General features: G+C 33.9%; 1 long non-coding RNA gene across 1 annotated transcript; it reads left to right on the forward strand.

Annotated features, from left to right (window-relative positions):
* Positions 1-21,364: 21,364 nt before the first annotated feature.
* On the forward strand, positions 21,365-36,850 carry LOC138918524 (uncharacterized). Its single transcript, XR_011427983.1, has 7 exons — positions 21,365-21,452; positions 24,361-24,410; positions 28,730-28,858; positions 30,358-30,529; positions 32,389-32,504; positions 33,088-33,280; positions 35,443-36,850. It is a non-coding gene; the product is annotated as an uncharacterized lncRNA (long non-coding RNA).
* The last annotated feature ends 35,239 nt before the right edge of the window (positions 36,851-72,089 follow it).

The following is a 72,089-nucleotide window of genomic DNA, read 5'->3' on the forward strand; positions in this document are numbered from 1 at the left end:
ATTGTCTCTGTAAAATAGTCTTTATTTTAATATAAAGGAGAGACGAAAAATATGTATTAAATATGTCTTTCCTGGAACTGAACAGTGGGTAACTGACCTTAAAGCATACAATCATGCTAAAAAGCATGAAAATACTATGCCTTACTGTAGAGAACAATATGTTGCAACTGCACAGCACACTAAATGCATTTTTGCATACGTGAAATTACTTGATTCTTACATGTTCATCGTAAGGGAGTACAGTGAGCATTATCTCCATTGTACCGAAAACTGAGGCTCAGACTGGTTGTGAATCAACCTTTACAAAGCATCAGAATAATCTAGAGAATATTATAAAAATACAAATGCCTGTTCAACTTAAAATCAACTGAATGAAAAACTCTGTAGGAAAGGCCTGGGTTTGCATATTTGAATAAACTCCCTAATCAATCCTCAAGTAAGATTGGCAACCACTGTTTATACTGTGTGGCTTTAAGCTGAATCTAAGCAGTCTGTAATAAAGCGATGAGATCACTAGTTGGACGACTGTGAACTTAGAAGTACATGAGGGAGGGGCCAGCCCAGTGACACAGTGGTTAAGTTCACACGTTCTGCTTCAGCGTCCCAGGATTCGCTGGCTCGGATCCCAGGTGCGGACCTACAGGCCACTTGGCAAGCCATGTTAGCTCAGGGCTAATCTTCCTCAAAAAATAAATTAATTAATTAAAAAAAAAAGAAGTACATGAGTGAGGGGAAGAGGATGACAAAGGACACTGCCACTAGACATCTGCACCTGGGGACCCAGTTGAGTCTTCTTGCATCCTTGACAGATAGGGCATGTCAAATATTCCTTTAGTGGAACTTTTGAAAAAGTAGAAAAGGAATAAGGAAAAGAGGCTGTTTGGGGAAAGTGGCACCAACATCCTTTTCTCTTCAGTTTAGAGAGATGGTGTAAACCTCTGAGATACTTTATTTAAAAATCAAAACCTCTCGTGATCAGAAGAGAGCCCCAAAGAATGACAATATCCCTGGGCCTGGTAGACCTTAAACACTGATAATGACAGTGAAGGTGGAAACTTCTTCCCCATGGGTCTTAAGCATATTGTTTCTCTTTATCTCTTGTGGGCATATTTTGTTTTGCTTGGAGACAATTTAGGTAATCTCCAAAGAAACTTTGAGTAATACGATTCAACACTATGAAGTAACATGCATTATCAATTTAAGCAATTGAAGTAACATGAATCCTCAATTTAAGTTTGGATAAGATGTCAGGTTTTTAAAGGAAGTTTGCATTTTGATGAAGTATAATATAAACATATACTAATCTCAGATGTCCTAGAGATGGCGTGTCATTTTTTCTTGCCTATTTTTCTAGCCCTAAGGCCTCAGAATTATAATAACTCAAAGCTTTATTGTAAAAACCCCATCACGACTTTTCGATGGTTGAGATATTGCATCTTGTATAAAGATTCCATTTTAGGGGTCTGATTTTGGGTTCAGATAAACGAGCACAGAGCATTACCTGTACAATTGGAGATTTACAAGATAGCAGGTAATGCATGCCTAGCCATCTGAATTCAGAATCTAAAACAGCCGGATCATAGCCATCTTAATCACCTCACTTTGGCTTACAGCATTTTCCGTCTTTTTTTTCTTTTTACACAAAACCTCTTTATATTTTCCCATTACAAATTTAAGTGGATATTTTAATGATTTTTTAAAAAAACTCTGCCTTGGGCTAGAGAAGATTGTTTTATTTCAGATAGGAAGCAAAAAATTTACATCCATTTGATGCCAGTGTGATCAGAATCAATGTAGTTAGACTTTCCAATTTTCATAAATAATCTGTTTTGACTCAGCGTGCACTAACACAAGACATTTTGCAAATGTAAATAAATTTGCAACAATGGAGTTTTGGCATGGAGAGTTTGCTCTATCTCTGTGAAAATGTGAGATAAAGATTCATGAGTTCTGAGTGCATACTTTTCTAAGAGAACACAGAAAGATAATATTATTGCTGTTTCTTAAGTAGTTCGTAGAAGAACCCAGAGAATTTCAATAGCCAGAAGCACAGAAATTTTATATGTTAACAGTCATACACTCAGCACATAGGAGATAATAAATATTGATGAAAAAGTAATTGATTGAATGATTGTAACCTTGGAGATATTATAAGCTCATCTCCAAATGAAAATTTTTTTTATCTATCTTAAAGCAGTATGACTATTAAATGAGTTAGAATAGAGCCAGAAACACACCACTCAAGATGTTATTATGTATATTATTATGAATATTAGTAGCAGTTTTAATGTAGAATATCAGTATACGCTAGTTACTGTTCGGATGTACCTGTGCTATCAAGATGAATCATGATAAAGAACATGCATCTTAGTAAAATAAGAGTGCAAATCCCTGATATTTTAAAAGATATCTAGTTTTCCAAATTCCTAATTACGCCTGGTGACATCAATCTGTTAAAAACCTCATAAAAATGCAAAATATATTGTTCTGTTTCATAGGCAGATAACCCACAAAATGAGATTGACATCATAGTTCTGACTAGCTATGGTGAACTTTCATTTTTTTGTCCTGTTATTCTGTGGATGGGCACAGAAGGAGATTTTACATTTGGAGCATGCTGAGTGCCTTCTTCTATTTTACTCTGGCTCTTAAGCTAACTCTGCTTCACACTATGCACAATGGCTTTTTTCTTATATTTTTCATGTTAAGAATGAAGATCTCAGTGGGCATTTAGTGGTGCATATATACGGAAAAATGTAAAATTATATCCACATAAAGGCAAATATCTTGGATGTAAGATAACAAATGCATTTAGTTTAGATGAACTAAAAACGTGTTATGTCAATAGCCACAGTGCAACATTTAAATTTAACCTGCTTTTCAAGTGTATCTGAGAGACTACATTGAGTGAATGTTCCCGTTGGTGTGGAAAGAGACCAGCTGATGAAACCAGTCAATATGATACACTGTTTCAGTTCTCCCAGGCACCTACTTCTGACACGTGATTGGTTTATGGCTCTTGCTGAGGAGCAGATAATGGCCAGCCAAGGGCGTTCTTTTTTTTAATTTTCTTTTTAAGATCTTCTGCCTTGCTTTAAATTTATAATTGGAGGCTAAAGAGTTACTCTTTTTTAAGGTTTATGGATTTAAGTCTAAGATTTAGGAACCCTGAGAGAGATCAGTGAGGATTCTAGAGTCCTATTTTTATGGGCTATCACAGTGACACCTGGATTTAGCAAAAGTTTTTTAGCTACAAAAATCATTGAAAAGTCAGTGTCAGGATATGTTAAAAGTGTTGGACCTACAAAAAAGTGAAGTATCAGAATTTTTTATTTGCATTAGAAGTTTTTGTGTTTATACGTATTATCTTAACGTTTGGAGAAACCATTATAGGAAAAAGATGAAAACTCTCTGGAATCTATCCTTGTAATTTTGAGACAGGAACAAGTGCAACTGTAGCAAGTAATTCTTTAATATCCTATAATTTAGAGGGTCTAAAATCAGCAATGAAAGGTAGAATTAAAAGATAGCAAACATTATGTTTATATTATTCCTAATTCATTAATTAATTTCACAAATTTTTATCTCTTACTTATAAAGGATGACATGGTGCTAAGATATGATAAAGTAGACGTATAATGAATAAGCATTTGGACCAAAAGTCAAAAACTCAAGGGATGAAAATCAGTATTCATCTGAGGCTCAAATTCTTCATCATGGAGAGACATTTGCACAAATCTGAAATTTTATTTTAAGTGTATTTTGAAATAATTAAAACTTTGGTAGAAATATCTAAATTTTTGACATTATAGTGCAGGGACAATAATTTCTCATAAATGCCAGATGTTGGATTAATCCTGCCATTACTGAAGATTATTATTATGATGTTGTACATTTTCAATCCTAAGTAGATGCTCATATTCAGTTGTGGCTTATACGGGATGAAGATTTTTTTGATAGCTTTGAAAGAAAAAAATAGGGAAATTTATTTTTCTTGTAAGACTCATGACCTAAATGGAATTAAGTAGCTAAATATGAATTGTAGTTCTTAAGGGTTATTTTGTTTAGTGTGCTGAATGCGAATGCACTAAACTATTCAGTATATATTAAAGTTGTTGTATATAAAATCTCTATTATTAGGCTAATACATTCATTTACATTTTATTAACATTTGTTGGCTCATAATAAATGTAATAGTCTACCTAAAATTATCTAACATACTCAATCTAAATACTTGAATTAATTGTAAACGTATATCTCCATATTTAATTATTTGTTAGTGGTATTATGAGTCCTGCTTTGGTAGATAAAATTAAGATAATTTAATTCCACCACTTACCTTGAGACAGGACAAGAGCTGGAGATACCTGTAGATGTGATATCAGCTCCCAAGGAAGTAATGATGATAACAACCTTAGGGCTTAAGAAATAAATGATTACAAGTGAACCTGAGAAGCTCATAAAATGTGTTTAACACATTCCTTCCCTTGTACTACTCCTATCCACCCATACTCTATCATTATATCCAGCTCCCATGTGACAATTTGACCCCATTTGTGTGTGTGTGTGTGTGTGTGTATGTATGAAGAAGCCCTCATTTTTTTCCCTAAGGAGACAGTGACTTGTTCAATCATTCAAAATCCCTTTCAAGATGGTGGAACATAGCATCTCCTAAAATGCTCACAGTATGAAGTTTGGTAAAACTAGTAACTATTGAAGTAGCTCTGGAGGCTTCACTGATATTTATCCTTTTCCTTATTAGCCAACCACTCTAACTTTCCTTCATCTATGGCAAGCACTTTTGATGATTGGGTTTGTTTGCCTTTTGGGGTTAGCCAAATGTGATCCTTGAGGGGTCTGAGCCTTTAGCACTTTGTAATTATTGGACTGTGATTGCTGCAATTGTTGTTTGATGGGTATCACCAGGCAAGTAAGTTCTAAGAGTCATCTCTCTGCAGGATCTGAGTTCCAATCATATTCCTCCTTGTCCCCACCATACCTCATGTGACAGCAACCCTAATGTCACCTGGTAATTATGATCACTACCTCAAGCAGAGGAAGTCTTTCATATGCTTGCTTTTCCACTGGCCTGAGTAGATCAAAGTGGCCAGATGACTGTCACAGCTTCACATTCAATAAAAGCCTACTGATTCCCCTGAAGGAAATAATCTCCTCTTAGAACCAGGATCTCTAATGAGGAGGAGACTAAGATGACGTGGACTAGAAGCTTACATTTTCAAACGGTGTACTGAAAGGGATGGCGAGAGCTGCCTCTCCTACTTTTACCCTTTGTTTTCTGCATCCATGTTTCCGGATCCTTTGTTTTCTGGATCCACTACAGCTAGTTGGGAAAACTGTATCATTTATCGCATCCTGGAAGACATTGCCCCAATCTTGCATGGTGGTGAACTTGAGCCAGAATTTAAGCTGAATCTTGAACAGATTGCTCCCAAATTTCATCAGGCCAGCTTCTGGTAAATGGGGTAGTATATGACAAAATAAATACCTCTCAAGGTCATGAACCAACTATGATAATCACTTCGCCATAAAGTAGATCCTTTGATCTGAAACAATGTCGTGAGGGATAACATGTGTATGGAAAAGCCTTTCTGTAAGTTTTCAGATATTGTGTTGGCTGAGACACTTTGGATAGGAAACAAATTGTGTATATGGAATATGTATGCATTCCTTCAGATGGGAAAGGTCAAGTATAATTGCCTTGCCACAAGATAGCTGGCTGGTATTCCCAGGAAATAATGCTGAAGGTTCAGTGTTGATCTATGCTCTGGAAAATTACACACACAGCAGTGGCGGTAGGTAGAGAATCTTTGGAGAAGTAGCCCATGTAGTTGGTCATATACATAGCCTTCATCCCTGTCACCACAGATTCTCTATTTATGGGATTACACAAGCACAGGGGTTGCCTAGAGATAGAATGAATGACATTCACATAACTACCTAGTTGTTGAGGGGCATCCTTTTGATGGATCATCTCCAGTACCAATTAACATGAGACATAAATATTCTAATTATTTGGGTCCATAGGTGTATCTTATTCCAACAACTCCTTGTCACTGATCTTCTAGTCTTATTACGGTCAGAATCCAGCAAAAGTCACCCAGGCATTTGTCACTTTCAAGGCATTCATTGGTGAATATCCCACACTTGAGGCAAATTCTCTCCCCAGATGGAGTAAACCAAGTATATTGCTTATAGTTCTACTCACTAGGAAGATTACTATTTATCACTTGGGAGAAGAGTTGTAATGCAGCTACAATTAATTTCTGGTTAATGTCTCAGTAGTCTGGTATTTCCTCCTCAATGAAGTAAGTTCTAGCTCTATGAGAGTCCTCTTTGGAGTTTCTGAGGCTCTAGCAGCAGTTTGAAAAAGTTCTTTCTTCAGGTATCTGGATCCCATCCCTGTCTCCAAGATCCTGAGTTACCAGTAATGTCCTGACATCAACCACTTATTTAGAGATCTGAGTCTAAACTCTATATGGACAATTTCTTCATACTTCTTAGTACTATTATTCTCAACATCTTACCTTTGTACCCTCAGCTCTAAGCGTGGTAGATAGCTCCACACTTCATACTTCTGAATAACCTCAGACTTTTGTTTTTGCCTTTTTAACCTTCTAATATCTCTTTAACATGTTTAAAATGTCTCTCTATGAATTTCTCTCTGTTAGAAATACTGTTCTGATTTATCTTTTGGCAATGGCCTGACCAATAAACTAATTAATTCCAGGAGTAAGCTCAGAAAACAGGTGCTCAATAAAGAATTTTGAAATGGGTTTAAACATCTTGCCAATGGGAAATGGGATGCTAGCAATCCTCAGCATGCAGGAGCATTACCATTAATCAAATTATCACCTGTGGTTGACTGTGATTAAGTGCTTATAAGGCAAATGCCTTGGGGGACCAAGTTGCTCCTTACTCATCTGTTATGGAAATAATGATAATTACAAGAATTATGAGATGGGATGGCTTCTTTTGAGTACCTGGGAGTGCTTACATAACAAAAGTGACAAGCTCAGGTTTTGAATTTCTTAGTTCAATTTGTCGTATGAAACTAGAAACTTTCAATGGTGGCCTTAAAAGCATCTTTTATTTACTATACGTCCAGGTCAAGTTTGATAACAATTAGATACAAAATATAATCATACTGTTTGAAGAATTAGAATGTCAGTGAGTTCACAACCTCAGAAAATTTATCATATGCAATTTGGATATTTTGGGGAAAGAGTGAGATGCTGAGATTTTGGGTGGGGATACTCTTATGGACTTGGACAAAGGTGGAGTGGGGCTTGTACTTTCCTATTTGGTGATACTGAGACCTAAATCTGGTCATGGAGGCAACAGGGATGGTTGAAGGGAATATGTCTTGTGGAGACCAGTCTTCATTTTGAAAGAAAGTTTCTCCATGCCAGTCACAACTGTTTTCCTCTGGAAAAGATGAAAAAGGTGCTTTTGCTAATTTTGAGGTTTCAGGGGATTCTCAGACTGGTGCAACAAATGTCTCCAACCCAGAACCCTGAATTCAAAAGGGAAGATCTATAAAGACTGCACATGAAATGTACTTTATAAGTTTGCCATGCTCATAATCAGATGTTGAGGCTTATTATCAACCTAGTGTTTTCTGTCTCTGCTAGGAAGAAGATTTATTTTAAAGCTGCTAAAGAGGCCTTGTTGGTTTGTTTGTTTGCCAAGAGCATGCTTTAAGTTGAGAATTGAATCTGGTATACATATCATTTTTCTTTGTTGAAAATCCCAAAAAGAGCCATCCTACACCATGATCCTTGTAAATAACATTATCCACATACTGATTTAAATACCACAGCTACAAGGAACAGCTATCTCCCTGCCACCCACTTGCACTTCATTCAAATTAACCATAGCTTAATAAATTATGATGCCATCAACTGCAAACAATTATTACCAGTCCACTTACCATGATCTGGTTTATAGAACTGCTACTGATATCTATTGTTTAAGCTCAGGTTCATTAGAATTGAGCCCTATGCAAGACATAAGTGCTAATGCTTAAGGTGATGCAATTCCAGTGCAACAAGAATTATGGAAAAGCAAAGTGGCACAGAAAGTACAGAATTATAAACATACCAAGGTGGTCACCTCTTCATGAGATATGAAAAGACATGTCCCACTACTTGATCATATGAGATACACTAGACAGGTTGTGCAGGAAAGCCATATCTCAGAATTATCTATTGGGGAGTGAAAATGAAAGGAATTCATTTGCCACTTCTCTCTTATCTACTCTTTCCCATTGATCATAATTTATTTCACAGACAGCCAATTCTCCCACACTTACATATTGCAGTCCCCTTTGGGAAGTTGCCGGGGAAGTCAAATCTGACATACTATAGCATAGTGCTACATCCAAATTTAAAAGACACGGGAGGAGCCAAATTTTCTTGGGTCCATTTGGATCAGGTTCTTAGGTCCACTTGGTAATATGAAGAACATGAAAGATCCCTATGAGTGGAACCTGGACAGCCATTCTTGCTGGATGAGGCTTCAAAGATTCTAAAGGCTACAATGAGAGAGGTGGTAACCAGATGCCTGGGAAGAAAGAAGATTGAGAGAATCTGTGTAATGTATGCAATGTATATGGCAAAATATTTTATGTGATTCTTTATATAATTTGAAATAAATATCTTTCTCAAAAATTAAGTCATACTTTTATGCCTTATCCAAAAGACCATCTTTACTCTGACTACAAAACTGTTGAATGCATGGTGCATAAGTTATGACATTACTGGTAGTAATTACTTGAAAGTAAAATTTAAAATGCAGAAACCGCATTGAAACTGCCGTATGAGTCATTAGGGAAAGTCAATGAGTTTTCATATGGAGAGCAAAGTAAAGGTTTTGTTACATGAATCTATTTCAATGATAAGTTTTAAATATTACAAAGTAGCCAAAAAATTAAGTAATTGGGATTTAATCCAGCCTGGCCTATGCATAATTTTGTAAATAATTATAGTCCACCTTCATAAAAATAAAATGGTGTCAATGACAGATTTTTGTGGGATGATTCTGGATGACTATTTTACATAGTCCACTGAAAAATTGTCCACTAGAGATTATAATTGCTGTGGCTCCATCACTCAAATAGATACTAGAGAAGCAAATCAAGTTATCTGATAAAAGAACCTTGAGAATGGTTTGATAGAATAGCCATAGTAACTAGGTAGGGGAAATTTTGAGTAGGGATTTGATGACACTATTAACATCTTCTAGACAATGTGGGCCTCAGAGGCAGAAAAAAAAGGGAGAAAAGGGAAAGAATTCAGCGTCAGTATTAAGAATTGTATGAATTCTCATAATTCTTCATGAATGTGTATCTGATAATGAATGAGTTAGAAAACTCATATAGAAGTTAACAACGTAAAAAGTTGATGCAATTCTTAGGTCAGGTATTTGTTCTTTAGGGAAGGAAGAGAGAAAAATAAACTGAGTTTCTGTGGACTATGGAAAGTTTGCAGCATACCATAAAACGACCTTTGACTGAACATTACTTTTAAAATTAATCTAGTTGTATCAGGCCTAACTATAATAAATGTTTGACTCATTGAAGGATTCAAAGAACCTCAAATTCCAATCTTCCCTAATTCTATTTCAGGAAGAAGGGCTAGATTTGACAAATATTTGCAAGCAAGCAGGTATTAAGGTGGTCAATCAGGACAAGAATCCAAACTTAAAGTTACAATCAAACCTTTACTCACTTACTGTGACAGTACAAACTAGAGGAAAAAAGAGGCTCTGATTCCTCAGTGTTACATTTTTCCCTGTGCAATGATGCCAGGTGGGGGTCGGGTGGATGCAGTGCAGATGAGGGTAATCATCTCAGTGCTAAGGAGCCCTGAAGATAGGGCTTCTATCTCATTGTGGACCCACAAGCTGAGGGAGAGGAGACAGGGAAAGGCTAGGAATGGAAAGGTACTGATCAAAGTGGAGAATAATGCTACAGCTAAGGCCTTCAGAAGGACGCCAGCAAATGGTGGTGCCTGGGCTAGGAATGCAGCTACATGCATAAGAATGGCTGGTCTGAAGGCAGAAGACTGAGTCCTTGACTGCAACTCTCTCAAGAAACTGCAATGCACTGACTACACAAAGATAAGTGTGGGGATGGCAGCTTCCCACCATGAGGCCTGCCAAACAAAGCTTTATAAGTGCCTAGGGTCAGGCTGAAATATTAGACATAGGAGTTTGACCTTCAGAGAACTCCTCAGGTATGAGTGCCCACCATCCCCTCCTCTTCTAAGGCAGATCTTCAATCATCTTGGTCATAAGGAATAGTATTAATCATGTCTTATTTCTGGTCGAAATACTTTACACAACACATTTGTGGAAGAATTTGTTTTCAGAATATGAACAGGCTCCCATTATCACATCAAGACCACCATGGCACTCATTCTCTGGGGTGTAGTAAGCCTAGAATATAGGAGACAATTCAGGGGAAAACAAATCATTTTTGTATGTCACACTAAAGCTATAGAAAGTAACTGTTTGCTTTAATTACAGTCAGATACATTATCTGATGACCTATTGACAACAGAACTAATTTGATCCTCTAGTATTTAGGCTCAAGAGATGAGAAGTGAACTATTCTGACCTCATTGAATAAAAATCCAAATAAATGAAGAAACATTACTGTTTTTAAAGGGGGAGGAAGCTCTAGCTGGTGGAGTTAAAGATAACAATGCTCATACAAGATTGTTCCTTCCTGAAGGCAAAGTGGTAAGCCTCAAAGTGGAATTCAAATTCCAATTATTTTTTCAGTCACCTGAACTGCTGTGTTTGAGCAAATGGCTTTGCATATACTTCAATTACTTAGGTCATCTAGAGGTTTTTCTGCTGAATCAAAAATGTATGCTGAGAGAAATACCTCAAAATGCCCGAGTAAGGATGTCTGAAAATTTACTCATCCATGAAAGCAATGAGTATCCTGGAAAAAACTGTAAAAATTGACTTTTTCAGAACTCTGAAAATCAATCAAAGAATAAAACCTATACAGAATTAGTTCAGGAAAGTCACTAAACAAACAAATACAATCAACAACAACAAACAGTAACAAAAACCAGCCCTGGGGTGGTTGGTTCTGATTTATAGAGCTGCCACCTTTTATTATTTAAAATGTCCAGTTTTCAACAATACATTATGAGACACAAAAATAAGCACTAAAGAATGGCAAATAAACAGAAAAAAGGAGTCCACAGAAACTGTTGCTGAGGAAGCCCAGATATCATATCCACCAGACAAAGATGTTAATCAGCTATTATAAATATGTACAAAATGTAAAAATACGTTATGTCCAAAAATTAAAGGGAAGTCTGACAATGATGAGCCACCAAATAGAGAATAGCAATAAAGAGAATTTTTTAAAAAGAGGAAAACAAATTCTTGAGCTAAAATGTACGATAATGAAATGACAAATTCACTGGAGGGGCTCAACTGCAGATTTGAGCAGGAAGAAGTTAGAAAACTTGAAGATAGATCAATTAAGATTATGCTTTCTAAGTAACAAATAATAAAGAATGAAGAAAAATGAACACATCCTCAGAGACCTGTGGGACACCATCCAGCTTACCAACATACATATACTGGAAATACCAGAAGGAGAAGTGAGAGAGAAAGACTCATGAAGAATATTGGAAGAAATAATGGCTGACACTTACACATAATTGATTGAAAGCTTAATCAACTCAAGTAAGATAAAATCAAAGAAATCCATGCCTAGATGTGTCATAATCAAACTGTCAAAAACCAGAGACAAAGAAAGAACTTAGAAAGGACCAAGAGAAAAATGATGTGGGATCTTCAGTAGGATAAACAGCTGATTTTTCATCAGAAACCACAGAGACCATAGGTCAGTGAAATAACATATTCAAAGCACTGAAAGGAAAGATGGTTAACCAAGGATTCTATACCCAGAAAAATGGTCCTTCATAAACAATGAAGAAATTAATACCATTCACAGGTAAGCAAAAATTGAGTGGTCACTAGCTTACCTGTCCTGTAAGTATTACTAAAATGAATCCTTAAAGCCGAAAAGAAAGAACTCTAGACGGTAAGTTGAATCCATATAAAGAAATAAAGAGCACTGGGAAAAACAACTGCAGAGGTAAATATAAAAGAGTATAAATGTAGTTTTCTTTTGCTGTCTGATTAAAATGACAACTGCATAAAGCAAATATAAATCTGTGTTGATGGGCACACAATGCATAAAGACATAATTTGTATGACAGGAATAGTACAATTAGATCCAGTTCTACTTGCTTATAAGCCATCACTTCAGTTGGTGTTATTTGCCTTGATAGTTTCCTTAGAGTTGAAAGAGAGCAATTATTTTCATCTCTATTAATAAATAACCTAATTTTTGAACAATTTTTGAGCTTCTAAATTAAATGCTATTCTAAGAGAACTTTGATGCTCTTACATTTACTGCTTTCATCTCCAAAAAGTGGCTTCTTAATAATAAAGATGACTTTAATTTATATAGTATTATAGAATTCACAGCGTGCTTTCATGTGGGTTTTCTAAATGGAAACTTCCAAAAATAACTCCAAATATGTCAGGAACATGTTAGGATTTCTATTATACGTATGCAGAAAATATAGTCTGTCTTAATAAAGCAAGTGCATTTGGACACTGATTGTAAATGCTGAACCTGACCTAGTGCCTATTGTCTTAAATCTTTGGATATGAACAGATGTTTATGCTTTGTGATAACCACTCATATTGACAGAGTACAGTTGAATAATATTCAGATAATAATAACAGTATAAATAAAGTAGAATAATTAAATTTGTAATTCTAACTATATTAATGGTTAAAGTAACAAATAATTCTTATTCGGTATTTATTACACATCAGTACTTTGCTATCCACATTACATTTTTATTCCTTGCAGAAACCCTCCACGTAAGGTAAGAATATCTCCATGTATAGGAAAGAAACAGCAGTTCTGGTAATTGTTCATCCTTCTTAACATTACAAAATGTCCACATTAATTAGATTCAATAATACAAATCGTCCAACATTAAAAATCACAAGAGAGTTTATACCCTCTGACTAGGTAAGACTCAACTAAGTTTGGACAACCATCCAACAATGACACTTGACGCCCTAACTTGGAAGAGGAGTCCACATCATGAAAGCAGATCACCTTCTGTCCAGATCCCTGACACTTTGTTTCCCCATTAAAGTTCTGCCACCCGTTTCTCTAAACTCTACCCAGTAATGAAATCAAGCTTTCAGTGAAACGGAATCTAAATTAGAAGCCAACCTTCTAAGCATGTTTTTCTCTCTGTTTCTCCCTCTTCCTCTCTTTTAATAAACAAGAAAATAAAGGGGGGGGGGTGTAGAACTGATTTAGAGTTCATGATAATCCTTATGAAGTTTAGAGTAAAGAGTACACCCACAAAATAATGTCCATAATTGTTTCTGTATTCTAACAACAGCAATGTCATGTGTACTTCTATGTATCAGACATTTAGAAAATGCATTTATTAACAACTGGGTCAATGTTTTCCAAATGTAATTATTTCTACAGTGGTTTATTTCTTCTAAAAATATTTATTAATGTGTCCTCTTAAATGTAACATTTCAGTAATAATTTTGCCTGTCTCAAGAGGTTAATCTTATAAGATAAATTATATTTGCATGAAGTATCTTAAGTTCCATCTTCAAAACCAAGAACCTATGATCACTAAATAAAAGGGCATATAAATGATTGTGGAGAGTATCCTTATTTAGTACTTCATTTTTACTAGCTTTTTACTAATTGTTTTAGGATATGGTATTTGGGTCCCTTTTAATTATTATGTCAAGAGAATGTCCTTGTTTGCAAAGTGCATGACTCTGCTTGGTCTAATCGACTCCATTTGGTCATTGGCGATCCGCTTTCCTATCTCCACTATTTTTAATCCTTCTATTGCCAATAACTTTTATTGTTACTTTAAAATATACATAAATACATATATACACACACACACATAAACCAACAGGAAAACACAGAGAAATCTCTGTGAGCCTTGCAGTTAGCTTCTAAGCCTCACTTTCTGCACATGTAAAATGGGAATCAACATTGCACCTACATCATACAGTTTAGGGATTTGAATAAGATTATCCAGGTCAGGCACCTAGGTTAGTGCCTATAACTTGGTAAGGACTCACTTGATGTGATTGTTTTCATTATTATGCCAGTTCAAACTCAAATTTCTCTGTTTTTCTGTTAAATAGGCAATCTCAAATACTTGGTATATGGCAACTGTTTTCAAATCTGACTATTCATCAGTATCGTCTAAACAGCTTTGAACAAACAAACAATCCTAGTTGTAATTCTTGGGGATTGAATTATTAGGATTGTGTTATATCCCAACGTTTGTATCTTTAAAAAGATGACCTTCAGTTAGTTTTGAAGGAGTTGAGTCTCAGTAGGTACATGGAGCAGTCTTTACTTTCCCGTAGCTTATTTGGATTCCCCTGTTAGATTCAAGGATATAAGGTCATTAATATAAAAAATATGCCAGTTAATTCTTCAATGTTGATAGAGGCCTATGTCTGGCTTTCATTGATCAGTATGTATGATAATTGTATGTATATGTGAAAATTGTTAAATTTTCTATATCATTTAATTAATCATCTATTTAATTGTTGTTTTTAACTAGGATAAAGTTGGATTTTTATTCCTTTATGCTATCAAGAAAATACTTTAAGAAGAAAAATTAACTAATTTTGACTTACTATAATAACTGAATTATTTGGTTTTCCTTCTCTTTTCTGGTTTTACGTTTCTGTTTTTAGCATTATTTTCTCTCCAACCCATCGTCAGTATGTGGTTTTACTTCTCTTTATTTTTTTTCTGTTTTGGAAATATTTACATTATAATTCAATTTACATTTAAATCTGAACTAACCTAAGAGTGATATTTATTGTCTATTCATGTGTAATATGAAAAATTAGCATGATTTTAAGCATCCTTTTAAAATTTACACTATTTACCAGATCACAACATCCTCCCTTATTGCTCAGCTACTATGTATATTCTGAGAAGAATAAGGAATTAGAATTGATAAGAGCTATGTTGATTACCTTTATATCTTTTATCTTGTAAAATATTAAATGTTTACATTGTAGCCATATGAACAATAAATATATACGTCTCCAAACACATCATTCTCTCATGCAACCAGAATTTCTCCTAATTTATATCAACTTTGATTTTAATCTTACACCTAGACAGGGAAATGCAATTGAAAACAAAAATAATAAGTGACTGAACACCATAGAGATATATATGTAAAGTATAAATTAAAATTAAGTGAATTTTTTTGCTCATCAAATTAATAAACACAACACACATTTTATTTGCTTTCTCAGATTATTTTACTAATTTTCTGCTTCCCAAGAGCTTAAATTCTTCATTTGGCAATCTGTGTTGTTGCAAGTTATCTCTGCCCCATCTATGGAGGTTGAGCCCATAACCCGGGTTGAGCCAGCCCAGGAATCCCATCCTCCTATGTAAAGCTAGAAACGCTCAGAAGAAAAGATTCTCTTCTCTAATAAACATACATATGAATGCTATAGTCATTTGGGAAAAGTACGGAGCCAAGTTTAGTAGAAGACCCACCAAAGAAGACAGGGTAGACCAAGAATTGGAAATCAGACCTTGGGGACAATTGGTAGCTGCTGGACACTCGTCTGCCAAAGGTGGGATATTCCTTGAGAATTTCCAGTAGTGGAGGCTGATTATCTCAATTAGTTATATATACAATTAAAGTGCAATCATCTATTAAGTACAAAATATACATTCTAATTGATATACTCTTGCCAAGGTGAGAAAAAAGACTATAGGCTATTAGTGCCAAAGTAAATTGCTATAACTTCACGGGAGGGCAATGCAGCAACTTGTCTAAAATTTTTCAGAAGTCTTCAGAAAATTACATGGATGTTTGACTTCTAAGTTTTATCTCAAAACTTAGTTAGATATAAGTGTAAAACGTGCAGTTTGTTCACTGATAGGTTTAAAGAAGCAAGTGTCTGATAACAGGGAATATATTAAATATTTTTGTATACTTTGAAAAAACATAATTATCAAGAGTCATTTGTATAGTACTTCAGAATGTGGAACATATTCACTCTATTTATGTTAAAATATTGGTTGCAATGCGTAATATAAATATTTAGAGTTGTAATCACTAGTGGTAAAAGAATGTGCTCTTTATTTTCTTTTGTACTTTTTATGTACTTTATATACTTTCTAAAATAGATATGAACACTTCTATTATCATAAAATATAATCTCTATATATGTATATTTTATATTCATAAATATGTATAAATATTCATCCATAAAGCTTTTGCTGATAATCTCACCCAAAATTTTTTTCTTTCTTTTTTAAAATTTTTTTGAAGAATATTAGCCTTGAGCTAACATCTGTGCCCATCTTCCTCTACTTTATATGGGGGATGCCTGCCACAACATGGCTTGATAAGTAGTGTGTAGGCCCACTCTTGGGATCCAAACCAGTGAACCCCTGGCTGCCAAAATGGAGCATGTGAAAATAACTGCTGTGTCACCAGGCCAGCCCCAAGGTTTTCCCTTTTTTTGAATTTATTTTTATTGAGATATAATTGATGAATAATATTGTGTAAGTTTAAGGTGCACAACATGTTGATTTGATACATTTATATATTGCAACAGGATTATCAGTGTAGAGTTAGCTAACACCTCTATCATGTCATTAATTATCATTTCTTTTTTTGTGGTGGGAAAAATAAGATATAGTCTCTTAGCAGCTTTGAAATGTATAATATAGTATTATTGTCTATAATCACTATGCTGTGCATTAGATCTCAAGGACTTATTTATCTACTAGTTCCAAATTTGTACCCTTAGATTGTTTCCATATCTTGGCTATTGTGAATAAAGTTGCAAGAAACTTGGGGGTGCGTATATCTCTTTGATATCCTATTTTCAATTATTTTGGATATATACCCAGAAGTGTATTGGTTGGATTATATGTTAGTTCTATTTTAGTTTTTTCGAAGAACCACCATATGTTTTTCTATAGTGGCTGAACCTATAAGATATTACTATGCACACTTATATGTCAACAAATTGGAAATCTAGAAGGAAGGGATAAGTTCCTAGAAACATACAACCTACTAAGACTGATTCAGGAAGAAAGAGAAAATCTAAATAGACCAATAATGAGTAAAGAGATTGAATTAATAATGAAAACCCTCCCAACACAGTAGACCCCAGGACCAGAAGACTTCACTGGCGAATTCTACCAAACATTTAAAGAAGAATTAATGCCAATTCTTCTCAAACTCTTCCAAAAAGTTGAAGAAGAGAGAACATTTCCAAACTCCTTTTATGAGGCCAGCATTACCCTGATACCAAAGCCAGGTAAGAAAGCTACAAGGAAAGAAATCTATAGATCAATATTCTTGATTAAATTATACACAAAAATTTTCAACACAAATACTAGCAAACTGATTCAACAATACATTAAAAGAATTATACACCATGATGAAGTTGGAGTTATCCCTGGGATGCAAGAATGTTCCAAAACATACAAATTAACAAACGTGATGCAACACATTAACAGACTGAAAATAAAAATCATATGACAATCTCAATAGATGCAGAAAAACGTGACAAAATACAACATCCTTTCATGATAAAATTCCTCAACAAATTGGGTATAGAGGGAATGTACCTTGAAGTAATAAAAGCCATATAATACAAACCCACAGTTCATATCATACTCAACAGTGAAAAATTGAAAGCTTTTCCTCTAAGATCAGGAAGAAGACAAAGGTGTACACTAAATCCATTCTTATTCAACATAATACTGGAAGTTCTAGCTAGAGCAATTAGTCAAGACAAAGAAATAAAAATCTAAGTCAGAAAGGCAGAAGTAAAATTGTTGTTTTTATAGATAACATGATCTTATACATAGAAAATCCTGAAGACTCAGCCAAAAAACTTGGAACTAATCAACGAATTCAGTAAAGTTGCAGGCTATAAAACTAACCTATATAAATCACTTACATTTTTATACACTAACAACAAAACATCTGAAAAAGAAATGAAAAAAACTACCCCATTCGCAATAGCATTAAAACAATAAAATATTTAAAAATAAATTTAATAAAGGAAGTGAAAGATTTGTACAATAAAAAATACAAGACTTTGATGAAAGAAATTGAAGAAGACACAAACAAATCTAAACATATCCCATGTTTATGTATTAGAAGAATTAATTAATTTTAACAAATGCCCATACCACCCAAGGCCATCTATAGATTCAATGCAATTCCTATCAAAGTTCCAATGGCATTTTTCACCAAAATAGAAAAAAAAAGTCCTAAAATTTGTATCAAACCACAAAAGACCCTGAATACCAAAAGTAATCCTGAGAAAGAGGAATGAAGCTGGGGGCGTTGCACTTCCTGATTTCAAACTGTACCATAGAACTATAGTAATTATAACAGTATGATACTGGCATGAAAATAGGCACATAGGGCAAAAAACAGAATAGAGAACCCAGACATAGACCCCCACAAACATGTTCAACAAATATTTGACAGAGAAGCCAAGAATACTCAATGGGGAACGGATAGTCTCTTCCACAAATGGTGTTGGGAAAACTGGATAAACACACGCAGAAAAAATAAAATAAGACTCCTATCTTATACCACTCACAAAACTTCACTTCTAACGGGACAGACTTAAACATAAGCCTGATACCATAAAATTCCTAGAAGAAAACATAGAGAAGAAGCTCCTTGATATTGGTCTGGACAATGATTTTTTTGGATATGGCAACAAAAGCAGGGGCAACAGCAGGAAAAATAAGTGAAACTATATCAAACTAAAAAGCTTCTGCACTGCAAAAGAAACAATCAACAAAATGAAAAGGCAACCAATGGAATGGAGAAAATATTTGCAAACCATATATCTGAAAGGGGTTAATATTCAAAACATACGAACTAATACAACTCAATATATAAAAAAAATTGCAATTAAAAAATGGGCAGCGGCCAGCCTGGTGACGCAGCAGTTAAGTTTGCACTCTCCACTTTCGCGGACTGCGGTTTGCTGGTTCGGATCCCAGGTGCGGACCTGCGCACCACTTGGCAAGCCATGCTGTCACAGGTGTCCCACATGTAAAATAGAGGAAGATGAGCACAGATGTTAGCTCAGGGCCAGTCTTCCTCAGCAAAAAGAGGAGGATTGGCGGCAGATGTTAGCTCAGGGCTAATATTCCACAAAATAAATAAATAAATGTGCAGAGGAACTAAATAGACATTTTTTCAAAGACTTCCAAATGGGCAACAGGTACAAGAAAAGATGCTCAGCATCACTAACTATCAGGGAAATGCAAGTCAAAACCACAATGAGATATCACCTCACACCTTCTAGAATGGCTATCATCAGAAACACAAGAGATAACAAGTGTTGGTGAGGATGCAGAGAAGAGAAGAAAGTTTTTCTTATTAAAATTTGAGATGGCTTTGAATGAATTGCATTTTGAGGTTTCAATATCTGGCATAACATATCAAACTAGAGCAGGTAGAACTAGAGCGTAGAACTAGTTCAGCTATGTCTCAGTTTCCAAATGAATAGTAATAGTAGTAATGATAAATCACCATTCCTAATCCATAGCGTACAAAGTTTGTTAGATAGTTTTACTTCAACTTAGAATAAGAATACTAGTAACAAGATTTATATTGCAGGGAAATGAAACAAGACTTTCTGAAGCCGAAATAGAACTCATATTCCAGATGTTCTCATATCTGGGAACGCTTGTAAGAGGTTGTAGCTCTCCATATTGTTATTCAATGTAAAACAGTCGTACGGTATCAGAGGCCAATACAGCATAGGAAAAGTGGCACTCTCTCTGGGAATCTAGGGTAAAAATCTATAATAAAATCTGTTTACCTGGTCTTGTATTTGTGGAATGGGAACCATTTGGGCAAATAGGATCACTCAAGGACAACTGTCACAAAACTTGAACTGTGGACTAATTTTTCTTTAACAGTATATGATTGCCTGCCAGGTTTAACTTCCATGATACAGGCACTGGATGTGGTTTACCTAAGTTGAACTGTAATCAACCTTACACAGAAGGACAATTATAAATGTGAAAGGGGTGGTAACCAGATGGGCCATAAGAGAATCGGCATAAATCAGGACTGTTGCCAGAAAACCTCAAGGGAGAATCAACCAAGTAATAAGAAACTACAATATTTCTTGCAGTGTATATATTTTTTAAAACAAAAGAGATTGCCAGCCCAATGAAAGAAAAGACTCTCTCAAAATATTTTCTATTCTTACTTATGGACTCAGGGAAGTAAGAATTCAATAAATATTTGCTGAATGAATTGATGGATAATTGAAGGAATGAATATCCTTATCCTCCGTCTCTAAACCCTCCTTTGTTCAAAATTACTGTATAAAAATGTTTAAGGGAAACAATATTTACAAAGAAAGTAGAACACTATAATCATAACTCAAAAGAAATTAGAGAAAAAATAGAAAATGCTTTGAAATTTACACCTACATTAACTGTGAATGTTAACAGATTAGATATTCCATTTTTATTCACATAAATAAAAAATGATTTAAATTATTAATACTAAAATGAACTAAAAAAGGAAAGAATACTCTTTTTAGCTAACTTTAACGTTTTGACATAAAACGTAGTAAAATTCCTAATAATTTCCATCTTCATATTATATAAAAATGGAACTTTAAAATTATGTCATAATAGTTATTAATTATTTTAGAATTAATTATGGAATTAATCATGGTAATGTGACTCTCATTAGTACCACATTTGTTATAATATTTGTTAAATTACCTTGAATATTTAATTAATTGATGTGATTATACAACTTTTACCCTTTATCATAGGGCAGAGTGAAAAGACATTATTTGTACGTCTTTAGTTGCAACTGAACGTAGAATTTAAGGAAAGTCATGGGATATGAGAAGAAACAATAAATCTTAATGACACAAAGATCAATTGAGATGAAGATTGCTAAAGTGCTTCTGGAAGAAATAATGTGTGTTATTTATGTAGAAGTATTATTCAAGTTTATTTTCTATTTTCTTGATAATTAACCAACTGTGTAAGACAGTATTGTTCTTTACAGATAGGAATATACCAAAAATAACATCTGCTAGGATAGAATGTATATGAGGGAAACAGGGAGCCTGGATTGAGGATTGCCATTGCTGCATTTAAGTACAGATATGTACTATCTATGTGGCTAAAATTAGTACAGGGAGGAACAAAATGATGAAAGAGGTTAAAATTAGAAGGAGAACAACAGTGGAAAGTCAAGTTTGAAATAGAAATAAGATGAAGAAGACAGTAGAAATGAAAAGTACTTAATGAGTTAACGGTAAGGAATAATCAGTGGGGTGATGAGACAAATTGGAGGTAGCAAAACGAAGTGTAAAATTTTAAAAACTTCATTTATGACTTCGGATTTATTATTTACAAAGTTTTAACTGTAATTATTTAGAGTTGGAAAAGCAGGCTATTTTTATGATGTGATTTCCATTTGGGAACAAGTTACTGCTTTGTTATAGTTTATTTTCATTGGAAAGGAGAGGTAAGTGAAAAGAGATGAGAGAATATTTTCACACTACGAAACAGATGATGAAAGAGAAAACTAGATTTCGGGAAATCTTCCTGTTTTCAAAAGTGTATGGGCTTTTAAATATTTAGGAAAGATACTGGCAAGTAGGACTAATTTAGATAAAACTAATTTCATATTCTTGTTTCATGGTGACATTAGGTATATCATATTGGTTTTATAAAGTTTAGTTGACTTCTTCAGTGCAACCAAATTAATGCATTATGGCCATTTGAAAAAGGAATGATTTAGGTTGAATAATCTATGATGGGGAATATTCATCGCTCTAGAATGGTGAAAGATTAAATGATTTTAATCTAAAGTCTCTCTCTAGAGATGAGCCACAGTCCCTGACCTGTTCTACTGATTTATCAGCTTCCTGGACAAGGACATAAATAGATTATTTCTGTAATGTGAGCGAGACACAAAGGAGAGAGAGAGGGAGACAGAGAGAGAGAGAGAAGATAATGTTTGAAGAGCTTGGAGCTAAAAATAAAATGTGAACTATGGGGAATGGTGTGTGGTGGAACTGGGTTTTCTTCAGATATTTTGAAAGATACCAAGAAACTTAGCCACATGTAAGTTCAACGTGTATTAGCAGTGGGTCAAAATTGCCACCTGAAAAGATGCTGCCTGTAGAGAATTATTGATTTGAGGGGAAAAAAAATCCCAGGACCATCAGATAGTCTGCATAATATCTGTATTATGTAATTTGAATGTCACAGTTCAATAGGAAGCTGATGAAGCACAGGGTATAGAGAAGAGGGTTCGGGAGATAGAGATCTAGAGAGTACATCATTGGAATGATTGGAGGCAAGGACTATATCTAACTTTATAAAGGAAACAAAAAGTGAAATAAAAGTTATATTCAAATAGTTAAAATATGAATGAGGCTTATATTTATTTTATATTTTCTTGTTGGAATAATAAGAAATAGTGACTGGAAAATAATGAGACGCATTTCAACCACAGTATAAGGGACAACTAGAATTGTTTCTGAATAGGATGAATTTCCCTGTGACATAAGGAATTTCCCTTGTGTGGAAGCTTTTATATTAACGTTGAATGTTCATTTGCCAAAGATGTCATAGAGCAGATTCTTCATTGGTTGGCTTATTTCTCATCATATTTATCTTTTCATAATTAGACACAAATAGTTGAAAATTATTTAATAGTATGTGATTCTTCCACATTGTTAGGATGCAAACTTTTATGGATGAAACATTTCTGAGGAAGAAGAGAGAGGAAAGGAAGGAGGAGGAGGAGAGAGAATGAGAATGAGAATAAAAGTGAGAACAAGAACACTTTCGAGAAGATAAAATAAATCACATTTCAAATAGTCAAACAATTTCTACAGTGTATACAGCGTAACAGGAAAACAGAAAATGCAAATCGGGCCATAGAATTTTCTTGGTGAAAAATTATGTGGTCAGACAACTCAAAAGAGAATGAATTCATACTCAAATGTGGAAACGCCAAGACTAAGACAGTAATGTTCCATTACTTATTTAATTCTGTAAGCAATTCACTTATGTGTTTCAATTTTGTTCTCTAAGTTGGTGTAACATAATTTAATACACTGCTTGTGAGGAGAGGGATGTGGGATGAGAAGCGATGGTTAAGAAGTAGAGAGTTTCTTTTTGTGGTGATGAAAATGTTCTAAAGCTGACTGTTGTGATGGTTGCATATATCTTTGAATATACTGAAACTATTGAATTGTATAATTTAAATGGGTGACTTGTACGCTATACAAGTTATAGCTCAATAAAGCTGTTAAAAACAAATAATTTGTATATACATTTACGTATGCATAAAACCTGACTTTAATAATTGCTCGAATGTATAGCTTACTCCATCTCTTGAACTATGATTTTCTTTTGTGAAACTGAGGCTTATTTTTAAGCTATATCTTAATTCGTGAAAAATAATACATTATACAGCCTTATTAAAACCTTCAGATGCTATTGTAGTGATGTCTTTGTAAATCCTTGTATTATATGGTGTGTGCTATGCTTCTATGTTGAAATAAATATGAAGAGAAGAACATTAATAAAGAAATGCACATGATTGAAGCAGATAAAGTTGCATTTTGAATTGCTTTAAGAAAAAAATGAATTTTTAAATTTCCCAGGTTTGTGTCTTAATGCTGTATATATTTATATACTAGAATTCATATATTTGTAAATTGTATTTATATTAGTATATGTATTTATCAACCAGAATTTGATACAATGTTTACATTTTTAAAAGTAGTTTTATGAAGGGACAACTTTATTTCTGAGATGGATCTTTGTATTAGTCGTGGTTCTCCAGAGGAACAGAACCAATAGAATGTACATAGATATATAGAGATTTATTATGAAGGATTGGCTCACACGATTATGGAGGCTGAGAAGACCCGTGGTCTACCGTCTACAAGATAGAGGCCCTGAAAGCCAACTGTGTACTTCCAGTGCAAAACCCAAAGGCCTGAGAACCAGGGGAGCCAATGATATAAGTCCCAATCTGTACCAGAATGCCCCAAAATGAGGGGTGCTAATGGTATAAGTCTCCAGGTCTGAGTCCAGAGGCCCTGGAACCGGGAGAGACATTGTCTGAGGTGGGAGAAAATGGAGTCCTAGTTCAAGCATAGGACAAATTTGCCATTCCTCTGTCTTTTTGTTTTATTCAGGCCCTCAACAGATTGGACTGGACTGGACTGGACAATGCCTACCTGCATTGGTGAGAGCGGTCTTTATTCAAATGCTAATCTCTTCCGGAAACGTTTTTGTAGACACACCCAGAAATGTTTTACCAGCTGTCAGGATATCTGTTAGCTTAGGCAAATTGGCATAAAAAATTAACCATCACAGCCTGTGGACTTGTTAAGCCTTCCTGTTAGTAAGTAAATCAGCTTATGGTCATCTCTCTTGGCTGTTGTTTCCAGCCCCTCTTAACACAGCCGCTCAGAACCTCTCAGATCCTCCTGTCTTTTAATGCATTAGAGTCACCTCTGTGGAAATCACTTATGATTAGGCTCTGGCCTTTTCCCAGACCCATGCTGTGGGTTTCTCCCCTCCTACCTCAACGTTTCTCTTCCAATGGAGTTGCCTCGGGCACTATAGGTATGGACCTGCTCATCCACATACATCTTATAAGTGAGAGAGAAGAAACACCTGGGGTTCTTTAGAATTTTTTTCTCAAATTATCGAGTAACTAACTGTGCATAGCTGTGGCCAACTCATCTTTGTATTAGTTCTTGCAACTTGCTTGCTTTGCTCTCTCTGTCCTATACTGCTGCGCCTGGGCATTGCATTCCCTCAATAAAATCCTCACACCTAAATCATTTCTCTGGTTCCACTGTCTTGTTGTACATACCTAATCTATTCAGGTTTATGAAATTAACGTGGTTCTACGGAAATGCATTCTAGGATAATATTCTAATTGATTCAGTTAGGGCTATTTTATGAGATTTTTCACATTATTTTCACGATAGATGCAGTTTCCAAAAATTTCTTTCTCACTTTTTTATTGAGGCATAATTGACATATAACACTATATTAGTTTCATTTGTACAAAATAATAATTTGATATTTGTATTATTGCAAAATGATCAAGTGGCAATTATTTCTAATATGTTCCCTGACATGAGAAAAAAATTGTGAAATGTAACATTTTGCCTATGATAAAAATAAGAGTAGCAATGTTTTTTAGTAACTTTGTAATATGTAAACAAGTATGTTATCCCTGTTTACATCTTTTTAATTTTTTTTGGAAGATTAGCCCTGAGCTAACATCTGTGACAATCTTCCTCTTTTTGCTTAGGAAGACTGGCCCTGAGTTAACATCCGTGCCCATCTTCCTCTACTTTTTATATGTTGATGCCTGCTGCAGCATGGCTTAGCAAGCAGTGCACAGCTCCACACCTGGGATTCGAATAGTGAACCCTGGGCCTCTGAAGCAGAACGTGTGAACTTAACCACTGCACCACTGGGCTGGCCTCCCCATTTATAACTTGTCAGAGAATTATTGTAGATTTAATCATGGATAAGCAAGTAACTATTTCTATTTTCAGGAAAGCTATTTTTATGAAATCACTAGTTAGGAAAAGGTCACATGTCTACAGTTACTTTATTTATTTATATGTTTATTTAATCATTAAATACTTATTATATATCTTCTCATTTGCCAGGAACAGTATCAAGTGCTATCAATTTTTTTTCTTTTTCTGAGGAAGATTTGCCCTGAGCTGTGCCAATCTTCCTCTATGTTGTGCATGTGGGTCGTTGTCACAGCATGGCCACCAACAAGCAGGATAGGTCCATGACCAGGAACCAAACCTGGGCTGCTAAAAAGAAGCACACCAAACTTAACCACTAGACCGTGGGGCCGGCCCCTCAAGTACTATTAGATTTTTGATGTGCAAATGCAGATAATGATTTTTCTTTAATATCATCATTTGAAAAGAAAAGACACCCTCAAATGCATTATTTTGTGAATAAATATAACTGATGCCTCCCCTTCTCCTTTTTTGGCCCACTAATTGACCAAAATATCTACACCAAGCTTTGATGGATGAATCCATGAGATGTGAATGGAGCTTGCTCAATTAAGTAAGTCCAAGTTTACAAATTCTTGACCTTTGAAGGAACTTGTAAACTCTTTAAACAAAAGAGTTTGTTTTAAAGAATTCTGTAGGAATTACATACTTCCTTTAGGGTTTCTGTTGCCAGCAATGAGCACTTTGATGTACTATGCGTGTACTCAAATGACTATATTGAGCAATTACTATGGTCTTGGCAGTTTTAAGTATTAATAAATTTTTTTAATATTTCTTTCACATTTTGAATTATACATCTGAGCAAAATTTAAAACAAATAGTTTAAAATTCAATTGTATGGGTTTGTGTTAAATATAAAGTTTACTGAATGATTTAAATAATGTTCAGTGTAAGCTTTGTAATTTTAATAAAATCAGGTTAGATTAATCCTTCAAAATCTTCGAGCTCAATTCTGACACATGCTACAACATGGATGAACTTTAAAGACATTATGCTACGTGTAATAAACCAGACATGAAAAGAAATATATTGTATGATTCCACTTATATGAGGTACCTAGAATCGTCAAATTCATAGAGGGAGAAAATAGAATAGTGGTTGACAGGGACTAGAAGGAGGGGACGATGGGGAGTTACGTTCTATAGGTAGAGAGTTTTGGTTTGGGAAGATGAAAAATTTTGGAGATGGATGGTGATGATGGCTGCACAACAATGTGAAACTACTTAACATCACAGAACCATACATCTAAAAATGGTTAAAATATTAAATTTTATGTCATGTATATTTTACCACAAGAAAAAAATGTTAATGTTCAGCATTTCTATTAAAATAACATCATACAAGAAATAATCTAATATTTGAAGATGGAATTTTTAAAAACTTTTTCAATGGATTTTTTTTCATTGAAAATTTTGCTTTCATGAAAGAAATGAAATTTTAAATATTACAGATTTTTTCCCCTTGGAAGTTTTATTAATGGAAAAAAATAGAAATATACTATTTACTACTTAATTATTTAAAAAGGATAAAATTATAAGCAGATTTAAAAATATTAATAAAAAGATTTTAATTATTGTGACGGGTAGAATATGCTAAAGTATTATAGGGCACTGTGATTGACAAAATTATTTTCTCTAAAACACTAACTATGTTAAATAGGGTTTAAAATTGAGAATCATATTCATGTAGCATGAAATCAATTTCTTCAGCTTTCATGTTAGTCAATTTGTATAGCATTTTTCTTAATTGAGATTAATGTAAGCAAATTCTTTTTCATAGAGTATTTACACAATATATTTTGATATCCTTTTTTAATTTAGTTTCTCTTTTACTTGGACTTTAGAGAGTAGAAAAAAGAGTACACATGCATTTAAATGATTCCTGTTCCTATCATAGTTTTAGAAAATCTTTGATTCCAGGGGGATTTTGCGTGGAGCAGAGAGTACAAAGTAGAAGAGAGGGTAATAATAGCTCTAGCTATCTGTGGTGAAGAAGTGTAAACTCATCAATTGATTGGTACCTTAGAAACTCAGAAGTCAGCAAGACTCTCTAAGCAATTAACTGGTATGATACAAGTTGGTCATCTGCTCTCATATTTGGGTTCCATCCATGAGTTTACACAGTCATTTCACAGATCTAATTTAAAATTAGCAGGCACACTTATAAAAATCTTTTATTTTAAAACTATGTCGTATTTTTGATTTAAAAATTTGATAAATATAAATCTTAGGAGTATTTCATTTATTACTTCAAACAGTGTTGCTTATTGTCCTGCCAGTTGGTAAACTGATTGTACTGGAGAACAAAGTTGTAATTGAGACTCGTTATCTCGTTTTCATTATGGGAGAACAATCGCTATTGTATTTGTTTGAAAAACGGATGCAGACTTCCTACAGATCGCTCATTTCTATTCAACAGGACCCTTTGCTGAAATAACTGCTTCTCTGCTCACTGTTGCTTTTATTGAGACCATCAGGATTTACTTTCTACAGTGGCACTGTTCTGTCTGTAAAGGAGATTTTGTGACATGCAGTTGTTCTACAAATGCATGCTGAAGAAAATTTCACACAACCAGAAACCTTCTCTGTAGAGTGTAGCTTCATTGCCAAGCCTGTTTGTAAACAAACGGAAGCTGTTTCTGGATGATCATGTAGATTCTAGAATGGTAGGATTGCTGCTCTTGGAAAACAGTCTTCAAGACAGGTTTACAATCGGATATTTTTCCTAATGTTCTGGATATTTTGTCAATAACTGTGCATTTTTTCAATAAGGATTTTATATATTAATAGGAATATACAATCTATTGGGATTGCAGAAAAGCAGGTGCCGACATCCATGATGATGTTTAGGAGGAAATTGCAGCATTCTAATGTCATCCCTGGGCTGGCGTGAAGGTTAAGCAATGCACACTAAAATGGAAAGGCATTATTAAAAGACCTGGCAAAATAATGACATAAATTAAGAATTGTACAGATATTCATTTTTCTCTTATTTCTCTTAGAGGTAACATTATACTCCTAGAAAACCAGATGAGAAACCTGTTATTTTTCACTCCTTATTCCTCCACTTCTTCCTATCTTCACCATATTCAATAAATTGCCCAGTCCTTTGTCTTCATGTGAAATAGCATGTAAGTATCCTCTTCTTTTGTTCTGTTCTGAATACCGATGTTCTAACACATTCATTTAGCATTTAATGCTTCTACAATTTTATCTTCTGAACAGTTTTCCTTGATTCCAAACTCTTGTTTTTAATCCATTCTTTATCCTAATGTAATAGTTACCATATAGAATAAAAAATTATCATTATCCTGGCCAGTTGAAAACAAAAAGTTCATCTCTTTCCAGTGATTACAAAATAAAATGCAAGATTCCTAGTATAACCTGCAGCATTACAACTGATGTGAGCAAAGACTGCCTTCTGGTCCACTGTCATCCTATCCCTTGGGTAACAAGCACCAGTAACATCTTCCTACTCTCTTAATATTCTCTCAGTCTGGAATAGCCATGATCTCAGAGTACAACTGTAAACTCTACTCACTATGTAGCACTCAGATCAAATATTTCACCTTTCTAATCTTCAGAGTAGCAGTCAGATTTTTCTTTCCTCTAATAAATTAATACTATTTTTATTATCTCTTAACATGTATAGATATTTGTTTATTTCAAAACTGTGACAATCCAGTTGATTTGCCAAGTATTTCCATATAATAGAATACATTTAAATTTTGTTGCATAACTATTGAATAATATACTTTATTACCATTATAAAACAATAGTGAAAATAATTTTAACAATAATAACTATTTGCATAATATTTACTATATTATGGAATATCTTTTAAGGACTTTACATATTAGTTCATTCAATCATTACAACACTAGATAATACTATTGTCTACATTTTTCAGATGTGAAAAACTGGAAACAAAGTTTAAATCCTTTCTAAAGTCTCAGAGTAGGTGACAGAGGGCTATTTGCAACTTGACAGTTGCACTCTAGAAATCAGTCTCAATTACTGTTCACTACTAGATTCGTAATTTTTAAAATTTCTTATTTTGCCAGCAACATCTATCAATTTAATTATTTATTTTTTGTGGTGAGCAAGATTGGCCCTGAGCTAACACCTGTTGGCAATCCTCCTCTTTTTTGCTTGAGGAAGAGTGGCCCTGAACTAACAACCATGCCAGTCCTCCTCTATTTTTGGTATGTGGGACACCACCACAGCACAGCTCGATGAGCAGTATAGGTTGACGCTCGAACCTGCAAACCCTGGGCCACTGAAGCAGAGCATGCTGAACTTAATCACTGCACCATGGGCTGGACCTTATCAATTTGTTTTTGATAACTAAGGGCCAGTATTTTATTTTATTGTTTGTATTTATTTTTTTTAAATGAGGTACCAGTTTGTTTATTCCAAATTGGCCAGAATTATTGAAGAATATTTTCTGCTATTATTGTAACTACTGCTAAGAATACAAATTCTTGGCTTTGACTAAAATTGCAAACTATTTTATAATGCTACACTAAATTTCCTACTTTTGAGAGTCATAGTTGTCAAATATTTTTAATCTATTCTAGTCAGTTAAAATCTAATGAAGTGAAGTCTACTGACATTTGCTTTGGAACAGATCTTGTAGCATCCAAACACTGATGAGTTTCAGAACAGCATCACCAGCATTTAAATAAAGAGAATCACTCATCACCCATATGTCAGGAGCTCAACTGAACAAACTGGAAGAGAGAGCCAAAGTGCCAGGCATCAGAGTAGCCAATTAAAGTAATGAGCCGAAAACAAAAGAGGTAAGCCTGTAAGCACTTACTGCAATAGTATAAGCAAGAATCTAAAGCCTGTGTTGAGAGAAAGTGCTGACTCTCCTCCCTGTTCCATTTTCTGCATAGCATGGTGGCCAGTGGAGGGTCAGGTGGATCATCACAGACATGGGAGTCAGCTCATGGTTGAGGGGGACTTGAACAAAAGGATTAAACAGTTTAATGGACTTTAAGGGGAAGGGTAAGTGGTTAGGAGTGGAAAAGTACTGATATTAAGTAAAAGTAGGAAAAGTGTCATCACAGCTTCCCTTTTCTCTTCTTAAAATGACAACTTGGGCAGAAACACCTTAAAAAGATCTCTGCATAAGGCCTCGGACAAAGAGGCCTAGGAAGGAAGGCACCAGGACTAAGAGTGTGAAAAGAGCATGACTGGCCAGGGGGCCCAGAGTCATTGACTGAAATTCCCTTCAGAAACTACATTGCAAAGACTGTGCACAAAGTTTGCTGTGGGGAGGGCAGCTTTCCCCTTGAGGCCTGTTGGGCAAAGCCTTTCTAATTACCTATGGTGGGGACTGAAAAATCACACATAGGTTTTTAACCAGGAGCTGGATTCCTCACTGTAGTAATGACAGTAATAATAGCATAAACTTAGGCATTGCTCGTTATATTCCAGGTATTGCCCTAAGCACTTTAATTATATTAACTCCTTTAGCCCTTTTTACAACTCTGCAAATGTGTTTTTATTAAGTCACTATTACTAATGAGGAAACTGAGAAACTATGAAGAAAAGTAACTTGCTCAAGGTCACACAGCCGGCAAATGGAGGCACTTCAAACTTCTGGATAAAGTTTCCTCTAATGGTAACCACTCAATAGAATTCCTTGAATTAAGAGAAGCCTGAATGATCAAAGAAAGAAATTAAAAATAAACCACTAGGTTTTCGGATCTTATCAAGATGGCAGCAGAGGTGGGCTATGAACTCACCTCCTCCCATGAACATACCATCTGATCTCACTCATAAGCAGAAGATAAAAACCAAGACAAACAAACACATAGTAACAGAGATTAGATTAGTGGTTACCAGTGGGGAAGCGGGGAGGCAGGAGGCTGAAAGGGGTGATTAGGCACATGTGTGTGGGGATGGATTGTAATTAGTCTTTGGTTGGTGAACATGATGTAATCTACACAAAATTCAAAATATATGATGATGTACACCTGAAATTTATACAATGTTATAAATGAATGTTACTACCACAAAAAAATAAAGAAAAATAAAACAAAATAAACCAGTAGGTTTTCAATGCATTATATGTCTTCTAATCTTATCAAATTTTGTATCCGTAGATATACAAGTGAAAGACAAATACCAAAAAAGTATATGGTAAATTTGGAAAAACTGAATACACACAATTTTTTTCTAAGATTCTTTTAGCAAAGTGGTTGCTGACATAATTTTCCAAATCATATCCAAACATTTTCCTTGGTGAAACATATCTTCAAACATGTTTTTGTAATGTTGAGATACTATGTACTCAGATAGGTCAGAGCTCATTGAATGGGGCATTGTTGGGCAAATTGTGTGGACCAGAAATCTGGTTAAGCTGAATGGCAGATATCAATAACAAAGATATCAAAGATTTTACTTGGAATAACAGATACTATATATACTATATATGTATATGTCAATTGTTATGTAGAACATAACAATTATGTAGAACAAAATATAAACCAAAGGAAAATATAGAAAGGAATTACTAATTTTACAAGTTTGAAGGCCAGGCCAGAAGCCATGAGAATAAGATATGAACAATGAAAAGTCAAGGAAAACATTTTTTCTACTCTGCCCAAAAAACATGTGGATCCTAATCTAAAGAGCTACTACTACACAGATCTAGAGCTTGAAGAGTATAAGTGAAGGAATTCAATGGTAGAGGCACAGCATCTGGCCAGCAGGTATGGAGATGGTCAAAAAAATGGACTTGATGCTATATCAGCCTCTTCGAAGGTAAGAAAGAGCCCCTTATATACTCTGTATGTGGCAGCAAAACTATGGAGAACTGAGGCAATTTTCCCATAGCAAAGTGAATTTACATATGGCATTATATAAGGTGACATTCTATTCCTCACAATTATAACGTTGGGTTTTCTTTATCAAAGTGAAAATGCATTTATATGTTAAGTAGATTTTATTGCCTTAAAATATGTAAAGAATTGTAATCTACATTCCCCAGAAAACGAAGTCAAAGCAGAAAAAATTTACATGTATGTATGTGTATACACACACACACAGAGGTGTAAATGTATTTTCCTTGTATCACATAGATGGTTGGTAGTAATGTCACACTTTAAACGCAAGATTCTAAATATCTTAGTTTAGTACTTTGCTATGTTGGGGATTAGGGAAAGGAAAAGAATATTTATTAAGCATCTATTATGAACCAGTCATTATATAAGTTTCTTGTTCTATGCGCTCTCATTTAATTCTCCTAAAAAACAATAAGCTCTGAAACCAACATTACTCCCTAAACTTGTTACTTCTTTAACTTAAGACCAAATATTCTCTCTGTTCTATGTTACATGGTCCTGAGAACAAGAAAAACTAACTTCACTACCTGCTTCAAGAAATGCCTGTGGAAGATAAGACTGCAAAACAATGAATGGTCTACTCACCAGGATTAACCTCTTTCTCAAGACACACTTCCAGATGCTTGCTATACTGTGGCCACCAATCCAAATTATTGGGTCGTGAATTCTGGCTAACCCCATCTACTTCCCTTCCCTGTAAGATCCTTCTTAAAAGTACCACGTCAAGGCCCCAAAACTCTGTAAAGATATCATTCAATTTCTCAAATTGAGATACTTCTAAATTTCTGTCAAAATGGTGCTCATGCTCGTTGCAGTAGGTCTAAGAAATTTAGTTTTGCTTGATCAACAAATTTTAATGATGATATTTGGAGAGTTAAGTATTACAGTGATGAGACCATTCTATTTATTTTATTACTCTAATTAAGGAAATTATATTTTAAAAAGTTTTAGCTTACTTGCTCAGGGTCACAGCTATATTGAGTTAAAAAGATTGCTCTGAAACCACAGTCTTTCATTTTCCAGTAGCCATCATCTTTCCATAACTTGAAACTGGATTTGTGGAGAAACACTTCAACATTAACTTATTCCTGGAACAACTTTAATTCCTTTTGCATTAAATTTCTGAGAGTTTAACACATTTAAGCTTGGGTAATATAGATTGTTTTAATGGCCTTTGTATAGATGGACCTATTAAGCTACATATTCAGATGTAATATTTGAGCAAGAAGTTATCCAAGCCCCTGCCCAAAAAGGGAATTTTTCAAAATAAAGATAGGTGTATTAAAAAAAAGAATAACAATTTCAATACTTGACATCTATGGAAGATAAATTTTGACTTTATTTTGTGTCTTGGGCAATATTTTATTTTAAAAATATATTTTGTATTCTGAAAATTAGTGTCCTTTTTGAACATCTGATGATATTAACTGACCTCAGTTTTAAGCTGAGAACTCAGAATAACCTTTTAACTGAAGGTTAGAGCATTCGTACAGAGACACTGAATAACTTCAATTTGTCTTTGAACACAACCTTTGCAGAATGAACACAAAAATGTTCCCAGCCTTCCTTTCTATCCCTTTATCATGGGTGAATGACTTAAAGATCACATCATCACAAGCCTCAGAAGAAGACTTTAACTGAGTGGTGGATAAAAACACTAAAAATCTTCTGCTCAGTTTTTATATGAAGTATGCAGAACTTCCATTGATTTCAGGGAACAAACGCATCATTTAAAAGTTAGTTTCAAAAAGTGCTTGAGAGATGGAACAGGTTTCAATGGGCCACATAGGATTCTTTTCCTTACATCTGTGAAAGTGTAATCTATTTTCCCTTGATTTTCAGATTTTAGTCAACTCAAATGACTATCTAATGTAGTAGAAATACCTTATTTAAATGTTAGCAGTAAATTATATAAAATTAGGCAGTAAATAATATATTCAGCATTCTTTACCTATAAATATTAAGATTTCTCTAAGAGAAATGTTTTCCACTCTAAATATGTATTCATGTCCATTATAATCTTGAGGAAGACAGGGATTCAGGTGTTTTTTGTTTGGGAATTTGTTCATTGGTTTTGTTGTTGTTTGCTCACACTTATAAGCCCAGCGCTTAAAGATAGTTGCTTAGATTTTACTTATTGAGTGAATTAAATAGAAAATAAAATATAAAATTAGTTTATATCAGCTGAATAAAATATTTAAGAAAGATTGATTAAACGCAAACTCTTAGCATTTTATTTTCCTTTTAGGAATCAAGAAAATTTCTCATTTTGCTAAATTTTCATGAAACTCAACACTAATGTGGAACTTTCAATTGAGGGTGAGAATCTAAATATAGGTATTTATTTTCCTCAGAATAATTAATTTGTTATGTATTTTCCATAAAAGTAAATCAAATTTAAAAAACAAGTGATGCTCAACTTAAATGTTTTACAAGAAAAAGAAAAGAGAAATGTGGAGGAGGAAAAATAGAAGAGATAAAAGTGTGCAGGAGATGTTATTGTTATTGAATTCTGGATAAAGAAAATGAAATTATAGCAGACTATCAAATTTTTGAGGGCAAATCTTCAATAGATTTTGACTCTTCTTTGTCAATAAGGTATTATAGATCTAATTTTCTTCCTTCTGAATGTAATTTGTTTAAAAGAATAAAACATTTTAATATGTCTAGGACACGCTGTGCTGTTACTCATCTCAAATTAAATTTGTTTTTATTCTATTAATCTGTTATTTAGATGTGCAGAATGTTTCTATTGTGATTAAGATAACTGATTGCATTGGAAGGAGTCTCCCAATATCATGCAGTAGCTGAAGATTTAGGAAAGAAAACAGTTAAAATTGTCTTTGCTTATATTACAGAGTATAATCAGCATTGAGAAATCTGCACCTCCAAGAAAAATGATGAGAAAACTTACCCACTTTCCACAGGACGATATAGGGCATTAATAACACTTGTTATTCCTCGGAAGAAAACTAAGTACAAAAAGATCTCTGGTCATGTGAAGCTGCAAAAGTGCCAAAGTCCGCATGTTTAAATTTTCTAATTGTTTATTGTTGTCTTTATTAAAACTAGAAATCTGCGTCACTGTTAGTCCTCCTATGAAAAAGATTGACCTCTCAAATAATTTTCCGCTAGGAAACAATTTTCAACTCCGTTACAACTTCATTAAAGCCTATAATGTAAAAAGTTGCTCTTATTTTTTGTTGTTGTCTTTTTAGTTTTTACAAATGTATTTATTGGACAAAGAACGTGTTTTTTTACATTATACATACTCTTTGTTTTCAAAGGTATTAATGTTGACCCTTGATATCCATGCTTAATGAATGAAAAAGTAGTTTTTCTTATCTGTGTTAATGTAATCTGTTCACTCACTTTCTAAAAAACCATGAATTGTTTTACTGTCATTATTAAGGTGCCATCTTTGGAAAAATGTGTGGTTTGTGTGTGTTGTGTGCATGTGTGTGTATACAAATTCATGTGAGTGAATACATAAATGAATGGATATATATATTCTTTGATTTCCTCATTAGCTAGAATAGCATTTGTATTTCAAATTATTTCTTCCAATATCACATAAAAATAATTTTACATATTTACAATACTAGGGTTTCTGCAACTTAATTTCTGTCCTTCTATGTAATCTTATAAATATTATTCTATCTTCTTTAAGGATATATAATAGTTTATTCAGAAAATTGCATCCTTAAGGTGCTTTTATTTATTCAGCACTGTATATAAAAATCAATAATATCACATTAAAAAGTTTTAGTCTTTTGTATCTTTTACCCTATAAAATTCTCTCAAGATTGGGTTATTTTATTTTTTATTAGAATATTTAGAAGTGAAAATACATTTTAACAGCTTGAAGGCAATCAACAGATTAATAAAATATTAAAAATGCACAATTTTCAATAAGTATATACTACCTTCATTATATGTATTCTAAAAAATTGCAAGTAGCTGCTTAATATAAGAAAATTAAAATGTGGGTGTATATCTTTTATATCATATATATGTCATACACATACATGCTTTATGTATATATATACACACACATAAGTGTATCTTATACTAAAAAGGCAAATGTCTTAAGTATCTATTGAATATAATTTAAATGATCATATTGTAATTTTAAAATAACATTTCATGTGATAAAATAATACAAGTAATATTCTCTGAATCATTTCATTCAATTGCTATATGAAAAAAACAAAATACTTTGTAATTTTAAAGTTACCTTTAATAAATAGTTTTGTGTCAAAAAAAGAGTGATAAAATTGTAATGAATGTGAATAGTATAAAATTGATAACAATACAAAATATTAAACTATATTGGTTGCAGACAAAGCTGTACTCTGAGGTAAATTCACCATATTTTTCTGTCTCTAAATAAAACATAGTATTTTTAGTTCCTTTATTTTCTTGCAACTACTCTCATAATTACATAATAGGAATATTATACCCTTATGAATTTAATTAATTATATTTCTTCTTTTATGGGCCTCTATTTAGCTTTTTAAAATTTGTAAGTATAAGATATAGTGCCTAACTCATTAGATTATTTTCAAGATATAATTAGATTAAAAATCAACAGTGATTTTAAGAGTACTTGGGAGGTTTTAAGCTTTCAATAAATATTTATTAGCAATTTTAAGTAAAATAACAACATTTATATACATATATTATATGTAACTGCTTACAATGCTTATTAAATTCCTTTTGTACCAATTCTAACATAGTCTAAATCCTCCTGTAACCATTAAGTTTTTTGTCATCGTGAATTAAAACAAATTTGAATGAAATGGGAACTAATTTGTGTCTCAAATGTTTGCTATTGCAACTCTGTAGATTTTATAATATTGTACATATATAAACACATATGCACATGTATATATACATCCATAAATATATATACATATTATATATATATACATGAACACATGTATAAAATATATATGCAATGTTAGAAGTTCATCTGGGGCTTACTCCTTTGTAAGTTTTCATGTCCATGTGCTTTTAGAGTTTAAAATTTATAATTTTATTCAAAATCTTAGAGGAGATATCTTGACATTAGGCTTTTCTTAATAACTATTTCTTTTATGGTATCTCTGGGAGATACGTTCCAGGACACCCAGTGGATACCTGAAACCATGGATAGTACTGAACCAAAAATGTACTATGTTTTTTCCTGTACATACATACCTATGATAAAGTTTAATTTATAAATTAGTCACAGTAAGAGATTAATAGTGAAATAATAAAATAGAACAATTATAACAATATACTGTAATGAAAGTTATGTGAATGTAGATAGATATCAAAATATCTTATTGTACTGTATTCACTCTTCTCCTTCTTGTGATAACGTGAGATGATACAACGTTTATGCGATGACAACAAGTGAGGTGAATAATGTAGGCATTATGATGTAGTATTATTTTCAAACCACAGTCCACTGTGGATAATGAAACCTCAGATAAGGGGGGAGACAGTATATGGAAAACTTTGTGTTCAGACTAGGGCATTTTACAGAATAAGGAAGAAGAAGATGATGATGATGACAATGACTGCCTTATATCATTCGTCTTTTTGCTTCAGTTTATCTTTCAGAATGTAATTATCTATAATTTGGAACCTCATCTTCTGATATTATGTCTATTATTTTATTTATCATTCCATTTTATTTCTACTGTTCTCATGATATCAGGAGAGCCTCTTATGTTTGTCTACATTTTGCTAATTTGTGCAAACAAATTTGTTCTTCAGTGGAGATTTAAAATATTAATAATGGTGCTAAAAACTTTGCAGTTCTGATTTTATGAGAATTCCTTTCATTTAAATGTTTTTATTTTCTTATACCTTTTAAATTTTTAAAGATTTCTTCCTGGTAAACTCAGAGATATTTTTCCAAATGTATACCTTACTGATGTATGAATAAAAAGAGCTTTTGCGTGAACCTATTTTTTCCTTGGTTGGCCAAGAAAACAGTCAAATGACTATATTTAATGAAATGATCAAAAGCCTGTATTTCTCAGTTTTGGAGTATAAAGCGGTGTCTACTCAGTAGTATAGATAAGCTAAAGAGATGCGTGTCTCTTTATCTTCTGTTTGTTGATGATAAGTAAAATCTGAACGCCTAATGACATCCGTCTTCTCTAATGTACCAATCCAGATTTCACAGCCAGTGCTAGACACATTTCCTGCAGGCCACTCTCTGTACTACCTAATGAATAATCAATTTTATCGTCTATTCAGACTGACTGATGACTAATTATTGTTGAACAAATATGAGTGACAGCATTAAGTATCTGTGAAAAATGTAGAAGTATATAGAAAGAATATACTGCAAGAGACTATAAACTTATATGATAATTACCCCCAAACGTATTGCTTTATGATATCTCTATTTTTTCCTTGTAATCTGGAAGATGGCTGCTTGACGCCTGAGAATAGGAGATCTGTATGCTGACCTATGTGATTCACTTACCAACGCTGAATTCTTATTCTAGCTTTTTACCCTTTGTATTAAATGAAATAAATCTCGACTTTTAAAAGTGACAGGTGGCTGACAGCTTTACTTTTTTAGTTTTGGAAAATCCATAAAGAGAAAAAAACTAAGTCTCGTGTTAGGAAATAGGTCTTATGTTTAATCTAGGACTAAATCTATTAGCAAATAGTGAGGATTTAGTAGAAGAAGCCAATGCTTTTGAAATATGAAACTTTTAAGGTGACTGAATGATTAATTACATCCAGATAAAATGAGAAATTTTTAATGCAATTTTCTCTATTATATGCTTTCTGACTTCTATTATTCTTGGTCTTTAATATTATATTCAATTTCTTCTTTTTATCCTCCCTTAACCTTATCTTTTCATAAATCCAGTGTTGTGTTTTTATATATTTTTTCTCTTTTCCATTTTTCTTATCTTGAAGAACAAGCAATCCATAATCAGTGATCCTTAACAGAGATAATACCTGACTATCCACTATTGTGTTAACAGACTAGTGTGCTAACAGAATACTGTTCTCAGATATACTCCTGAAAGACAAATTCAAACGCCTCGCTCAGAGTTCCCCTTTGGTGTTTAGTAACATGCATCCAATATTGATGTAATGAATTGCACATGTGTTTTCTACCCTGACATATATCTCTGCCGCGCTGAGTAATGGGATATTGATAAAACCATAACCCCTAGAATATATTCTTTCCAGGATATTCATCTTTTTGTTTCCTGCTCAGAGTTCTGCTTGGGACTACAATTTCCAGATTGTAACTATTCTAGTTCCTTATCGTATACATATCTGACACACATATCACTTTATGTTCGTCTATTGATTGTCTTTAGAAGAATGTTGAATGAGAGGCCTATGAGATTATGGAATACGTTTCCTAATAGTTATTTTAGTGGAAGGCTGAGAAAGATTATATGAGGAAATGTTCAAACACTAATGTGGAGAGTAATTCATCATGCTCTTCTTGTTAAATTCATGAGATTGTGTGTATGTCACAGAAAACTTCAGAGATTTAGTAATTTGGATAATTCTAATGAGTACAGGAAACGAGAGATTTCAAATAATACTTTTTAATAATAAAGATTTTCTTAACAGTTGTCTATTTTAAAAGAAAATAAATACCATTTTCAGGCAATAGTGTGAAAACATAAAACTACAAAATATCTATTTTTGAAAAAGTTTTCGAGTAGTGTTAATATAAAGCTACGAAAAGTTCTAAGAGATGAGTACTTGAGAATTGTAAGATAGAGATAAGGAGTGATTAATGGTAAAAATTTAAGAATTGGAAGCAATCAAGAAAACTCTACAAAATGATGAGGAAAGAATAAGCAATATTCCTTTCTATCTAATCCTGGAACATCTTGCGATGTGTATATTGTAAAGGGTAATTTTAATGTAACCTATATCTATGGTAAGGCTTTCCCCCTTAGAACCATTCAATTATCTTATCTTTTAGAACAATATCCAACATTATATTTATCTTTACAAGAGGAGTTTTTTTTAAATTTGTAGTCCCTTTTAGAAATGTAGCTATTTAGCGATCTATTTAATTCTACTCAGTTGTTACTTTTATCTTTAATTTGAAACTTAGTGTATATTTTGATTGCTCTCTATTTTATTTGTGTATAGTCAGTACTCTAAAGAAAACACTAATATGTAAAATAAACATCAATTCAGGTAAAACTGCATTATAATAAATCCTGTACATTACAAAATATTGGAATGTGTAGATATTTGATATTTTTTAATTTTGAATCACAGACTCATATAGAGAAATGGCTTGAATACAGTTACAGTTAATCTGTATTATAAAAAGATCTCACACTACACAAAAATGTCAATTATATTGTGTGTATTTTTTTTGATGTGATGAAACAAGAGGAAAGAGAAGTAATGAAGATTTTCATTGGGATTTCTATCTTTCAAACAAAATTGTATAGCAGAAGTATAAAATATTTAAATATACATTTGTGTGTTTTCAGGAGCATTTTTAATAAAATGACCAGAAAAAGAACCAAAACATTCATTGTGTTAATTTCTATTCAAAATTTAATTGACAAAATTTAACTTCCATTTATATGATTGTAATTTTAGTAGTTGCAAAGTACACAAGAAATAATATTGTTGTCTGAGTCCTTTATCCTAATGCTAGATTATCTGCCAGTGACAATACATAATCAGTCAACAATATTTTGGAAAGTTACAAAAGGTGTATCAGTTCTCTCCCATTCTTTTCTCCTGAGAGGTTCACAGGGTATATTCTCCAACATTAGTAAGAAAGCCTCCTGGAGAAGAGAGATTCAAAAATTTTGTTGGTTAATATTGCTCTGTTTTCTTAAATAAAAGCTTGCTGTGATCCTTTGATGAAGTAAGACTACTATTACACCCAAGAAAAAAAGTTTGGAGTCAGAGTGAGAAGATTATAAATGGAAGCTTCGAGGCAATTTTCTCCAGTACTCTTGGAGAAATAAAGGCTTGCCCAGCATATTTTGTGTACTTATTGATTACCATTTCATCAGGAGCTTATTTCCAGTTGATTTGTTCCAACTTTTTCTCCACTTTTCCTTTGAATCTCTCATTTTAGCAGTTGTCTTTCACATATACCTGCTGAATTTTCTTCTAGTTTATTTTTACAGCTTCTTGAGATGTACCTTATATCCTGGATTTTACTGCTTTCGGTTTTACCTAGCTTCCTAAAACAGTGAATTCCCCGGGAAGACTTACTTGTGCTTCTGTGTACTGAAGCATATATATATTTTTTCTATGTGTCTAGGGAGAAATTGTAGCAGTTCAGTATTTGCTGAGCACTGTAAGTAAGGCATTCCTCTTTACTCTTTCTGCAACATTTAAGATGACAACTGGTATCTAATGTGACATGAAATGTTCTTCTTTAAAAGTATGCTGGTTAAAATAACACTGTTAGAAGTCAGTGAGTACTCACAGAGTCCTATTTATATAGAGCTTTTGCTCCCAAATAAATTTCACAGGCTTTATTTTATTTCCTCATCATAATAACCATGTTAAGTCTGTGGAGTCAGAAATAATAACATTATCCATGTTTAAAAGATAAGAAAACCAAATCAGGAAACGGTAAAAGGGTTTTTTGAGGATATCTGAGCAACTTAGTGACAAGGTTTGGATTACAATATATGTCTCTACTTTCTAAAATGTCTCGTATGTTTGTAGATGCCTTTACAGACTTAGTAGTAATAACCAACGAAAAAGTAATACTGTTTGCCAACTATTTTGGAAATGTCTATGATATTAATTTTATTTAGAGGGTAGTTGAGAGATCACGTTTTGAAAGAAAATTCTTCTTTTAAAAAATATTGAGGGCTGGCCCAGGTGGCCTAGTGGTTAATTTTGGCGTGTCCCACTTCAGTGGCCTGGGTTCCATTCCAAGGCGTGGACCTACACCACTTGTCTGTCAGTGGCCAGGCTGTGGCAGGAGCTCACACACAAAAAGAGGAAGATGGCAGCTGATGTTAGCTCATGGCAAATCTTCCTCAGGAAAAAAAATGTATATATTGAAATAGAAATAATAGAAAACAATAATAAAAAGAAGTACAAAATTTCTGGGTCAAAGTCTTCCAGCTATTTGTGCAAAATAACCAACCAACAAATAGATCACTAAATATAATTAATAATGAATGGAGTGAATATTCAGACCTTAAGTGAATATTTTAATAAAATATTTAATCTATTCACTCAAAACTTGATAAATATATACAATATATTTGTCATAATATTAATATCGCTAAAGATAACTTAAATCTATTAAATTTATTCTTAATTAGATAAACATAGTAATTTTTCAAAACATTTTAACAGAGAGTTAGCAATGTTTAAATTTCCCATTTGGTCTATTATATGCAAGCTCTTTCTCTGTTGGGATTTCCTATCTTTTGATCCATTATATGTATGTTTTCATTTAGCTTTCTACTTTCCTGAACATAATTATAATAGCAACTTTATACTCCTTTTCTGATGATTTCAATCTCTGTATCAACTTGGGAATAGTCCTTGCCATTTTCCTTGAGCACATATCACTATTTGCTTTGTGTATTTGTGTGTGTGCGTGTGTGTATATGTGTGTTGCATAATTCTGGATCACAACCTAAATATTATTGATGTTATGTATTAGACTCAAGATTCTGTTACAGTACTCTGACATATTTTTTTAATTATCTTTAAGTAGCATTTCTTTTTTTAAATTAAAGTATAATTCACATATAACTATTAGTTTCAGGTGTACAAAAAAATTTTATATGTTGGAAAATAATCATCACAGTAAATTTAGTTAACACTCATCCTCATACATAGCCACAAATTCTTTTTCCTTATGATATAAACTTTTAAGATCTACTCTGTTAGCAACTTTCAAATACGCATCACAGTATTATTGATTATAGTCACCAAGCTATATAATACATCCTCATGACTTATGTATTTTTAAACCCAGAAGTTTGTACCTTTTGATCCCATTCGCCCATTTTGTCCACCCCTAATCCCCTGCCTCTGGCAATCACCAATCTGTTTTCTGTATTTATGAGCTTGTTTTTTTTGTTTTCTGAGTTTTTTCTTTTTGGAGTCCACATGCAAGTGAGATCATACAGTATTTGTCTTTCTTGTCTGACTTATTTCACTTAACATAATGCCTCCAAGTTCCATCTATGTTGTTGCAAATGGCAAGATTTGATTTTTTTAAGTCTGAATAGTATTCCATTGTGTATACAGACCACATTTTCTTTATCCAATCATTCATCGATGTGCACTTAAGTTGCTTCTGTATCTTGGCTGTTGTAAATAATGCCAATATTGTAAACGGCAAGGTAAAAAAAAAAATTTGTTTTACAAAGCAGTTAAACTGTTGGAATCAAATTGCCTATGCATTTTTATCATACACATTTCTTCATGGTGGTTGTCAGGTCAAATATCAGTTCAGGTTTTCACGTTGTTATCTTACCTGCAAGCTGTTTTGAATTAGACCCATTATGGGAAGTTCAAGATTCATCTGGAGACTTTGGCCATATATGAACAGAATTTGGGGTACTTCCTATGTATTTCTCTCCTTTCCCAGGTCCCCTCTCTCATTTTTTAGCAGTTATACTTTCCCAGTCTCTGTCCTCTAGTTTTCTAGGCCAGAAATACCACGGTTTTCTATTAGAAATTTCGGCACTGTGTGACATGCTCTGACCATATATTTCCCTCAGGCTGAAGCAGTAGTAATAAGAAACTCAGTGTGTGCTGGTCCCTTCTTCCAATTCTCCACTTTCTGACAAAACGAATGCCTGAGTTTTCACTTTCCATGCCCTTCAAGTAGTCTTCTCACCCCCAGAGATTATCTTTATTATCAGTGGGGAGTTCAGCCTGTTAGAAGCTTACTCAGGCATAGTGGAAGTCAAATTATTCACATTTCAATTTTAAATTTCCATTAACCAAGTGTATACTATTTTTTTCTTCTTTTATAGCGAAAGATCTATGCTTATAAATATGATTAATATATATGAATATATAATAGAATATAAGTGGTTAACCCACTTTCCAAACTAAACCCAGTAATTATTCGAAATTAGGAAATTTGTTGCAAAATTTTTATTCATGTAAGAGCCTTTTGAGATGAACCTTTTTCATGCAAATCAAATATACACCTTAGATATAGGTAACACATTTAGAAACCATTAAGAATATCACGTTATAAAATTCAGAAGCAAAAATTATAATAGTATGTTGATTATTAGTCATTACTGCCCTTCTCTTGATAACTATTTCAATTTTCATTAAAGATTTATCCTTTTTCCATATAGCCTATGTGTTTTAGGAGAATGTAATTCTTCCTGTGCTCTAGGTCTAAGCTACTCATTATAATTCCATCAGCAATGTTTATTAGATCTGGAGAAGGCATGTGACTCAACACAATCTGATAAAATTGTAAGAAATATTTCCTGGGAAATTCTAAAGTTAAATGTCACTATTTTCCTGGATGAATGTTGTGGCATCTAGATATACAGCGGGCTTGCTACAGCCATTTGTTCACTATCAGAGAACAGAACCTTAAAATGAAGCAGGCAACCCAGCTGGCAGAACAGAAGATAGAAAGAAGCTGGATTCATAGAGAGTTCATTGAACTTCTGACTCAAATATACAAGACACATTAGCATCCCCTTCCAGGAACATTCCTTGTATATCAGGCACTATACCTCTTTTACTGTTTCAAACAGTGTCAGGGTTTTTTTTGTTGTTGTTGTAAATCACAACGTACCATATTTTATAAGTTTTCTTAAGAGCTGAAGACAGCAACACTATATTCTGTTATACTGTATTTTTATGTGCTCAGTTTTTCTGAAATATAAAACAATTATCCTTATCATAGAAAGACAAATTATTTTGCATTTGCCTATTTATGTGTTTTTCTTCCCTACTAACATAATTTGCATTTTATATGTCTGCATTACCACATCTAACTACAATCCTTAGTACATAGAGAGTGCCAATAAATGTTCATTGAATGAACACATTAATTGAGGAAGGACAAAACTCAGAGAAAACAGCCATTACAAAATGTATGTTTTCTAGATGTGGTAGACTGAATGCTTGTTCACAAATATTCAGTTCCTCCTTTGTGTGACAATTATATACCAATACCCTTTAAATGTACTCTCAGATATGTGACTTGCTTTGGCCCCCAAAATAGTAAAGTGTCATTTCTGAATTCCAGGCAGAAGTTTCTAGAGCCTGAGTGTACTTTGCTGTGATAGTTTTTCCTTGCTTTTGTGATCAAGGAAGCATGTGTGTAGATGGGATCATTATTAGCTTGGGTCACAGAGTGACGAAGATGAGCAGAGACCCCCTTACCAAACTGAGATGGATGTATAACATGAGGAAAATATAAACTTGGCTGGGTTAACCAATGATATTTTGGGCTATCTGCTACCACAGCATTATCTAGGTTATCATGACAGAAACATGATAGTGAATGAAAAACTGCCTGGAGAAACTCTGGTGAAAGGTTGTCTGAACACTGAGATATGGCTACTGGAAATTTACACGCAGACCTAGTTTTTATTAATTAAATGTTTAAAATGATAATAATGTATATTCTTGTATCTTAAAAACCATTTAATTTTAATAATAATAAATGAAGCTGAAATGGTTTTTATTTATTTATTCACAATGATTAATATTCATTAAAGTATTTTACTAGCCACCAAAATCTACTTTTTTCTAAGAATTGCTTAATTTATTCAATGATGGTTATCTTATAGCAGGGGTTTTCAGAAATATGTTCCACAAAGTAGGGAGAAAATTCTATATTATCATTTTTAATAAAATTACATATTTTATAAAGCCAAACTTTCTCATGTCTCTGTTATTGAGGCTTCGTCTGCATGTTTTATTATTCATTGTGCATTTGGATACTTAAACTTAGGTTATAGAATCTTGACAATCTAGTACCTCTAGTCCTTTCTTAGATTCTTGTTTCTCCTACTAAAGTTAAGATGCACAAAGAATTAGCAGCTGCAGAACTGTGATAATGAAATCTGAGATTAAGTTCGTTAACAATTAGGCTTTCCTTTGATGCCATCAGGTTTACTTAATAAAATATAATTAATTAATCATATATAAATGTCTGTTTTATCAGTTATTGAAATAAATAGCCATGCAACACACACACACACACACAGACATATCACCTATGCATGTATACACACTCTTCTGGAAACTGATCAGCCATATGAAATATTTCAGATGTGTCTTCTCAGAAATCACAGTGCCTCTGTTTAGAACAGATAATTTAAAATATGAGAAAAATCAAGGTGACAGGCATGTAAAAATGCACCTCTGCTTACAGCCTAGACTATATTAGAGTTCAAGCAAGTATATTCAATTTCACACAAGAACCAGAATTTCAGAAATACAAATTTAACAAGCAAAGTTGTATTAATATCTGAGGAATTACCTGGGATCCTGCAGAAACACATGCTGAGTAGCCATGCATTACCTGTTGTTGTCAAGGTAACCAGTACTCTAAAATTCTTACTAACAGATTCCTTCTAGATTATACCACAGATAGTATACCTGCAATTAATGCGAACATCGTGATGTTATATACAGCAGGGCTAATCAATATAATAGATTTCTTGAAATAGAACTTATTATTAGAGAACTCAGAATGGTTGTACAAGTTCAGTAGATATTCTATGGTTTCAGACGAAGCTGCAGGTCCGCAATAGAACTTGAGTAAAAGTTGTCAGCAAGTCACAGAATAAAAACAAAAAAGGAGATGAAACAGAAGAAAAGGGTTTCTTAATCATACTTTTTAAATTAAAATTCAAAACAAAGTTGGTTTCTTTTCTGTTTCTCACATTATATTGCATATCTTTATAACATTATATCAGTTTCAAGTGTACAAGATAATGGTTCAATATTTGTATGTATTGCTAAATACTCACCACAATAAGTCTAGTTAACATCCAGCAACACATGTAGCTACAAATTTTTCATATTGCATATTAATTTCAAATCAATGGAATCATGTTTGTGGTGTTAATCATCTTTAGAAGTCCTATAAAATATATTAATTGGAAAGATGAGGATACTGAGATTCACAATGTTTAAAATAAATTTAGAAATCATCTAACTAGTTAAGAAGGATCAAATTCCAAAACTTTGGCTTTTATATATCCTACCCAATGTTCTCTTATATGTACAATACTGCATTTCAGGAACTATGGTAATTTATGATAAGAGAGAGAAGACATTTTCACAGATGAAGAGTGAGGTGTGACAAAAAATGTGGGTGTTTATATGTTGAATATGCAACTGAAAGAATGACACATATGATCATCATTCCATCCTAAATATGAGTTCATTAGCATTGGATAGTTGGAAAGAACACTCATTTTGTAGTTTAAAACATAATTCTATTCTCCTACTTCCTAGGTCTTTTAGAAGGTAATTTAATCTCTCTCTGCTTTACATGTTTTCTTCTGTAAAATGTAAATGAGAATTCTCAGTAAATTGAAAATGTTTTGTATTGAGTGAACCCACGCATTTTAAAAATAATAATGGTGGTGAAGATAATGCTCACGCATAAAAAAGAATCATGCAGTTTACAGATTTCATATTGTTTAAGATTTTTAAAATTTTATAGATATTTTGCCATTAGAATTTGATATAAGCAAATATCAAGTAATCACCTGGGTTGGGTAAAAGGGAAGGAAGGAGAAAACTAACATTTATTGAGTAACTACTATACACCAGAGACTTTGATAGACATTTTGCATTATATTGCTATTTAATAACTGAAATTATTAAACAGTTATAAAACAATGTGTGAAGCAATATATATTTGGGAAAGCATGCCAAGAGTTAAGATTGAAAAACATTTATCCTTTATGGAAGTATTTTCTTTTGAATTGGGAACTTGAATTCTTTCAAGAAAAATATTTTTATTAATAATAACACCAGTAAACATAGTCATCTCAGTTGAGCAATAGTATCACTTAAAGTTGTTTGTTGAATTATCGTTTTACACGAAAGGGCATTATATGATTTGACACGTAGATCTCAAAAGACATCTGAAAAGGAGATTCTGTATAAATAAAAGTCAAATAACAGATAAGAAGGTCTACGAAATTGTGAGTCTAATTCTAGAAGAAAAATATCAAGAGAAGCAGCAAAAGGAAAATGGCTTGAGGCGCTGGAAGTGTATCAGATGTACCTACAGAAGAGTGAGAACATATTGGAATATAGTTTTCGAGAACAGTTGGTGGGCCCAGATTCAGCAAAATCAAACCTAATGATTAAAAGTAAATTTAAAAAGTGAGACATGGTTGAGTCTTTTTTTTTTTTCAATTTACAGGAAGATACAAAGAATCTTTAGGAACGTATGTATAATACCTACATCCTTTCCTACCTGAATCCTTTCAATGGAGCAGTCAGCATCTGAGGAGGTGTGACTCACCACTAGCTTTGAGCATGAAGAATTGAATCCTGTCGTTAGACAGTGGTCTGCAAAGGCCGCTAATTCTGTTAATACTGATGATGAATAATCTTGCTAAGTCTTTTAAATTCCATCAATAGACATGTGTATGTCTTTGTTTTTTCCTATGGTTGCCAAATTGATTTTTTCTAATTAGATAATAAGCTATTTATTTTTATCTATTTCCTTTGGTGTTTATTAGTTTTTAGCTCACTTCACTTAATTTTTATTCTTAACCTTTTCAACAACATTTAGATGCGGGGATCATAAAGTTACAGGGTAATTAGGAAAATAATAATAAGATTTTATTACACAGACTAAGAAATAAATTGGTTATATTTTATCTCCTACTTAGCTCTGTAGAGATCCTTCTAGTTCCTGTTTTATTCAGTCAATACCACATTTAGTCTCAGGATAACTCCTTGTTGTAATAACCTTCTAATAGAAGAGAATGTAAGAATTACCATAAATAAATCAGTGAATTTGGTGATGCAAGGAAAACAGAAACAGAACCTCTACTTCTACTCCAAGTTAGTAACAGCCTATCCATGATAATCCAGGCAACATGTTGGCACAGTACTGTTGCTTATTCTTTGAGAAATTCTTTATAGAAGTTTAGGAAGTCAGGTCTTCAACCCATGTATGCAGAATGCCTACAATATAAGAAAATGCTCTAGAGTAGCTCATACATGGGGAGAAGAAAGAAGAAAAACAGTTCTTTAGGAAGATTTGCTATTGTATCCCAAGAAGTTTAAACCTGAGGAACATTCTAGCCCTTCCTGAATACTGAGATCTTTAGACTGGGAAGAGCTTCTCATCATTTCACAATGACAGCTTAGCATTGGCAGCTCAGCATAGTTATAATTATTGACAATAAAGCAAAGATTTTTTGATCTCTAACTTGGCTTTACGTACCTGTGTGAAGACAAAGACAGGTAGCCCTTACTGGCAGTCAGAAATGACAGGGACTGAAAGATGTCAGAAGCTTCTGATTGTAATGGAGGCAGAAGCTTAGATCCTCTAAGAAGCATTTACAATTCAAGTTCAAATATTGATAGCATGACTCCTGGGGCAGTTTTAAAGATAGGTCCACAAATTCTTTGATACCTCTCCCCTCAAGGTGTGAAGCTTTACTCCCTTCCCCTTGAGTGTGGTCTCAGTTTAGTTACTTGCTTCTAGTGAACAGAATATACTGGAAGTGATAGGATGGCGTTTCCAAGATTAAGGCTATCAAAGACTTCAACTTCCCTCTTGAGTTTCCCTCAATCTTTCTCTCTCTGTCTCTCTCTGTCTCTGTCTCTGTCTCTCTTTCATAATTCACTCTTGAGGGAAGTCAGCTACCATGTTGCGAGGACACAGGCAGCCAATGCAAGGTCCACATGACAAGGAACTGAAGCTTTTAGCCAACAGCTAGCACATATGTGAGTTTGTTCAGATGCAGGTGCCCAGCAGCTTACCAATAATCATGTGAATGAACTTGAGAAAGCATCCTTCCCCAGTTGAGGCTTGAGATAACTGCAGCAGCCACCGCCAACTTGATTACAAACTTAGGAGAAACCCTGCTCCAGAATCATCCAGCTAGCTAGTCCTAGATCCCTCATCCACAGAATCTGTGAGACAATAAATGTTTATTGTTTTAAGAGCAAATTTGGGGTAATTTGTTATGCAGCAATAGATAAACAATGTAACTTCCAAAATATTCAGGCCAAATAAAAAAGAGGGATTTTCTTATCTAAATCCTAGGATTTGCCAATTGCAAATTTGTTATGATTTAAATGAGATGCTTTGACTAGGCTTAAAGTTTTCTTAAAGTTAGGCTAATAGTGATAAGATTATAACAACAACAAAGAATCTATTACTTATCAGTCTTTTAATATGTGGCATATATCTAGTACTTCATGTAATTTAATATTTATGTAAAAATAAAGAAATATACTTGGACAGTATACAAAATATTATTTGTACACACATACATATAATTAAAGTATAATTTATTGAACTTAAGGAATCCATTTGCATTTTCTCTGGTCTTATGATCACAACAGAAAATCAAGATTTTATCTTATCATAAATATTATGCCCTATACCTTTTATATCCTTATTCTAATATCGAATTTTCCTTTATATTTGATGGCTTTAAAAGAATTATGTAAAACGTTTAAATAATTATTCCTTCTCCATTTCTTTTCTTTAACTAAGTGAATCTAGATGTTAGATAGAATATTGATTCATAATAAATCATAGATTATTTGATCCTGTTATAGTGAAAGGGCTAGTTAGTTTCTTCGAGGAAATGAATGAAAAATAAAAATAAGACAATGAAATTAGTAATACGGAGTCATGAGTGATAATTAAAATTTATTTATTGAAACTGAAGAAAAATTATTCAAGAGAAATATGCAAATACTGCCCTAACTTCTATTTCAAAGTAAAACATTTAAAAGACTAAACAAAACAAAACAACAAAAAAAATCCCACCTCTAAACTCTACAGTTGTGTGCAAGGATGCTTATTCTGCAGAGCAGACAAAACAGGCATATGATTTGCTTGTCTCAAGGCGGATTTGAGAATGGAGAGTTACATTAAAAGGAAAGAAGTTTTGCAGCCTGGGTCCTTGAAGCACTGTGGGTGTTGATTTTCTGTTCATGAATCTTTTTTTTCATCCATTCTCATGTGTCTGTGGTTTCTTTCCTCTTTTATGCTTTGTCAGTGCTGCTGAATGCTGATGAGACAATACTTGGTGTAAACATCCTCAGGCAATCATTTGCAGATGATAAATTTAGAATCTGAAAACTTAAGCTTACTTTTATGAGTGCAATTTGGGTCAGGTTGCCCAATTACATATGGTAGCCGTGTGATTCTGAACACAGTGAGAGGGGAAACAGCCATCCCACGACAATTTTAATAGATTTAAGGGAAAAATAATGATGAGGAGTCGCAGAGAAAAATTCAGAGAGATGTTCCAAGTAATTTCTAGAAATTTTAGAAAAAATGCCTACAATGTTGTAATGTTTTGTTTAATAGAAAAATGAAAGTTTAAATGAGAGAAAGTAAATTTTCTATGTTAAGTAGAATGAATTACACTGGAAAATAAACAACATTAGGTAACAGAAGACAAGAATGAAATATTACATTGCCATTGATTAAGTATATGTCTTTGAAATGCCATCTCTTTTCCAAATATGTTCAGCATTAAAATAAAGCTAATAATGTCTGCTCTTGATCAAATTTGTTTAAAGGATAAAATCATGTAATTTATAAAATACAAAATACTCTAAATTCTAAGTGACAGCGTTAACTCATATGTCAGCTAAGGTCATTCAATTCAATAACATTACATTTTCTTTTACAATTATAATTAAAGTTTTATATGCATATACTTTAAAAATTATATTGAACAAAATGACTGATGATAAAGGGCAGAACCCGAACGTGCTACTCTCCTTTCCACTGTCCTTCCTTTATCTTCATACTTCCATGCCACATGAGATACTGTCATTTTGCCATTTACCAACCTTAACATTACCTACTGACATGCCATATCACAGAATAGGAGTTACATCTTTTGTGCCTACCGTTCTCTGAAAACACTTCTCCTCTTTCCATCCTTTCAATGTAGTTTTATCACAATTGTTAGTCAAATCAGTGGTCAAAGTACATGTTTTTATTTGACTATAGCTCCTTCTGAACTAAAACATGCCATATATTGTTTTCTTTATTACACAATTCCTCATTTTCTCTGGAGTGAGTATTTCCCTTGCATGTATTCACTTTGTTTTATTTATAAAATTTATATTGTTATTTCAGCTATTTCATCAGATCTGCCAAATACCTACCAATATTTTCAAAATGCTCAATTGTATAAATTCTTTTAGTTTCATTTTTTTTTTGACATCCTTCTTCTCAAAACCTAATTATATCCCACTTCAATTTGGACTTTGGGGCCTTGTGCACCGCTAAGGCCTTGAGACTGTCCTTTCATTCTTAGAATTTCTACTCACACAGTCCTCTGTTGGAATTACTGTTCAGTAGGCAGCTTGTGGTACTTTTTCTGGTTAATTCACTGGTGCAGCACATTCTCCATTAGATTCCAAGGAAGAGTGCAGGGAGGTCAATTCTCTAGTACTTGCTTGTACAAAAAGCCTTTCCTTTACTCATGCACCTGGTTAGTAGTTTGATGGATGTAGTGGATTGAACGGTAGACTCAAAAAAGACATGTTTGTGTCTAAAACTCCCATAACCTGAGAATGTCATCTTTTTTGGAAAAAAAAGTCTTCGCAGATGTAATTAAGTTAAGGATCTCGAGATGAGATCATTCTGGATTTAACACCATCCTTAAATCCAGCGACAAGTGTCTTTGTAATTAAAGGAATAGGGATGTTTGAGGCTTGTACCCAGAGGGACAAAGGGCATGTGAAGCTGGAAACAGAGATTGGAGACGTGCAGTCCTAAACCAGGAAGGCTTGGAGCCACTGTAAACTGCAAGAGTCAAGGAAGGATTCTTTCCTTGAGCTGTAGGAGGAAGCCTGTCCCCAACCCCTTGATTTTGGACTGGTCTCCACAATTACGAGAAAATATATTGCTGTTTTAAGCCACAAAATTTGTGGAAATTTCTTATGCAACCCTAGAAAACTAATAAAGTTAGAGAAAGAATTTTATGTAGAAAATGTTTTCAATCAGTATTGTATTTTAAATTATTTCTTTTTCTTGTACTGGCATTCAATATTGTGTTTGGAAAACTCAAGCAACTCTAATTTTCAACAATGTGTATATAACAAATTTTGATTTGTTTCTCTCTAAAACCTTTGAGATATTTGCTAAATACCTCATGTTTGGAAATTTTATACTGCTATCTTGGTCTTATTATTATTATCATTATTATTATGTACTGAGATTAGCACTCATTGGATCCTTTCAAGTAGGAGATTCATGTCTTTCAATTCTGGAAAGTTTTTTGCTTGTTTTAATAGAATAACATCTTCTAGCTTTTTTCTGTTCTTTTCCTCTACTGTTATTAATATTTAATTATCATAAGTGATTCCTAATTGTCTCATTGTTTCTCTCATTTTTTACCTTTTTGCCATTTGTTTCCTTTTAATTAAAATTTTAGGAAATTCTGAGTTGTAGCCATCAAATTTGATATTTTTTTAAATGCTTACCATTCTACTTTTAGATTTTGAGCCCCATCTTTTTCTATATTTTAATAGCTTCCAGTTCTTTGATAAATGAACATTTTCTATTACATTTCTGAAATATAAATCATAAATTCTAGCAATCCTTTCTCCTATTCCCTTCTATTTCTGTTTCATCAGAATCTACTTTTCTATCATTTATTTTGTTCTCTCTTTACTATTGGAAGATTCCCTCAGATGTCCCATATGGGCTTTTCAATTCTGTTAACTTGGAACCTCTATGTTTAGGGCTTGTCAACAGTTGGGCTAGTCTACCAATCTATAAATGATGATCAGTTAGTGGCTAATATAAATACAATCTACACGTATCAGCATGCAGAGATCTTTCCCTTCGAGAAGCTTGCCTTATCCCAGGAAAAACCTCCCAAATCCTGAAACTGTAGGTCTAAGTGCAGGCATTTTGAAAGCCAAACAAAAAGAGGAAGCAAGGATATCTGTTTCTCAGGGTGAATTTTTTCCTCACTTTTTCGATGCTATGTCTCAGACCCATTTTTGCTTCCCCTAGAGAAATCAAGCTGAAAAATGTTCCAGAAAATATATATACATCCCTGAAAGGGGTTAAGAAAATTGCAGGTTTAAATTTGGAGGGAAAGAAACTTATAAGCCTAGCCCATATGAATGCCAATCTTCTAATTTTCTTGCTCTACCTAGTATCTTATGCGTCGAGCTTCCAGGGCTTTGCAAATTTCCGCTGATCAAATTAACTTGATTTGCATTTGGGATCTGCTCTATACAAAGGAAGATTTAGTTCAGATTCTTTTCTGATAAGTCATCAAAACTACTGTCCACTGCCAGTGGTCAACTTGTGTCTCATTCATTGTGAGATGGTGCCCGGAACACTTTTTGAAGCAGACTACGTTTTAGCGCACAATGAACTGTTAAATATAAGATTTTGTAGTCTGTAAGTCTTTAAACTAGAAAAAAAAGAGTATTGTCATGACCCAAGATTACAAGATTTAGTATGTCAATTCTTATGTATTATTTTTAATTTAATAATATATGATGTCATAAGGACTATGATATTAAATGAAAGAAAATACATTTTAAATAATAATATTGAAGAAATAAATGCACTAATAGAATATGTTTCAGAGTTTAGATGTATAAATGGATTTAAAATTTGGGGAATGATAGGATGCTGTATTATTATGCAATTATAAATTCAATCTCCAAATAAACAGCCTGTGTGTATGGGTTAATCTCAGAGAGAAATTCAACCAAGTCCTAACTAAAATGGTTAAATCTACACAAAAATGTATTTAAAGTGAATATATATATCAGTTAGGATCAATAATGAAAACCATGTTTGCTGGTAAATTAGTAAACATTTGATTTAAAAAATAAAGAATAAAGGAATTATGGAAAACAAATAAATTTGACACAAAAGTGTGATATAATAATACTTCCTCCAATGAGTCTGTATATCATGAGTAGTTCAGTATGAAGGAAATTATCAATGAAAAAAGTGTTTATTTTTTTTTATTTTTTGGTGAGGAAGATTGGTCCTGAGCTAACATCTGTTGCCAATCTTCCTTTTTCTGCTTGAGGAAGATTGTCACTGAGCTAACATCTGTACCAATCTTCCTCTATTTTGTATATGGGATGCCACCACAGCATGGCTTGATGAGTGGTGTATAGGTCTGTGTAGGGAATCTGAAACTGTGAACTCTGGGCTGCCAAAGCAGAGCATGCAAACTTAGCCACTATGCCACGAGATCAGCACCTGTTCATTATTCTTTTAAAAGGAATATATAATTAGAGAGAAATCTGCATTTTCAATGGAAATGGGAGTCTCAGAAAAGACATAGTTGAATAAAATAGTTACAATACTCATAATTAAGGACCAAGATGGTAAGAGAAAAATATTTGGGGATTTTTCTTTTAAAGCAATCATAATTTAAAAATCCAAAATTTTAAAATAATTCCAGGCTACTTTTACCACAGAATCATTGGAGAAAGGCCAATAATGTTAAGGATATGGAATATATCTACTGAAGAATAGCAAATAAAATATTTCATAGAGTATGATGGAGTAGCGACAAAAAATTCAAATTGACTTGGATAAAAGCAGAGCCTTGTGGATATAAAACTGACTGAAGTATAACAAACAAAATGTCAACCTATTTAATGGAGTGCCACAGGGATCAGTGTGAGGACTGATCTTATTAACAACTTAATTAATGATCTGGAAGATGGAGAAAACAGTATGTTAATGAAATTTGTAACTGATATCAAATTGGAAGTTTTGCCAACACCAATTAACATAGCTAAATTATTTTAAAAGGGAAGTTGAAGAGGTTAGAATTATCAAGAAGAAAAAATAAATCATAGGTTTAATTTGTTAGAAAAAGAATAACCAAAAAACTTTGAGGGGAGAAAACTGAACAATGCTTAGTTCCAAAATGGTGGAAGCAAAATGAGACTATAAGAGAATTTTACAAACTATCCTAAACGTTAAATAGAATTTGGACATTTCTAGAAAGTGCGAATACTCTAAAACATTTAATACTTTTTTCAAATGCAAGATTGACCTGCACATTTCTATATTAAAGTATAGAAAACAATATAGCTAAAGTGAATTTAATAGGAGAAATAATGCTAAAGTTTTGTGGGACTTATGTCTGTATGATAGAAAACACGGAAAAATTGGGAAAAAACAGATTAACAATGAATTCAATTTAATACAGCCATTGCTATGTAACTTGAAATTGCAAAATATATATGTTTGCATAAATGAATGGTTTGGTGTGCACATCAGTAGAGTTGATTTAATAGGGATGGGAATAGTTAAATATACCAGAATAGAGTTTTTAACACCTAAAGTTACATAATTCAATGAGGTATGAGAGAAAGATGAAAGTTTTCAAATCAAGAGAACTGTATTTCAATATGGAAGGTTGCTCACCTTTACAAAGTATCATCGTTTTCCTCTCTAAATGGGATAAATATCCAGCTTTGCAGGATTATTGCAGGGAATACGAGACATACATTTTTAAAGTACCAAACATCACACCTGTCATATTGTAGGTACTCGGTAAATGTTAGTTCATTAAATTTGGGATTTGTCCCCTGCAGCAGTGTCAATGAACCTCATGGATTGCAAACTGATACAAAATCACTTGAGTAAGCTTGGTGTAAATTAGCTAAAGCTTAAATAAGTCTCCAGGTATTAGTGACGAGTGTGATGAACAGAAGCTTTCAATTCTGTGGCCAAAAGTTAACTTTTTCCCACACGTTAATAAAAATACCTTTGCTATTTATGGGAGACAGAATATAGTAATATAAGGGATACAAGAAACATCAATGGAGGTGATTCTACACAATCAACTATAATCATACTTCAGAATGATATAATTGGAAGAGATTTCTCTAAAGAAGTTTCCACTCAAGTAGAATAAAAATGAATGTATATCTGTTCATTCAGTTAATCATCATTGAGTGGATACTATGGGTCAGACACTGTTTCAGGCATTGGGAACTGAAAGGGAATAAAACAACTTTGGTCTTCCCAGGATTTCTATTCCAGAGGAAGGAAATGGACAACAGTTAAATAAACAGATTTTATATGTGTGAAGCTGTATGTGTTATGGTGAAAATACAGCTGTGAAAGGGGCTGGAAGTACCAGGGGTGGGGAAGGTGGAATGTTTGGAGGGTGCTCAGGAAGATATTGGAGCAGAGATTTGGAGTAAAGAAGTAACCCTGAAGGCATTTGGAAAGTGACAGTCCAGGAAGAGGCAAAAGACAGGTCAAGGACCTAGAGATGAACAATGTGTCATATTTTCCAGTACAGTAAGAAGGCCAGTGCCTTGGAGCTTTGTGAAAGAGGAGGAAAGCAATGAGATACAAGGTAGGAGCGCCTTTGCTAAAACTGGTGATAATTAGATATTAGAGATACTTATATATTACTGTTGATTATTAGATACCATTCTGAGTATAATAGAAAGCCATTGGAAGATAGTAAATGGAAGAGTGAAATTGTTTACTTGATTTCCTTGGATGGAAGGTGTCAGCTGCTGTGTGGTGAATAATTACAGAAGTAAGAGTTCTAGCACAGGGAGCATTTACGAGTTAATTCCAATAATGCAGGTGTCACACGATGCTGGAGGTGGGGAGGAGTCTTCAAACTTTTCAAACTTCTTCAAAGTAAAACTCGATTTACTTGTTTAATAGGTGGCGGGTATGAGGAATATCCTGGAATAAGAGTTATTCCAGAAATTTAGGCTACACAAATCATGAAGACAGTTTCTGTTTAAGAACTGGATAAGACAGCAAAAGCAGCAGGTCTATTGCTTATAGGAGAGTAGAAGTCAGGATTTCAGTTTTGCAAGTATTGATTTTTAAGTAACCCAACTGGACATGCAGAATAGGAAGTAGGATCTACAAGTCTGGAGTCCAGGGTAGAACAGGGCCTGAGGTAAATTTGGAAGTGATCAGTACATAAAAAGTATTAAAAGGCTTGAGCCTGACTGAGCAGAGATAGATGAGAGAAGAGTTCTGAGTCCTGGGACACTCCAGAGTATGTAGGTTAGGAGATGAGGAAAGGAAATTCAGGTAGGTGAGAAAGTGTGGCCCTCTGAAAATGTATTTTCATTATAAATTATGGCAAGAATGTGTGGTTCCCTTGAGGCTTGGTAAAGCATGAAGGAAGAAATGATCAAATTTGTGGTTTCAAGATACAATGTGAAGAATGGAAGGCGAGAGAGCAATCATAACAAACTTTTAAATAATTTTTACTTTAAAAGGGAGCAGAGAGGTAGAAAAGTAGATAAAGGGATACATGGAGTCAAGAGAACTTCACAACATGCTGTGACATTACAGAGTGTTGTATGAGCAACAGAATGATTCCCTGGAAAGGAAACATTTGCTAATTTAGGTGACAGAAGACACAACTTTTGGAGCAAGGACTTTGTATGTGAGGGGAGCAGGATTCAGTGGATATAGGGGTAGGGTAAAAAATTCAAATTTTCTTTGTAGATATTGGGGTGAGAACATGTGGATATTAATATCAGAAAGTTAAAATGTGGCAGAGTGTTGGGGGTTTGAAGACGGATGAGGTATAAGATCTCGTCTAGAATAAGAATAATATAAGAACATGAGATACAGTTTTCTGCCATATGAGACCTTATTTGGCGACACAAATTTCACTTCCAATCAGCATGGGTTTGTCATTTTCTACAATCTTGTTTAGCTGCCTGGGTGCAGATCCAGAGAGTGGGGTTTAACCAGGAATGTACGATAGGTGAGAGAGGGGTCTGGAAATTAAGAACATATTCAGAACAATTTTTATAATGTTGTGCCAGGAATTCTAAGCAACATAAAAGAGAGGAATAATGATAAGATATTGTGAAGGCTTTTGTATTCTTAATAAATCATATTTTTGTTACTGTGCATGAACACAGGTGTGCAGTAACCAACACACAATAAATATTTTAAGTTCTGTTTGGAGCTGAACCACTTTTTGTAAGCCTTCATAACAGTATACCACAATTTATAATACTGCACATGTGCTTATTATTAGGCAAAACAGCCAGGGCCCCAGAGACACACTGTTTTTACTACCACTACGCAGCATCCCAACCTGGTCTGGTCCAGACACTTAGGAGTAAATTTACTGCTGAGACAATAAGTGAAGCAGCTCTAAAATGCAGATGCCCAGTGTCACTGCAATCCTGAATTTCTTTAATATTCTTGTATCCCTTGCTGTCAAATAAACCACATTTCACATACTTATTTAGGATGGTGTTAATTTCCTGTAACGTAGGGGATGAGCTTGAGGGACACAGAAACAATAAAAGTTGGCTGACTCAATGCACTGGAGTTTCCTATGTGGTCAAATAATTGTTGGAATTGAGGCACCAGAGGGAATGGTCAGAAAGACAAGTGGTTTTGGAGGAAGATAGGAAGACAATGTTTGAAATTGAAGAGACACAGTTATTGGTAATGACAATATCTATAGTATGACAATGTCATAAGACGGCAGAGAAGTGTTGTGGACAAGACCACTGGATGTGAAAGGTTCAAGAACCGAGGGATGCTAAAATTAAATACAAGATAGAAACCGGACTTGAAAATTTCTTGAGTAGATAAAGTCATTTAAGCCACATAAGCAAAACTAAATCTAGCTTATTTCATGAACATGAGTGAAAATTAATTTAGGTTATTTGTTATTAATGCCCCTGATAATCATCAAAGAAACAAGTCATCTTCCTAAAAATGGTATAAGATAACCACTTTTAAACAATCCCCTGCCATCTGGAAACCTCATTTTAATAACCAATCATTGTTTGGGGTAAACAGCTTCCTCATTTTCTCTCTGTGAACCATCATCCTGTAATGTCATGGCCCTGAGATTCATATCACTTCTGGATTTGAAAACTCTCAGTTCAAGAACTATTCTTACATGCACAAGAAACTCTTACTAAATACTATTTATTAATTTGGTAGTTTTGGTTTTGTTATTTCTGGATTTTTGAAAGAGGTTAGGAAAGATCAATTACAAAAGATATTGAAATCACCAAAATTTTGTCAGCAGTTTTTATGAGAGTAATAATGAACCAGGTGATATTTTAGAATAATTAGAAGGAATGATCTAGTATTTATTGTTATGACTACAACAAAGAAGGATGACAAGGGGTAGTATCTAATTACACAAGTTTCCAATGTGGGGGTGAGGCAAGAGAGTATGGAAATCATTTAGAAATGGCAAAGACTCGCAGAGGCATCATGTGTGGTGCAAGGAATACTGCAGAGAAAACATTGGAAAGAACTCTAGAGGAAAGAGTGTTCTGGGGAAAAAGCAGATTTTTAGTCAGAGAAGGAAGTTAAAGAAGCTGTTCAGAAAGGAATTTGAGAATATAGGGAAATTTGCTGCCAGTGATCCACGAGTTACAAAGGATTCAGGGGAAGGATTTGAGGAGTCGAAAATGGTGAGTGATATGGGAATTGCAGGAAATGCACACACTTTATGATGATGAGAAATTTCTCACAATCTTGGGCTTCTTGTTATGACTGGAATAAAAAGGGGATTAAAGGTATGATCAGATTAGACTTTATGGTCTTTTCTGTATATAGTTATTATATATAGTTATATATTACTATATACATATTATTTTACATATATTATATAGCAGTATAACAAAATGTACTATATTCACAAGAAATTTCTGATATCACAGGTTAGATTCTCTGGGAAACCAACCCTGAGAGTGAGATCAGAGTCCACAACATTTGATCCCTAGGGGTCTGAATGTGTGGAAGTGAGGGTTAGGAAGCAGGATTTGGCAAAGGGGGATGTTCAGCTGCAATGCTGGTCCATCAAACACCTCAGCAGATTCTCCTGTATCAACCAGAGCTGGATGATCCCTCAGCACTGGCCGCAGTTGGGGGAGGGTGGCAGACTTTTATGCTCCTCTCTTGATCAGTCTTTGGGTATGGGGCTGCCAAGGGAAGGGAGTGTGAATTGGGCAAGGCAGCTGTCTTCCACCTGGGCAATAAGTGGAGAGGGCTGACAGGTGAGAGCCATTGGCTGCTGGAACTCCCAGCAGCTGAAGAAATAAATTCTTAGTCCAGAAGGGAGGTCTGGTGGTACAGCACAGCAGCCAGCATCCTGATTTCAGTGGGTAATGCCCTACTACTTCTTGTGGGTGTGATAAGAAACAGGAAACAGAAAGGAACATGGCAGAAGGAATACTTAACGATTTGTAATACTGTGTGAGTAAATGGCAAAACTATTTAGCTTCTCCAAGAATTCCTGTTGGTTTTGAGGTTTGTGATAGATAAGTATCTTCACTGATAAGTGTATTGTTGAACTATCCGTTCCCACTTTATTGGGGAACACATTGAGTGACAACAATCAAAAAAACAACTCTTTCTAAAACCACAATTGTATATTTATAGTTTCACCAAAACTAGAAAAATTATCTGAATACTGACTTTGTTTAGTATTAATACAATTCTTGTTCCAAATTATACATTTACAGATTTTTCTTTATTGTATTTTTATTTCACTTTTATGTGACTCATAAAAAGCTATTAATCCATTGGAGATTCTATCTGTGATACCAATAATTATTTTTGGTAATGCTAAAAGATGAAATTTAAAATAACTCTCTAGGGGCCGGCCCTGTGGCCGAGTGGTTAAGTTCACATGCTCTGCTTCAGCGACCCAGGGTTTCACTGATTTGGATCCTGGGCACAGATCTAGCATCCCACATAGCTGAGCCAGAGGGAATTACAACTAGAGTATACAAGTATCTACTGGGCGGCTTTCGGGAGAAGGAGAAAAAACAAAGATTGGCAACAGATGTGAGCTCAGGTGCCAATCTTTGAATAAAATAAAATAAAATAACTCTCTAACGTTGATAATTATGGAGAGGAATTCCAGATTTTAATTTATGGTAAAACTATAGTCCAAATTCCATTTTGTGTTTGCACATTTGAATTCACATATTTAACAAAAGGCAAAGAAAGTGTTGGATATCCTGGGCATTATATTGTTCTGGGGCTTGCAACAGACATTAGATTGCTATGTGTTTGTGCACAATTGTGTTTGTATTATATGTGTTTCCTGAAGAACTAGAATGTAAAATTGAGAGATGGATCAGAATTGTTTAATTGTTCCAAAATACAGAAAAAAGTATACTTATTGATTTCCTCTTTCCTCTTCAAAGAAAATAGCATTTAAAATTAAAATTGCTTTCTGAATTGCTGAAAATATTCCCCCCAAAAATAAGATCAAATTTAGTTAGTTTCAAATTTTCTATGGAAGGTGTTAATATAAAACAAAATGAAATTTTCATTTGCAGGGAAGTACTCATCTATCAAAGTGAATTAACTTTTCAGCTAAACAAGTACCCTTTAATCAGTGATGTCTTCTGAACATCTGTCCAAGTTGGCTTGTCATACGTTAGAGCTTTATCCCTGTCTACAATTGAGATTGCAAGCTCCTAAAAAAGAGATTCTGTGGCTATGTTCCAGACGCTCCTTTTTCTGGGCTCAGCCACCTTCACTCCTTTACTTTAATCCCACTTACTTGAGGTTGGTTCTCTGTTCCCTGGCTGGTATACACAAAGTGGATTTTCCTGCTTGTCTCAAGCCCTTTGGATCAATACAATTGTTGAGGTTTTGCCTTGTCTTGGTTTGCCCCAGATGCAAAGCTTTCTACTGTGCCCACAGTTTGCCCTGTCTTTTTGGACAGTAATTATTCATTTGTTTCAAAGATACTTATTACTAGCGGTGACAGTATGTAGACAGAATTGTTTCCCTCAAGTTATAGGAATGATAGTGTGACAATAAACCTCCTGATGGGAATTTCTTCCCAGGTGAGTTTTAAGTCCATAGTCCTAATTCTGGAGAGCAAAATTAAAAGCAGAAAGGCATTTCCACTTTTTTTAAAATTTGTTTTTCTTACCTCCTCACTTTTCTGAGATGATTCTGTTTGCTATGATCTATAATTGAAAATAACAATATTGGCAAAATACTTTGAGTATTGTCACTGTCGCTTTTGCTCAGAAAACATTTTTATTACTAGCAGTAGGACTTTGTTTATAGTTCAAAATCATGATCAAGGCTTTTAAATGTTACCTCCGTATCTCTAAATTTTCTCCATATGGGAATAGTGCTATAATGCTGTTCAAAAAGTTAGCAAAGACATTTGTGAGGCTAGAAAAGTAGTTAACCCAAACTGGGAAATGCTGTGGGGAAAGTATCAATTCCAATGAAAGAAGGTCTAGACTGAAGACCTCATAGAATAAACCCAGATTCCAACTCTTCATCTATTGAAACTCTCAAGCTTTGTTGTTACTGACGTTTAAACATGTGAGCTACCTCCCTGATCTTAGGTTTATTCATCTGTAAAATGAGAACAACACCACCTAGCTTGTTGTTATAGAGAAGTTGTTACAAAAATAATATATGTTAAGGGGCTGGCCTGGTGGCGTGGTGGTTAAATTCACAATGCTCCACTTCAGCGGCCATGGCTTCATAGGTTCAGATCATGGGCCCAGGCTTAGCACTGCTCGTCAAGCCACATTATGGTGGCATCTCACATAAAATAGAGGAAGATTGTCATGGATGATAGCTCAGTGACATCATATTATTATTATTATTAAATAATACTATTGAGAATTGAGGATAAATCTAATTAAATGATGCAGTAAAAATACTTAGGAATATGAGGGGAAACCATGAGGAGCATGCAATGGCTAGAAAAGGGGAGGGCTGTGGGGCTCGCCAGTGGCTGAGTGGTTAAAGTTACACTCACTCCACTTCAGTCGCTCAGGTCAGCGGGTTTGGATCCTGGACAATCCCAGGCGCAGACCTACACCACTCATCAAGCCATGCTGTGGTGGTGACCCACATACAAAATAGAGGAAGATTGGCACAGATGTTAGCTCAGGGCTAGTCTTCCTCAGCAAAAACACAAAAAAAGAAAAAGAAAAAGAAAAGGGGAGGGTTGTGCGAAAACAGGAAATTGAAAGAAACTGGGAGAACTCAAAACACAAACTTAAACATTAAACTCTTAATAGAATTCTGAATACATTAAGGCACATCTTTTCTTAGTATTCAGACCTCTAAGTTTCTCAACAAAATATTTTAGTAATGCAAATTTAGAAAACTGCAGAATTTGAAAAATCATTGTCATATTATCTAAAATGTCAATTTTCATATTGCTTTCTAAATTTAAAAAAATCTTCTAGAAATCCAGTCACATATTAACACAAACAGACAAACATAGTTTCTTTTCTCTTTTGAAATTCACGTTTATTTTGTCTACAGTACCTGTCAAGTGTGTTCCTTAACCACGGCCCCTTCTGCAGCATCAAGTGACGTGTCATGTGGAGGTAATGTCTGCAGATGCTCTAGTTGTCAGGGCTACTTTCAAAAGGTGTTTTCAGGGTGTCATTCTCTGGCATTAACTTATGTTGTGATATTTTCCGCACATTGACCTCACAACCTGCTTGATATGCATAACGCTTTGGTCTGTCTTCAGAATTTGTTGCTTAAGAATGCCCTTGTCTCGTGTCCTCAGGCTTCATACAGTGTTGGGATGGTAGGTGCATTATTCTTGTTGATAGGTTTCTGAATTTCTTGATAGGTTCTATGAATCTGAATGCTCATTTTGAAATACAGTGCAGTCCTCCCCAACAGTCAATGACTAAACTCCCCGTGTTTATACTGTCTCGAGAGAAAAATACTGTATTTAGGTGTGCATGTTTATTTGAATTAGAGGAATTGCTCTGCTCCATTTTTTCTTACTTTAACTGAACACAAACAAAATTTCTTGCTCAGAAGTACAAAAGAATCGATACAGGGAAGCAAGTACCTATATCTATAAAATATTTTGCACAGCGTTGGTTATCCCATTGATGTGTGCTAAAGCAAATCACTAGCCATTGTGGAAATTTTCTTTCATTTTTAAAAGTTACTTATTAACATTTTAAACTATATCATGTTTTTAGTCTTTATTGTATTCTAGTATGTCTTCTTTTTTCACAATAGCACCCCTTGGGTTTTCTTCAATGCTGTGATATTTTTCCACTTGTTCCAATCGTTTATATTCTACTTGCCTGTTTTCCAAATGTGAATAATACCTGCAGGTAATGTAATGAATTAAATGGATGAATGAATAATTAAATAAATTATTGAACGAATACATTTAGGCCTATGATGTTCATCATAAAATTGCCAAATCGCTAGTTACCCCCTTGGGTAGACAAGCTCCATATGAGTTATTATAAGTACCTGAGCCAATATCTGATATTGTATTGCAGTTTTACCATCATTTTAATAAACAATATGCTGAAATGATTAGTTAGTATAAATAGCTTTAGTGGAAGCTTCGAACTACAGGCAACATTTGTTCTCTCCTTATAAAGTTCAGTAGGCATCCTTTTGACCCTGAATCTCTACCCTCTTAAGGAGAGATGCAGCAGGAATTCATGTAGCAGTTAATATAGGGCACCACCAATTTAATTAGTTTAACCACTTGAGTCCTGCTGAATAAGCCTAGTACATGAGGTTAATCACTTACCAGTGGGAAAGGATAAGACACATGAGCCAGTAGAGTGCAATCGGCCAGTGGGTGATAGTCTGCTATGCACTCTGCCTTGCCCACTGGCTGGCAAAGCCAGTGAAGCATTCAGCCATTGAATTTCCTGGCTGCCTAAATGACTCTCATACTACTCAGGACAAATTAGCCTTGAGGATTTCTTCTGTTACTTTTCCTTAAATAAATGTATCTTTTTCTTTTTTTTAAGATGGATTTTCTCCCACATTTCTAAAAGCATTCATTTTACTTTCTTCATTGTCCTTGTAAGAAAATAACAGATGATCCTTGTTGACCCCTAGAGGAATGTTAAATAGGACCTTTTCATTGGTATTTAATTCCTAGTTGTCACCAACTGCAAATATAGGATAATAAATTTTATTTTAAGCACTGGAAAACCCCTGGATTTCCAGAACCTTTGTTCAATTCTTTCTATAATATACCAGTTTTGAAAAATATGTTAGATTATTTATGTTCCCTAAAGCATTTCATTAAGAGTTGTATGGTTAATTAGGGTAGTCTGAATAATGACTGAAGGCTACTTGTTATGCTCACAAGAATAAGACGTATAAAGCTGACCAACTTCAGAACAGTTATCAGATATAAAACTAACACAGAGTCAAACATTGTGATTAATTAAGAAAGATTGGTATAAATCTCATCAAAGTCCTTCATTCTAAATTATTAAGCCTGTTATAACTAAATATACGTCATTTTTAATATGAATATCCAAGAATTAGCATACTTGAGAGCTTAAGAGAAATCACGAGCCCTTAATTTTCACTAAGGTATACATTTTACCGATCTTGGCTGTGAGCAAAGAATTTTGCCTATGGATAATTTTGTCAAGGATAGACAACTAATCGGAAATAAAGCTTATGATGATAAGTGTTAGACCCAAGTAACCTTTCTTTCAGCTCATCATAGAGGGAGAATGTTGACTATAATTAGATAGAAACATTTTATGTCTTGAATATGATACACAGTTCTCCCGATTTTTCTTACGTTGCCATACAAAGGTAGTAAAGAATTCACAGTTAAGTGTTGAAATTTCTCACTTGAAATTGACATAGATTCAGGTTGATTTTCCAATATCCATTTTTCACCTCTAGACTGTAGACATTAAAACTGATCATCAACATTTCCTGGTCTTTCCCCTTCTAGTCACTTCCCTGGCCCCTTAAAGTTATGTGTCATCATATGACTGGCTATGAACAATGGAAAGTGAGTAGAAATAAGATGTGTCACTTCTAAGAGGAAGCATTTAATTGCTGATACTTTTCTCACCTCCCTTTCCCTGCTCCTTCAACTGGGAATGTCAGATATGGTTGATTTAGTTACAGTATGGTGGAGCCTCCATCAGCTTGGATCACTGACTCACTGCTGAGAAAGCTGTTACCCTGGACGTTTTCCAAGTCTACAACAGACATTTTTGTTACTAAGAAATAAACCTTTTCTTTGGAAAAAATATGACTATGCTTTTGGACTTTTGTTTGTGTGTTACTACAGCATACCGTATCCTATTCTGACTGATAAACTATCAACTCTCTATTTATATGAAGTTTTGACTCTATTGGGGAGAAAAAGACATTGCTTTTACAACAACTGGGAGTTTTATTAGGAAATTTCACCCTCCCTCTAGTTTTATCTGGATTCATTTTAAACTGAAAGAAATGTGGCTCCTATTTTTTCACTATATAGAACTATATATACTACCAATATTTAAGCACAGCAGACATTTTCTGAATGTCATTGCTTGTAATATTGACTTCCTCTGAATGTGACAGAAAATAGTAATGCTTGATAAGCCATCCCTGGCAATTTAATTTGCATGTACAAGCTGATTTTTTAACTCTAATACTTGTGTATTTAGTTGAAAAGTATCTTTGATCAAATTAAGCAAATTCTTAGTCATGGCTGACTAGATGATTTTAATCTTCTTCTTTTCATTCATTTACTATTCACCAATGTTTTGTTGAAGTCCTATTGTGTATTAGGACATGTTTTCAACTTGAGATACAGGAGTGAAAAAGATTGAAAAGTATCAGGTATTTGTGTGGCAAATTTGCCTTTGCATACCAGAACTGTGCCAAATGATTAGAACTTATTGCAAGTGTCCAGAGAAGAAAAGCTCACTTTGAGATCACAAGTGTTTAGGCAGTATGAAGTCATCCATTCCTTGTCACTTGCCCTTTAAAACAATAGTTTTTCTTTTCACTGCTTCTGGATATATGGAGCTCAAGCGTTTTACCTCCTCAGCCATCCATTATTGGGAAGGTTTTATGATCGGCAGGGGTAGACATTGCTTTGGAAGGCTTTCAATACTCATTGATTTTCCACCCATTGCCTAGATAAAACTGAAATTACATATTAGTAACCCATTATTCTTTCAAGGGCTGCGTAACTATATTTATTCTGAGTCAGTTCCTGACTTTCTCTTCCTTGACTTTCATTCTATCATAATATCAAACTGTTTGTAGTCTCCTTTTCCAGCTGTATGTGTTCAAGTTATCCTCACTTGTTCTATAATTCTTACTTTCATCATCTAAACTTCCCCATCTCATCTTGATGTGTTCCAATAGAAGCTTTGCTTAATAGAGCCAGTACCCTTTGCTATGCTGTCATTGTCCCCTGAGTATACTTTATCACAACACTAGTATATTTACAAACTTATTTATTTGCTTATTTCTTTTTAGATTATAAGAACTTTAGGAAAAGTGTTTTTCTTAATTCTCTTCATGTTTTCAAAAGAAGAAGAATGTCTAGACATAACCACCAGTCAATAGCATTTTTGAGCCATTGCTTGATAAAAACCCTTGTTACCTTAAAAGTAAAATACCATTTGGGTACAAGAAATTCCAAAGCCGTGGTTACTCATTCATATATAGAAACCCACTTTTACTGTTACCAAGTTCTGTTACACTTTACATGATGCTATAATTAGGGGTGGAGAGAATGCATATTGCAATAATAAGATCTAGGGTTTGTATCCTGTCTTTCTCATAATTTTATGACTGTGAGAAAATAATTTTTCCTCAATTCTGTGTTCTGTAAAATTGGAATAATAGTAACAGCATCTAACTTACATATCACATCTCATAATCAGATAAGAAAATGTATATGAATCTTACTTAACATATTAAACATATGTTTACATATGTAAATATACTTAAAATTTAGAAGAATGTATGTTTATACAAAAGACTAAGAAATACAATATCATCTAAATTTAATTTCACAGTCTTTCATATTATTCCTAATTCTAACACATCTACCAGTACTAAAATTCCTTCTAGTAATATTATCAGTTATTAAGTATTTTAGATATGTCCATCACAAATATTTCAGTGGTCTTCCATCAAGTAATCTCAATAAACACCTTGTAGGTAGCCTTTAGCATTATCACTGTTTATAACATAAAATTGCTTTCTCTAAGACTTTAAAGTCTCAAATGAATTATTATGTTTAACTAGAATATTGCCTTGGCCCCACTTGTCTGAGTTTTCTAGGAGAAAAAAACTTGAGCAATTTGTATACGGGTCAATTAAATTAATATCTGCCAGTGACAAATTGGGACACTTTTATCCATGTTTTTTCTGCTTCTATAAAGCTTTCAAGTAGGAGTAGTTGTAGTATCTGACATTTGATCCAAGCTATTCTCGGACTTTACAATCCCACTCTTCCTCAGCTGACTCCAAAATCACCCTGTCAGATGCTTCTGATATCTGTAAAAATCCTATTAAAACCCACTTCTGTGGTAAGACTGCCCATCCTTAGTCTCCATTTACCATTAGTAATTAATAGTAGTCTCCATTTACCACTTAGTCTCCATTTAGAAAAAACTCATTCATTCATTCATATATTCAATAAATATTTATTGAATATCTACTGTATGATGTGCTGATTTAGGCATTGAAACAGGTAGCTCACTATTGTTGAACAATTTGCATCCTGGAACATCTCTCTTAATTACACATTTGGTAGTTTTTTCCGTCCTTCCTACCAAAGTTCTCCAGATTCTGTAATTCTATTGCCATTGCATTTCCTGGACTACACACAAGGTGGTGATAACAGTCCCTTGTTACTATGGAGCACCTCTTGAAGCCGTAAGGGCATTCCAAATTGTTTCCAATGGTTTATTCCCATGGCTCAATGATCCCTTCCAAAGGAGAAGTTCTTTCCTTAAATAATATTAGCACTTCCAGAAGGAGATCCCATCACAATAGGGAAAGATGTGAATAGTTATGTAGTCTTATGTATTCTTCTCCAGCTTTCTTCCTAGAACTCGTTGGTGCTTGATAAATGTGTTTTTGGGGTAAACTCCTGGCAGCTGAAACCACTGCTCCTTCCTGGAACTTAGGTGGGGGTTGTAATAATGGCCTAGTGGGGTAGAACTCCTCAATCATTCATGGCATTTTTCCCCCCTCTTTGAAAGCCCAGGCCCTACACGCTCCACTGAGTTTGTCAGGAATGTCAGTCAGGGGGGGATTTAAGCTTTATCTCATGTGATGCTCAAATTCTAGCTAAGTTATAAAAGTCAGGACACCAGTTTCAGTGCCTCAAAACATCCCAAGAGAGTTAAGCTAAGAGTTAGGGTCCTGACACGGCACATGCTAAGTTCCACCATTACATATAGGATAAATATTGATGCTGTTTGAAAGAAAGACACAATATTTGTAATTTAATGGTTGTATTATTTATCTACTCCTGTGTAACAAATACTTCAAATATATGATGACTTAAAAAACATCTGACATTTATTATCTTATAGTTTCTGTGGTTCAAAAACTTTGGAGCATCCTAGCTGAGTGGTTGTGGTTTAGTGTCTCTAATGAGGTTGGCTGAAGTCAACCAGAGACTTGACTAAGGAAGAGGATACACTTCCAAGTTGGCATGGTCACATGTCTCCTGTTGGCAGCAGGCCTCTTTGCCTTGGGGATTTCTCCACATTTCTTCTTGAGTATCATCATGGCATGGTAGCTGGCTTCTATCAAAGCAAATGATTCAAGGTGAAATGCCTTCTTTGATCGAGGCTTCGAAATCAATCTATCCTTTCCTCAATTCCTATAGGTTACACATATCAGCCCTATTCAGTGTGAGATGATACTACACAAAGGCATGAGTAACAGGAGGTGGAGATCATTGATGTCTGTCTTGTAGGCTGGTTACCTTGAAGGTGGTATCATTTTTTGCACTAGTGCTACCGTTAACAACAAAGTCTTCATGAACATATTATTACTGATATTGTCAACAAATTGTATTGATCAAATAGAATAAACTATTAGTCACTCCTCCTTTAATTTAACTCTTGCATCAGATAAAACTTTTGGGCAACCTTGAATCATCTCAGCCCTACGACTTACCCCAGCTGCTGCTGCAGTGGTCAATTCTGCATAGATTTTTCCCAGTATTCATATCTGTTCAATTTTACGGTGCCTCATCTTTGGTCTGTACCGCAATAGTCTTACTTTATAGCACCACAAACCTTTCACCTGGGCTTTCTTTAATAACATTATGACAAGCCTAATGGAAATTGAAGATCATTATGAATGAGCAGCTGAGAATTGCAAGGGTAAATGCACATGGACGTATCCTTGAAATATAGGATAAGAGTTATATGAATTAATGCTTTCCCCTTTTGCTCCTCCAGTTAGGTATCCATAAATATCCAGTTATATATTTATGAAATTCATTTCTGTGAACTTTAGAGACTCCTATGAGATCAAACTCAATTCAGCCAATGTGGGGGTAGATGCTGAAGTAGAAGC

Source organism: Equus caballus, chromosome 17 (assembly GCF_041296265.1).
Source record: "Equus caballus isolate H_3958 breed thoroughbred chromosome 17, TB-T2T, whole genome shotgun sequence".
Classification (NCBI taxonomy): Eukaryota; Metazoa; Chordata; class Mammalia; order Perissodactyla; family Equidae; genus Equus; species Equus caballus.